Source organism: Muscardinus avellanarius, assembly GCF_963383645.1.
Source record: "Muscardinus avellanarius genome assembly, chromosome: 13".
Lineage (NCBI taxonomy): Eukaryota > Metazoa > Chordata > Mammalia > Rodentia > Gliridae > Muscardinus > Muscardinus avellanarius.
The window spans coordinates 14,679,581-14,750,520 of NC_137799.1; the positions used below are offsets into that span (position 1 = coordinate 14,679,581).

The 70,940-nt window shown below is 51.9% G+C and overlaps 1 protein-coding gene across 1 annotated transcript; it reads right to left on the bottom strand.

Moving 5' to 3' along the window:
• Window positions 1-9,301: 9,301 nt before the first annotated feature.
• Window positions 9,302-37,889, bottom strand: GSN (gelsolin; the record flags this gene model as incomplete). The annotated part of the gene is made up of 17 exons (XM_080709066.1): window positions 9,302-9,704; window positions 11,136-11,196; window positions 13,268-13,345; window positions 13,465-13,589; window positions 14,519-14,693; window positions 15,156-15,326; window positions 16,953-17,043; window positions 20,175-20,308; window positions 22,735-22,950; window positions 23,072-23,160; window positions 24,471-24,603; window positions 25,910-25,999; window positions 26,977-27,126; window positions 29,570-29,731; window positions 35,679-35,833; window positions 36,225-36,432; window positions 37,866-37,889. 17 exons carry the CDS (start codon window positions 37,887-37,889, stop codon window positions 9,535-9,537), a joined length of 2,232 nt encoding a protein of 743 aa, XP_080565192.1. The 3' UTR covers window positions 9,302-9,534.
• Between the last annotated feature and the right edge of the window lie 33,051 nt (window positions 37,890-70,940).

The following is a 70,940-nucleotide window of genomic DNA, read 5'->3' on the forward strand; positions in this document are numbered from 1 at the left end:
AAAAAACAATAATAAACGTGTTTTTATTTATCCTGTAACACTTAAAATGATAATATTCTGTGATTCAGCAACAGTCTTTACTTCCAGAGCCTCAGTTCCCTTCTCTATAACCTATTCTTGTGGAAGGCAGTTAGGTTCACCCTTCAACTGCATTTTATTGTGGTCCCCATGACACCAGGTCTTCCCTGCATCAGCCAGTATGGAACCTATTCGCCAGTGGCTTCAAATGTCCCTTCAGCATCAAGACCCACTATACACAGGCAAAATATTTAGTGTCCTTTACCAGGATAATTTTTTTTTTTTTTTGGTACTAGGAATGGAACCCAGGGGCATTCTACCTCTTGAGTTACACCCCCTGCCCTATTTTTCATTCTTTATTTTGAAACAGTGTCTCATTGAGTTGCAAATGGCCTCACTAAGTAACTGAGGCTGCCTGCTAACCGCAATCCTCCCATCTCAGCCTCCCAAATGCTGAGATTACAAGCGTGCACCACCATGCCCGGCTTAAAATTTTTGTGTGTGTGTGGTACTAGGGTTTGAACCCAGGGGCATTTTACCTCTGAGCAATACCCCTCCCCCAGCCCTATTTTATTATTAGTTTGAAACAGGGTCTCACTAAATTGCAAAGGGCCCCACAAGTTGCTGAGGTTGGCCATGAACCTGCCATCTTCCTGTCTCAGCCTTCCAAGTACTGGGATATCAAGCATGAGCCACCATGCCTGGCTTTTTACCAGGATAAATTCTTAAATTCACATTTATAACACATATTATAAAATAAATCAAGCTGGGCACGGTGGCATATGCTTGTAATCCCAGTACTTGTGGGGAGGCTGAGACAGGAGGATCGTAGACTTACAGCCAGTCTCGGCAACTTTGTGAGGCTCTCAGCAACCTAGTAAAACCCTGTTTCCAAATAAGATTTTAAAAATGAGCTGAAGCTGGTAGCTTGGAGGTAGAAGGCCTCTGGGTTCAATCCCAATATCAAAATAAATAAATAAAATAAAGCAGAGCTACAAAAGAGTTGCAAATTAAGTCAGGCTTTTCACTCAACTAATGTCACAGTCTTGATTTTAAGAATCTTTGACTTTTATTGCCACTTTTAAAAAGGAAATTCGAGCCGGGCGTGGTGGCGCATGCTTGTAATCCCAGCATTTGGGAGGCTGAGACAGGAGGATCACTGTTTGCGGACAGCCTCAGCTACTTAGTGAGGCCCTTTGCAACTCAATGAGACCCTATTTCAAAATAAAGAATAAAAAATAGGGGCTGGGGTATAGCTTGGAGGTAGAATGTCCCTGGGTTCCATCCCCAGTACTGCAAAAAAAGAAAAATAAAAATAAAGAAAATTCAAAGCCATGCATGGTGGTACATTTATAATCCCAGTCCTTGGAAGACTAAGACAGGAGGCAGGAAAGGGTTTGTAGGTTTGCAACCAGCCTCAGCAACTTAGTGAGGGCCTGTTTCAAAATAAAAGAATAAAATAGGGCTGGGGGATTGTGGCTCAGAGGTAGAATGCCCCTGGATTCCATCCCAAGAGCTCCCCCACAATAACAATAATACCAATAATAATAGTAATAATAATAATAAGGAAATTTGAGTCACATATTTGTAAAATCATGGACTTGTGTCATAGAATTCTCCAGATCCTGGTGAAACAAACCTGCAGAAGGGGAGTAAGGAGTTTCTTGTAAAGCAAACACAGGAAAAGGGAAGAAAGGAAGCGTGCCCTTAGAGGCTGCTGAGAGAGAGGGGGAGAGAGAGAGAGAGAGAGAGAGAGAGAGAGAGAGAGAGAGAGAGAGAGAGAGAGAGAGAGAGAGAGACGCTCCCAAAGGGAGGGGATCCCAGAGTAGGTGACCGGTCCCAGATTTCTATACTTCTCTGAGTCCTCATTTCTTTGGGGTCTCAGAGGCAGCTGTGGGGTTTGCATAGTGTACTTGCAGTCTTCTTTGAGTCTCCTCTGAGTTGAGGTTCCAGATGCTATTTCCTGGATTCTCCGGGAAGTGTCCTGGCATTTGATCAGTGAAACAGATGGAGTTTTGAGAATCTCTGGTCATTCTCAGGAAACTTCACCTCACGATCTCTTGACATTTGGGAGGTCTGAGCCCTTCTCAGGAGTTTTGGGAGTTAGTTAGCACCTGTCGCTTCTGAGGGAATGAGGTTTTTCTCCCGTGGCCTCAGCCCCACCTGCCCACATCTTTTCTGGCTCCTCACAGGTGTGACAATTATGCGCTCAAGTGGAGGCACCCGCTGTCCTGACATGTGCGACTCGCAATGTGACCCTAGTGACTCACATCCCCTCGGCCTATTTCCTCCCCAGTTAAATGAGATTGTGGCACACCTGTTTGGGTCTCAGATCTTTGAGAACGTGTCAGAAGCAGCAGGGGGTCATCTTTGAAAAGCGCAGGCAGAAGCATTGAGTGTGCACGGGCGCGCGCGCACACACACACACACACACACACACACACACACACGTGTACTTCAGGGGAACACTGGCCCAATGCCCCGCCATCCGAAGACTGCAGAACCGCCAGAACAGATCATCTCTAAGATCCTGACATCGAAGCCACTCAGTTGCCTGAAACGTTTTTACTCTGCAGAAATGAAGGAGACTGCGGGAACCTCCAGCTGTTGCACGGAGCTCCGGGCGAGGGACTTGACGTGGCCTTATTTCCATTCGCAATCCCAGGCCACGAGGACTCTTTGGGTTTGTTGGAAGTTATTTGTGACCGTCAGTGTTGTAGGATGATGCTGAGCACATCCGGTGCACAGCAGATCCTGGCCTGGACCAGGCTAGGATTTGCCCAAAGGAGATGCAGCCTTTTCAACCTTCTCCCCCAGAGCCAAAAGAGAGGAAATCGAAACCACTGTTGATACTGAACTGTTTGTTAGGGTGAAGAAGGTCTGTGATAAAGATCTGGGTTCAATCCCCAGCACCTAAAACAAGCAAACAAATAAAAAACAAACAAACAAAATAAACAAACCCGAGGTCTTAGAAAACTCTAAAGACTTAGTAACCATAGTGTTGGCTGGGAATCGTCCCTAAAATTTAGAAATTCAACCCTCTGGGGTTAGGCCAGTGCCAGGGCCAGCAGCCGGCATTGGAGCCTGCCGTGAGGCAAGGCCGCTACTGGGGCCTCAGAGGCCGGGATCAGAGCCTGCTGAGGGGTTATGCCAGTGCCTGGGCCAGTGAGGCTGGGATCAGAGCCTGCCATGAGGCAAGGCCAGTGCTGGGGCCTCCGAGGCTGGGATCAGAGCTTGCCGAGGGGTTAGGCCGATATCGGGGCCAGTGGCCTGCATCGGAGCCTGCCGCGAGGCAAAGCTGCTACTGGGGCCTCCGAGGCTGGGATTGGAGCCTGCTGAGGGGTTAGGCCGGTGCCGGGACCAGCAGCTGGCATCGGAGCCTGCCGTGAGGCAAGGCCGGTTCTGGGGCCTCCGAGGCTGGGATCAGAGCCTGTTGAGGGGTTACACCAGTTTCTGGGCCAGTGAGGCCGGGATCGGAGCCTGCCATGAGGCACGGCCGGTGCTGGGGCCTCCGAGGCTGGGATCAGAGCCTGCGGAGGGGTTAGGCCGGTGCCGGGGCCAGCAAGGCCAGGATCGGAGCCTGCTATGAGACAAGGCCGGTGCTGGGGCCTCCAAGGCGGTGATGGAGCCTGCAGAGGGGTTAGGCTGGTGCCGGGGCCAGCGGCAGGTATCGGAGTCTGCTGTGAGGCAAGGCCACTACTGAGGCCTCCGAGGCCAGGATCGGAGCCTGATGAGGGGTTAGGCCGGTACTGGGGCCAGCGAGGCTGGGACGGAGCCTGCCTTGAGGCAAGGAAGGTGCTGAGGCTTCCGAGGCCAGGATAGGAGTCTGTCGAGGGGTTAGGCCAGTGCCAGGGTCAGCAGGGCTGGGACGGAGCCTTCCTTGAGGCTAGGCCGGTGCTGGGGCCACCGAGGCCAAGATTGGAGCCAGCCAAAGGGTTAGGCCGGTGCTGGGGCCAGCGAGGCCAGAATCGGGGCCTCCCATGAGGCAAGGCCACTGCTTGAGTCAGCAAGGTCTGGATCAGTCCACTGGGTAGCCAGGCCACTACTGGGGGCCATCAAGAGTGGGATCAGTACTTGCAACGCGGCATGCACAGAGAAATATCGCAGAAAATAAAAACCAGATGCTTCCCCTAATCAGCAATAACTAGGAGGAAAGGGGCAACAGGAAGAGGTCGAGCTATAGAAAGGGCCCTATAGCGAAGCAACTAAGGTGACCAATCAGAGGGTATGGAATAGGGGAGGATGGAGCCTCCTTAAAACTCAGGAGGTACATAAACAAATGTATCAAAGTTAATCACCAAACAAGCATGGGATCCAGGGAGGGGGAGGGAGTGGGTGGGGGCTGGATGAGGGCTAATTGGATGATGTGTGCTTGTATATCCTCTCAAATCTCGTATTCCAATGTGATATATGATTACAATGCACCAATAAAAATAAAAAATAAAGAAATTAAAAAAAAAAAGAAATTCAACCCTCTGGAAATTACTAGATGCCACAAGCTCTTAGGAGCCATTACTGTTCATCGTTTTTATTTTCGGCAACTGGCTCCAAAATGTCTCCAACAGAATCGCTGTCTTCCCAGCATTCGGTGACCTCTTCTTCCTTCCTAGGAACCTTGACTTTGTTCAAGGAGTACCTTCCCTTAGAACTCGCTCCTCAGGAGAAGAGGAATTCAGCGCAGTGTGGTGGCCCACGCCCGGAATACCAGTACTTGGGAGGCTGGGACAGGAGGCCACAAGTTCAAGGCCAGCCTCAGCAACTTAGTGAGACCCAGTTTCAAAAAAAATAAAATAGGGCTGAGGGTATAGCTCTGAGGTAGAGTGCCCCTGGGTTCAATCCCTAGTGCCACAAAAAGGAGGAGGAGGAGGAAGAGGAGAAGTGAAGAAAAAGAAAGAGGAGGAGAAAGAATTCGTCCCTCAGCAGCTGACACAAAGTCCAGTGGCCTATGGATAATTCCACTCCATAGTGGGTCAGAGCCCAGTGTAGACTCTTGAGGCCTAGGGGGAGGGTTTCTATGGGAGGAGCAATTTCTCCTCCCTTTCCTGGGGAAACTTCTGGAAACAGTCCTTTCTCTTTTTCTCTGGTCATTACTGTGCATGAGTGTGAGAGCCACGATGCCTACAGATATTTCCCTGCCAGACTGGGAGGGCAGAGCCAAGGGAATCCAAGGGAAACCCAGACTCCTTGGGTAGGGTGGCCATGAAGGCCCCAGAAACCCTAATTCTACTTTATAGGAACATATGAATGTGCTTCTGGTTTAATCTGGTTTGAGTCCTCCACAACTGATTGAACCCACAGTGCATTGTAGTTTTTTTAACCTCCATTAATGTATGCTGTGGATGAGACTTTTATTGATTTTTCTTTCTCGTGTATGTGTGTGTGTGTGTGTGTGTGTGTGTGTGCGTGCTTGTGCATGTGTGTTACTGAGGATTGAACTCTGGGGCATTCTACCTCTGAGTCAAATTTTAATTTATGTTTTTATTGTGGAACAAGGTCGCCCTGAGTGCTGAGGGCCTCACCACATAGCCGAGGCTGGCTTCGAACCTGTGATCCTCCTGTTTCTCAGTACTGGAATGACAGGTATATGCCTCTGCCGCTGGCGCAGGTGAGACTCTTAAATGTTTTGTTTTGTTTTTCACTTTTGAGCACTTAGTCTGGGTCACTCCCTGTGTTTTGCATGGCCTCCCTTAATCTTTATAAACTTCTCAGTGGGCTGACACTGTTCTTATTCCTGTTTTGCAACTTCCTTAAAATAAAATAAAATAAAAATAAAAGCTAATAAATGGCAGAGCTAGAACTGGAGCCCAGACCTGACTCTAAAGCTCGGCCACTGGCCACTATATTATACCACCTCTGCCTAGAAATATATTAATGCCATATTACTAGTTTAGAAGTGGGAAACTTGGGGCCAAGAGAAGTGGGAGCTGGGCATTGAACCCAGAGCCTCGGACATACTAAGCACTCATTTCATCGCTGGGTGACACCCACCAGCCAGCTAAAAAAAAAAAGTTGTGTTAAATTTCTGATGTCTTGTACAAAAAAAGTGCAAAGTGACCAGCTGAATTGAATTGATTTGCCCAAGATCCTGCTCCGGATCCAGGCCCCAGCCAATCACGTTCTAAAAGATGCTAGTTTGGTACTTTAGTTTGGTACCAGCCCCAGAGTTTCGCGATGGCTTCTCTGCTGCGGGATACAGTGGAGTCTAAAATTGCACAGAAGAGAAAGTAAAGGGTTGAGGTAAACTGTTCAACTTCTCCTGATTCACTGCATCTAACTAGGAAGGCTGAACAATGCAGCCGCCCTGGGCAATTCTCCTTCTCAGCTTTGCAAGGCTCAGGAGGCCCAGCCCCACGCTTTCACGCCACAGGTGCAGACAGAATGGAGAAGTCACAGGTGGGAATCCACCTGCAGTGTGACCTCCCACAAATCTCCAGGAAGTCTAAACAGGCCTCCACCTGCCTCTAGTGAAGGTCCAGGAAGCGTTTCAGCTGGCAACTGTTCCTTTTTTTTTTTTTTTCCGGACTTTACACTTAGGTGACTGCTTTGACCACTGAAAGCAGCCCGTTGGGGGAGGGCAAAGCAGTTGTACTGAATCAAGTCCAAACCCTGTGGTGCAGCGTCCCAGGCCCCTGACCACCCCGGAGCTCCAGCCTCGTGGTTCTGTCTGTCCCCAGCACACCGCGCTCTTCAGCTCCTTGCCTCTGTACTTGCTGCCCCCCCCCCCCCCCGCCCCAGCCTGGAATGAGACTACTCCTCCCATGCTTCGCCCAGAAAATTCCTTCAAATTCCTTCTCCACTAAGCTTCTCTGATGAATCATAATCCCCAGAGGTGGTGCCCTTGGGGAATCCTGCTTTTAAAAAGCTCCCCGGGCAATTTCAGGGCTCAACCAGCCTTGGAAACAACGGCATAAACACACACACACACACACACACACACACACACACACACACACACACTCTCTTCCCATCCTATCAGCCTCATGCAGGTCTGTTCTCCTAGGGGAGCATCACTCCCTAACTTGGATGGTGACAGGCTGGGGGCAGGGGCAGGAGGAGGTGAGATTAGGGAGAGTCCAGGAGGGGAGGGACACAGCCCTCCAGCGGGCTCCTTGGGCTGCTTGGGAGCCTCCATGGGGAAAGGTTTGGAAGCAGTTCTAGGGAGACAGTTTTTTGTTGTTGCAGTAGGGATTGGACCCAGGGGCATTCTACCTCTAAGCTACACCCCCAGCTTTTTAAAATTCATTTCTTATTTTTTAAAAACATGATCTCACTAAGTGACTGAAGGTCTCACTAAGTGGCTGAGGCTGGTCTTGACTGTGATCCTTCTGTCTCAGCCTCTCAAACCTAGCGGAAATTTTTTCCTTTTTTTTTTTTTTTTTTGCGGTACTGGGGATGGAACCCAGTGGCATTCTACCTCTGAGCTACACCCCCAGCCCTTTTTATTTATTACTTTATTACTTTATTTATTTATTTATTTATTTATTGCAGGTCTGGGGATGGAACCCAGGGTCATTTGACCTCCAAGCTACACCCCCTGCCCTATTTTTTTATTCTTTATTTTGAAACAGGGTCTCACTAAGTTGCGGAGGGCCTCACTAAGTGGCTGAGGCTGTCCCATGAACCACAATCCCCCCACGTCAGCCTCTCAAATGCTGGGATTACAAGCGTGCGCCACCATGCCCGGCTCAAGAGGGACTTTTGACACCCTAAGCATTAGCACAGATCTGAGCCCAGGGGACCACACGTAGCGTAAGGAGACCCAGGCTTGGGCTCTGGAGTCATGCAGGCTCAGCTCTTGCCACCGTTGCTGCAGCAGCAAAGGTTTCTAAATGGCGTCAGGGCAGCAGGGCGAGCTTGAGGGAACCAGCAGCGGGCAGGAAAATCCAGGCAGATGCTACAGGATCTGTGACATCTTATGATTTATGACAATGTACTTGCCCACTTTCTACTACAGGGAAAGTAACTAAGGCCAGCTCCTGGCCTTGAACTCTAGCCCTACGGCTTTCCCAGGGCCATGCCTCTCAATGATGGGCCATGGGGTAAGATGCGCCTGCTCACGAGAAGCACGAAAAGGCTTTGTTGGACAACTTGGACTGGCCAGAACCCTCTGAATGGGATAGATGTTTGCACACCAGCAGCATTAGGCACCGTGGCCAAATGGTCGACGATACTCATTTCTTCCATTGGTGGAGAAATGGATAAACAAGATATGGTACCTATGCATGGTGGAATGTCATTCAAAGGAATGAAATGTTGATATAGTCATCAACACAGGGAATTTTGAAAGTGCTGTTATAAGTGGATGGTATAAGGCCGGGCGTGGTGGTGCACACTTGTAATCCCTGCGCTTGGGAGGCGGAGACAGGAGGATCGCGCAGGTTCGAAGCCAGCCACGCTGGCTTTAAGAGACCCTGTTTCCAAATAAAAATATAAAATAAGTCTGGGAGTGTAGCCCTAAGGTAGAAGGGCTTCCAGGAACCCCAGTACCACCAAAATAAATAAATAAATAAAAATAAAAAAAATAAGTGGATGGTATAAGCCAGTTTCAGGCAACAAATATTGTATGACTCCACTTTTATGAGACACACAGAGTAGGCAAATTCATGGAAACAGAAAGGAGAATAGAACTTCCCCAGGGTTAGGGCACTGCAGAGTTATGCTTTAACGTGTACGGCACTCATTTGGGAGTAGGAAGACATTTTGAGTGCAGGTAGTGGTGGTGGCTATGCCGCATTGTATGTACGTAATGTCACTGGAGTACATGCTTACAAATGGTTAAAATGATAAAACGCTATTGTACATTCTTTGCTATAATACGAGCAAGCAAAAACAGGACCTTGCCATGAGATTTAGAAAGAACACTTGGACTTTGGCTCAGGACTGTGACGTTCCTGGGCTAAATGGCCCCAAGGACACTTCTGCGCAGTCTGCTCCCCTCTTCTTTGGCATCCCGATTGGAGGGTCACCCCGCCTTCCCAGGCCCACCTGTCCCCAAGGACAATCTAGGCGCATCTCACCGCATCTGGGCGGCTGCTTCTTGGAGGACCAGGAGTAACCCACAAGGCAGACGTATCTCATCTGCCGGTTTATGGGCACAGGCAAGGTACCTCTCCAGGCATCCTCAGAATGTCCAGGGACACGGGCAGGGGGAGACTGACTACTACTGTTGGGGGGCAGGGGAGGGGGGAGGGGCCACGGAGTGAGAAAGACGTCAACACGCTCCCTTAACACGCTTCACAAAGCTTTTATTGAATACACTTCCAAAGCACAGTTCATGGGCCGACACTGCAAAGACCCTGAGTTTTTGCAGGGCTGTTTCTGTCTCTGACATAGATATATATTAAAAAACAGCAAGAAAACCAAAAAAACCCACGCACACGCCAGAGTGGCCCTGATTACCACCAGGTCACTCGGAGGGGAAGACGGTCCTGAGAGGCACGGACAGGTAACAGGCCGACAGGTGACAGGCCGACAGGTGATAGGCAGACAGGTAACCTGAGCGGGCCTTGCCGTCATTCAGGCAGCCAGCTGAGCCTGGGCCCTGTCCAGGGGGTCCGTAGACCAGTACTTGTCATCCCAGTTGAGGAACCAGCCAGCAAAAGAGGGCGGCTCAAAGCCTTGCTTCACCATGGTGATGGGCGTCTCCTTATCCCGACTCGAGGGGTCCGTCTGAATGTACTGCTTAGCTGCAGGCACACAAGAGAAGGAACCCCCAGGAATGCTTAGTGCCAGGGAGAGGCAGCTGAAGGCAGGGCTTCCGGTCCTTCTGCCGCTACTGCCCACCCTGCACCAGACACCACGGTCCTTTTTTTTTTTTTTTTTATGGTACTGAGGATAGAACCCAGGGGCATTCTATCTCTGAGCTACACCTCCAGCCCTATTTTTTATTCTTTATTTTGAAACAGGGTCTTACTGAGTTGCAAAGGGCCTCACTAAATAGCTGAAGCTGCCGTGAACCATCATCCTCCTGTCTCAGCCTCCCAAATGCTGGGATTACAAGCGTGCACCACCACGCCCGGCTAACCACGGTCCTTTTGAAAGCAGTAATGCCCACGTGGGTGCTCTGGCACCTGCCAGGAACCCGTGAAGGGACAGAATAGAAGCTGGACCTGCTCCTGTGCAAACCCCTCAGCCCTTGGTTGACTGTTATCTGGCTATTAGAAGATAGGAAAGAATATGCCTTTAGGTCCCTGGCCCCTGACTGAGCTCTTTCAGCCACTAGGGGTCTGCTTGCCAAGGTCAAAACCCACACAGGTCCAGCCTTTGGGCATCCTAGAAAACGATGCGACTTCTTCTTGGGTCCTTCTGTCCCCTGGCACACGCTGGGACTTTCTGCGGGAACTAATTTGTGTTTTTTTCCTTTTTTTCTTTTCTTTTCTTTCTTTCTTTTCCTTTCTTTCTTTCTTTTTTTTTTTTTTTTTTTTTTTGGTGGTACTGGGGTTCCTGGAAACCCTTCTACCTCTGGGCTACACTCCCAGACCTATTTTTATATTTTTATTTGGAAACAGGGTCTCTTAAGCCAGCAAGGCTGGCTTCAAACCTGCACGATCCTCCTGTCTCCGTCTCCCAAGCACAGGGATTACAAGCGTGCGCCACCACGCCCGGCCTGATCTGTTCTTTGAGCACCAGCTCTAGAGTTTGGCTCTGGATTCCCCCCGAAGGCCCATGTGTAAGACCTGGTCCCCAGTCTGGCACTATCAGGAGGCCTTAAGAACTTCTAGAGTGGGGCCTTCCGGGAAGTCTTCTGGCCACTGGGCATGTGCCCTGGAAGGGGACAGTGAACCCCTGCTTCTTCCGCTCTGAGTCCCGGCCCCAAAGGGGGCAGCTCTAATCTGCCACACACTTCCCTCCAAGGAGCACCGTCTCACCACAGGTCCCAAAGCACCAGGTCAAACACCGTGGACTGACACCCCTCCAAAACCGTGAGTCTAAGTGACCCTTTTCTCTCCATAAGATGATCACCTGGAGAATTTGTCACAGTAGCAGAAAGCTGACCGACTTACCACCCAGGTGGCCGGGCACACGAGGGGCCAGCTGTGGATCAGGAAGCCCCCACCCCTACGGGTGCTGCTCCCACCACCCCAGAGCCCAACACCCTCAGAGCCCCAAGTCCTCACCGGAGTTTATGGCTTCTGTCTTCTCCGTTTCCTGAGCATCCTTTCCAACCCAGACGTAGATCTGGAGGAGAGATGCAAAACAAGAAAACAGGTGAGAGGTACCCACCAGATTCGTCACCGTAGAAAGACCTGGAGGGGCCGGGGTAGAACGCGATGGACCCCTGGCTGACTCACACTGGGCCAAGACTGGAGGGCGGGGAACAGAGTGGCCAAGTGGTGACATGTACCCACATTTCTTTGGGCCTGCCCACCAATCTGCGCTGGCCTGCGATTGATTTCTTTTCCCATAGTCAGCTTCCAGTGATGACTTAACAATCTAGTTTTCTAACGTCTCTTGAGAAATCGGAGGATTTGGGCCTTCAGTTTTACTCAGATGGAGCTGAGCAGTGGCGGCCCCTTGGGTGGGAAGTTCCACTTTGCTCAGACCCCACCGCTTCTTCGTGTCTCCCATATGAGCTGCTTCACGTGCTACCTCTACCCAACAGGTACCATCTTGGCCCTGAGTTGGAGACCTCTCTCAAGGAGTTCACGGACTGTCCTCTCTTGTGCTCTTCCAACAGCCAGATACAGCCCCCCCTCTTCTATCCACCCCCAAAATATACACTGGGAGTTGACTCTGTGCCCACTTCTGCGTGTCTGGGTCCACATGGGTCTAAGGCTTGAAGTTAAAAACAAGCACCATTATCACTGTTTTGAGCCTTTTAACAACTTTCATTCCATGTACAAATCTATTCTGCTGATTTTTATGTGTCATCTATTTTCATGCATTTAAAAAAAAATTTTTTTGCAGTCCTGGGGATGGAACCCAGGGGCAGTCTACCTCCAAGCTACACCCCCAGTCCTATTTTTTATTCCTTATTTTGAAACAGGGTCTCACTGAGTTGCAAAGGGCCTCACTCAGTAGCTGAGGCTGTCTTTGAACCACGACCCTCCTGTCTCAGCCTCCCAAATGCTAGGATTACAAGCATGCACCGCCATGCCCGGCTATTTTTGTGCATTTTGAAAATGCCCTTTTCGAGAGCACCCGCCAGTGACAATACAGCACCGAACTAGAACATGCCAGACTGTTTCCCTGGTTTGCAAATGTGTCCCCTGCTCAGCAGAAGCCCCTCCAAGGCTGGCCTTGTGGCTGTTGGGCTCAGCAGAGGACTCTTAGCACTCAGCATTCTGCCTGGAAGACAGTGGTGCCGGCTAAAAGTTGGCCGAGTGAAGGGACAGACAGATGGACAAACAGATTATATGGCCGGAGGACCCGTCATGGGAGTGACTGGATGGCTCAGGCTGCAGCCACTGGGTGCTGACCTTCCAGCTAGCAGGAGAGATGGCAGCCATGTGGTGACCCTGAGCACTCTGGGACAAGGCCACCTGGCTGGAGGGGTCAGTCGCCAACACCCACCCTGAAAGGTGCGTCCACTAAGCGCCCCAAACAGGGGGCACTGGACTCAAAGCAGCCAACTAATGTTGGTTGAATGAATGAACGAATGAAAGAATGGCACTTTCCCCTGCTGAGTCCTACACAATAGCCTTTCCTGGGATACAAGCAGAGATGGCCCAGCACGCTCTCTCAAACAGAAAGATGTCCACTCCTGGACCTCCAGGTGGCCTGAATGGTTTACACCTGCACATGAAACACTGCTGAGAATTCAACTTTCTTTTCTGTTCTGTTTTTTTTTTTTTTTTTTTGAGGGGGGATTGAGCCCGGGGGCATTCTACCTCTGCGCTCCACCCCCTTGCCTCGAAACAGAATTTCACGGGGTTGCTGAGTCACCCTAGGTCGTCGAGGCCGGCCTCCAGCCTGTGGTCCCCCATCTCAGACGGAGGATCTCAAGTTCTGCGCCACCTTGCCCAGCTCAACTTCCTTTAACATCAGATTTTAAGTGAGAAAGAAGAGTTAATGGGTCCCGGGCCGAGGGCTGACCGAGCAGTCACCCGACCTGCAATTACAGGGTGCTTTGCGGTCTCCAGGGACCATTGCTCCTGTTCACCGCGGAGGCTCACAGAGGGGAGATGACCTGTGGCCGCTCAGGGCGTGGTTGACAGCGCCTGGCGCGGCCTCTTCAGTCCTCCCGTCCTCGTGGCCGTGCGTCCAGGTCCCCCTGCTCCCTCTGCCGTCACCTGCCTCCTTAGCTCACCTGGTCCCAGGTGTCCAGCAGCATGACGTCATCGGCAGCCAGGTCTTCCTGCAGGAGCTCGCCAGGAACCTCCTCGACCTGGGAAGGAGGGGAGGAAGTTGGGGAGAGGGTATGGGTGTCCCCTGAGGGGCCCCCTCTCCAGTCCCTGACACCTGCCACCCCTGGGAAGGCAAGGCGTCTCCTTTGCAGGGGCTCACCATAAAATGTCCGATCTTGTTCGAACAGGCAAAGAGGCGAGGGGGGTGGACATCCATCTTGTTGTCCTTCAGCCGCGGGGACGTGCGGTAGCTGGTCTTCCCGCCCAGAGCCTCCCAGAAGCCCTCTGTGGGTAGAGGTCACACCAGTCACCTGGGGAGGCCACTGCCAACCCAGCCCGGCTCCTCAGACCCCGCCCACGCCCCAACACTGCTCCTCTGGGGGCGGGAGAGGGGTAGAGGGCCCGAGGGAACTAGGAGATGATGCAGAGGAGGCCCATGGCAGCAGGCACACAGCCAGGGATGGCGCTGCAGGACGGGGATAATGATCGCCGCTCAGTAAGTGAGGCGGCGGGGGCTCAGAGAGGTGAAGCAACTCAGGCGAGCTCACACAGCTAGTGCCCGGCAAAGCCGGGTTGCAAATCTCTTCTGACTCCAGTCTGCAGATTCTTCCCAGACACCTGCTCTGTCCACAGGTGGCTGTTTACATTTAAACTCATTAAAACGAAACACAATCCCAAGTTTGGCTCCTCGCTCCACTTGCGGTATTCCAAGTGTGTCTTGGCGGGGGGGTCTTCAGATTGGAGCTGATAGACACAGAACATGGCCATCCTCACAGAAGTTCCTGCTGGACAGAGCTGCTGCTCTGCTGATCAAGCTGCCCTTCACCGTTTAACATGCAGCAGGGGACAGGGTGAAGGTGGCAGAGGAAGGCTGGCCCTGATCTGTGTTCAGGAAGCAAAGTGGCCCATGGCATCTCTGCCCTGGCACATTCTAAAGGTCACGGGGCAGCTGCCTCTTGGATGCCAGCCGCGCTGCTTTTGATCTGTCCAGGCTTCCTGCCAAGCAATCACCAACTCTCTGAGCTCAGCTCTCATTTCTTTAATTTCTGGAGACACCCCTCTGCTGCCGCTGCCCACCCGTTCACTCAATACAAGCACCTCTCTGTAACACAGTATGCGGCAGGCACCGGGAAAAGGCAGGGAGCCAGAGGCCCCAAGCAGAGGGAGGAAGGGGACCTGCCAGCTGCATCTCCCCGACCCCAGCATGCTCCTACCTGGCTCGTTGCCTTCGGTCACCTGCGCAGCCTCAGTGTGGAGCATCCTGAGGAGCTCCAGGGCCCCCTCCTTCTCCACCTGGCTGGCTCCCGTGCCCACCCACAGGTAGGAAGACTGGGGCATTTTCAGGACAAAGGCATCGTTGGAGTTCAGTTCGGCGGCTTTGGCGTTTACCTGGGAAGGCAGGGCTCACTTGATCAGGAACTAGGCAGACTCCCCCAGCCCCCTCATCCCAACCCAGGAGACCCTGCAGCTCGGCCGGCGTCTAGGCGGGGCCTTGCAGGGGGCATGGACTCGAGGAACTGAGTTAGAGCAATTCTCCAGGGGACCCAGACCGCCTCGGAGAATTATGCCCAGGTCTGTGCTTTCCACAAGAAAGTGATAGGAGCCAAGTAGAAGAGTCAGGATGGAATCAGGATGGCGTCCGGGTGGTAGGGAACAGACTGGGAAAGGCCGTGAGCTGCATTAGGGAAGGTGTGTGCATCCTGGGAAGTCTAAGGGAGTCTAAGAGCCGATTTGCTGCCAGGGCGGAAAGGTGCAGAAGGGGCGTAACCCGGCGCCCAGCCTGGGGAGCCGCCCTCAAGCCTGGCAGGCTTCAGGGAGGCGCCCTCCTGTGGTCCAGGTCCCCGGCATTACCTCAATGGCCCGCGTGGCTCCTGAGCTGCTGGAGCGGACCTGGAAGAGCTGGATGTTGGAGGGGATCGTCTGCCCGCCCTCGCGGGAGGTGCCGCCCTTGTAGATGACCATGGGCTTCCCCTCGAACAGGCTCATGAGGTGAGGGGGCTCCTTGCCCTGGGTCACTTGGCTCTGATAGGGAGACAGGAAATCAAGTCAGGACGTGCGGTGGACACCAGCCCCCCTGCGGGCTGCTGGCCCCCATGAAGCCGTCAGCCTTGTGTTTGATTCTGGCCCAGAGCATGTGGCGCTGGGCAGGGAAACCAGAGCCTGGGATGGCTGGCCCCCTGGGCACTGCCCGGCTGCTCTCTCCCCCTTTCCATGCCTGTGAGGATCTGCCTCGCTGACCCTGAGTCTACCCCAAGAACCGGGGAGCTCATGTTTGCAAATATTCCCCTAAATGGAAGCTCAGGGACGGCGGTGGATGTGCTTCCAAGGTGCTGACATTAGTTCCAGACATGAAAGGCAGTCAGGTGCTGCTGATGGAGCCTTGAGGGTCCTCCCACATGCTTGCGTGCCCAGAGGCAGCTGTGGCCATGACGCCGGGTGCAGGGAGAGGCACCGAGATGCAGCGCACCTGTTCCTGCCAGGTGTGTGCGCATCACTTCAGATGCAAGGCGTGGTCCCTGCTGGGGAAATCTAGCCAGCTGCCTCGCGCATGCGTGGGCTGTGCCGTGGCCCTTCCCACCAAACCTGAAGACCCGGGCACCCACTGCCTCAGCCTCATGGGTGAACAAGCTAAGATGATGGTCAGCTCACCCCACACCCAGGATGTCAGGATCAGCGGGGCACCTGCCCCCAGAATCTCTGCCCGCTTCCCCCATGGCTCCCTTCGCAGCCTGGCTTTGCTGCCTTCCCAGGCTCTATGGGCAGCCAGAGAACCCTACCTAACCAGAAATCCCCTGCCCCCGGGTGAGCTCTACCATCCAGCGACTTCTTGCTGCTCTCCTGAGCAAGGTCAACAAACCAAGCTCAGCATCCTTCAGCGTGGCCTCCCAGTGGCCCGGCCCCTCTGGTCCCCCATCTGGCCTCATGTCCTGGCACCTTCTCCTCACCTCAACCCTGATGCCCTTCTCATTGCAGGGCCTTTGCACAGCCTCCCCCCTCTAGCCACTTTCCTTTCCTGTACTCTGCCTAGCCAACTCCTACTCAGATATTAGGCCCCACCTGAAGAGTCCCTTCCTGGGGGGTAGAAGGATAGGCTTTTCTAACCAACTTAGGTTTTACTGGAGATTTACAGCCTTATACTAACACCCAGGTATGCAAGGAGCCCTAGGTGTCAGGCAAGGCTCTGAACGCCTTCCAAATGCCAACTCTTGATCCTTAATCACAGGACTCTGGTGACATGGACGCATCTATCATCCAGTTTTGAGGACACAGAGCACCATGAGGCTCAGAGACTTGCCCAGGGGGCCCCGAGGTGAAGAGTGCGTTCAAACCCAAGCGGGCTGGCTCCATGTTCACCCTCTCTGCTGACTCTCCCTTCCACCCGCTGCCTCCCCACGTGTCCTACAGCCCCGGCTGCACACGCCACCCGGTATGATCACCCGTCTACGGGTGTGCACATCTGCTGGTGTCTTTCTCCCCTGGAGTGAGAGGTTCTGCAGAGCCTGTGTGTCCACAGCTGCAGGTGTGATGTCAGGCACGGGGGAACCCTACAGAAAGACTTGTTGCCCGGATGGGCAGACAGACTGACAGACGAGTGACCAGGTGGACAAGGCCCAGGCTGCAGCGCAGAGGGGCGGTGGGCTGGCTCACCTGGACAGGGGTACCTCCCAGCTCCTGTCCCATCTGGGCGGTCAGGATAGCAGACGCGGTGATCTCATCCTTGGTAGACTGGGTGCCCTGCCTGGGAAAGGAAGCAAGGTGGAGGTTTGTACCTAGCCTGGGGCCTGAGAAATCCACGCAAGTCATGAAACCAAACCCCAAGAAAGGAGGGCACTCGGCTCAACAGAAACCAGAGGCAGACACCAGAGGCACGCTTCTCCCTTCAGGAAGCATCCTGTCTTCTTACATGGATCTGAGCACGATGAGGATTTTTCTTTTCAATGCGTGGTGGGAGACTGACTGGACCACATGGAATCCAGTCTTAAGTTATTACAAGCATCACTGACTGGGGTGAGTGACGGTCAATAAGCGCCATGTTGGAGAGGCTGCTCTGGGCAGCCACAAGAGGGTGCTCTGATGCTCAACTCTCAGATGTAGAAAAGTGATCCGGATAGTTCCCTGGTCCATGAACGACATGAGCCCAGTCGTGGTGAAAGACGCCAGTCGATTTAGCCTAATGCGGATACATGCAGGGCGGCCGACACGGATGTCCACACGGACGATCACTGGGGACTGCCTGGAGCAGGGACGCTCAGGAAGCTTTTTACCTCATTTCTTCCTGCACTGTCTAAATGTCCATAACCACCGGGCGTGGTGGCACACACCTGTAATCCCAGTACTTGGGAGGCTGAGACAGGAGGAGGATCACAGGCTTGAGGCCAGGCTTGGCAACTTAAACCAAACCCTCAGCAACTTTTCCAGGCCCTGTTTCAAAATAAGAGTTGGGCCGGGCGTGGTGGCGCACGCTTGTAATCCCCGCACTTGGGAGGCGGAGACAGGAGGATAGTGCAGGTTCGAAGCCAGCCACGCTGGCCTAAGAGACCCTGTTTCAAAAATATAAAATAGGTCTGGGAGTGTAGCCTGGAGGTAGAAGGGCTCCCAGGAACCCCAGTACCACAAAATAAATAAATAAATAAATAAATAAATAAAATAAAAGAGTTGGGGGTGCATCCACAAATTTAAAACAAACTTTAAACAAATTTAAAGCACACGAGACACCATTTCATAAGCCATCCAGCTGCTGAACACCCAACACTTTGACAACACAGCCCGCCGGTGTGGGTATGGGGAGGCCCGGCCTCCCACGTGGTGCTGGTGAGAATGTAACACACCTGACGCCTTATCAAGGCCACTGTACATCAAAATGACAGGCCTACTGACTCTTGGACCCATTTCCCCTGGTAATTGACCTAAAGGGACTTCCCTACATGTTCAACATGTTTGTTTAAGATTACTAATTTCAGCAATGCTAGTACTAGCTAGAAACCGGAATCACCCAAGTATGTATTAGCAAAAAAAATGTGTTAACCACAGTGTAGCTTCCCAGAGGCATGTCATAACAACTGCTTAAAAAAATAAAAATAAAAAAAGAACGAGGAAGCTCTCTGTGTAATGACATCGCTGTCATAAAGTGAGAGGGAAGAACAGGACAGTAAACTTAAAACGCTGCCTTTTCTGTAAGAAAGGCAGAGTTAGAAATACAGAGTTTGTTTTGCTTACATTTGCATAAAGAATTACTGGAAGAATATAAGGAGTGATTGAAAGTGGTTATTCATGAAGGGGGGGGCTTTGGCGAATGCGGTAGAGATGGACAGAGTGGTGGTAAGATTTCTCCATAATACTTTCGTAGTGTTTTGATTTGGGAACTGACACAGTCAGGGATCCCCCAAATAATGAGGCCCCTTAGGACTGAGGAAAGACATCTCTCAGAGGAAGTAAGACGGAAAATCCAGCTGTCTCCTGGGGCGAACAGCCATCCTAGAGAATTAGGAATTAAACACACACCAGGCTCCAAGGCTCTGGGAGGGAGAGGGGATGCTGGGAGGTCAGCTCGGCCTCGGAGACTTTGTGGTCTGCAGCTCCCGCCAGGGAGAGTAGGGTCTGCACGATTCTGAAAATATAAGCGTCAGAGGCTTTTCCCAGAGGCTAAGGGAAACTCCAGGTGTTAAGGCGCAAGTGCCTGTGTAGAACTGTCCCTGAGGTAACCACGGTTACATTTAGCTTCTTAGATGGAGACTCGGGTGGTAAGGAGACGCTAGACAAAAGATGACGAAGAGCACAGGCGCCACTTAAGTCCTGGAGAGACCGAGTCCCTGCCTAGCCCGGAACTGTCCTAAGCGGGTCCCCTCTGTCTTTTGCTGGAGCCTGCCTGGGGTCTCGGCCCCCCACCTGCTGTCTTCCTATAGCCTCCGCCAGAAGTCCTTTAATAAAGCCTTGCCCTAGGCTGGGTGGGCTGGAGCACGTTTGTGATCCCAGTACTTGGGAGGCGGAGGCAGGAAGATCGCGGGTTCGCGGACAGCCTCCGCCACTTAGGCCCTCCGCAACTTAGCGAGACCCTGTTTCAAAATAAAAAATAAAATATAGGCCGAGGAATGTAGCTCAGAGGTAGAATGCCCCTGGGTTCCATCCCCAGTAACACACACACACACACACACACACACACACACACACACACAATGATAATGAAGACTTGCCTGTGCTTAGTCTTCTCTGGATCTGGACTTCATTTCTATAATTCAGGATCCAAAAGCCAACCAAGTTCCATAACAGAACACCGTGAATATATCTTGTGTGTGTGTGTGTGTGTGTGTGTGTGTGTGTGTGTGTTACTAGGGGCGTTCTACCTCCAAGTTCCACCCTCAGCCCTATTTTATTTTTATTTTGCAACAGAGTCTCACTAAGGTGCTGAAGCTGGTCTCCAACCTGTGGTCCTCCTGTCTCAGCCCCCCCAAGTACTGGGATCACAGGTGTGAGGTACCACAGTGGCTTTTTAAAATTTTTTGAAACAGGATCTCACTAAGTAGCTGGAACTGGCCTGGAACCTGCGATCCTCCTGTCTCAGCCTCACAAGTACTGGGAAGGCGTGTGCCAGCACGCCTAGGAACATAATTATTTAATTAAAAAACAGAGAAGGGAAAACACCAGTGGGCACCACGGTATTTGGTTGATTCGGTTCTCCCTGTTGACCACACCTCCTAAAATGGACGTGGCAGGTTTTGAGACAAGTATGTTAAATGTTGTTTAGAAAAATAAGACAAGCGAGAGGCTCTCCGTCAAGGTGCAGCGTCCCACCGCCCTGGCTCCATCTGCCTGCCCCCCCCCCACCTGCCCCGCTGTGGTGCCCGGCCACACACAGCAGGCGCCCATCCTCACCAGTTGTAGATGATCTTCCCCCGGCGGTCCCCGTTCTGATAGTCATAGAGGATGATGTAGCTGTCGCCTCCGTAGAATTGCCCATACGTGGCAGGGTCCACGGGAACTTTCCTGGAGCCTTCGATTCTCCAGATCTGCAGGGGGGGAAGCTGGGGTCAGACACCCGTGTAACACCCCGCCCCCACCGTGCTGCAGGTGGCCACTGCAGCACGGGGACGGTGCTTAGACAAGGAGACACGCTTTTTACAGGTGATACCACTCAGGCTGAAGTTAAAAAAAAAATTTCCCCTAATCATAGTCACTGAGAATCCTCATAGGGCGCCCCCAGGGAACATCGTAGTGAGGGTGGAGCCAGATCCCAAACTAGGCCCCGCCCCCTGGGATCACGTGACCGTGGACAATTTATGTAATCTCTCTGGGCCTCAGTTTTCTCACTGGGGAGGCTGAGACAGGAGGATCACAGTTCACGGACAGCCTCAGCTACTACTTAGTGAGGCCCTGTGCAACTCAGTGAAACTCTGTTTCAAAGTAAAGAATAAAAAATAGATCTGGGGGTGTAGCTTGGAGGTAGAATGCCCCTGGGTTCCATCCCTGGTACCGCAAAAGAAAAAAGAAAAAAGAAAGAGACATAGGGACAATTGCAGTACTTATTGTGAGGCTCAGATGAGTCTATTTATGAAAGTTGAGCAGAATGCCTGTACCAGCTGAGAGTGGCTACTCTCATGAATACAATTATTGCTATTTGTTTGCTAAGTTATAATTATCTGCATCCCCTGCAGAGGTAGCACCATCCCTAGGTAGCCTCAGAAGGGAGACCCCTGCCGGCGGGCTCCGAAGCTCTCTGCTGACAGTTTTACAAGTGGCCAGGAGGCCCTGCAGCGCCACCTGGTGGTAGAGTAGGGACATCAAGTCCTGGAAACAATCCTACCATCTCAGGATCTTGGAAATTCTTGAAGGTGAAGAAGCAGGATTGAATCCCATGTAATAGGTGAGAAAGTGAAGCTCAGAGAAGTTAAGAAACTTGCCCCATGTCACATAGACAGGCTTCCAGGGATTTTTTTACACCACGCCACCCTGAATATTTCCACCACATCTTCTCCAACCCCCTACAGTAACAAATGAATAATAATAACACCAGTGGACAAAAACAATAATAAATAAACCTATGGCACTCGACCATCAGGAGTGTGATGGGTGTTGGCTTGAAGCCGTCTCTACTTTGCACACAGCTCTGAGCCCCACCCCCACCCCTCCCTGTGATAAGCCTCCCCTCAAGGACATCAGCTTCTCCCTCATGCAGACTCTTACAACAGCCCCAAGAGTTCTCTAGCGAGTTTCTAAAGCACAGAACTGAATTTGTCACAGAACTTTTTTTTGGTAGTACTAGGGATTGAACCCAGGAGTATTCTGCCTCTGGGCTCCACCCCCAGCCCTATTTTTTACTCTTTATTTTGAAACAGGGTCTCACTAAGTTGCAGAGGGCCTCACTGAGTAGCTGAGGCTGGCCATGAACCTGCGATCCTCCTGTCTCAGTGTCCCAAGTACTGGGATTACAAGTGTCATCACCATGCCTGGCTTCCCAGCCTTATTTATTTATTTATTTATTTATTTATTTATTTTTATTTTTATTTTATTGGAAGTAGGGCCTTGCTAGATTGCCGTGAGTCTTGTTATGCTGCGGAGGCATTCCTGGAACTTGCGATCCTTCTGTGTCTGCCTCCCAAGTACTGGAATTACAAGCATGTGCCACCATGCCCAGCTACAAGACCACTTTTTTGTGTGTGTGGTACTTGGGGTGGAACCCAGGGGCCTTCTACCTCTGAGCTATACCCCCAGCCCTATTTTATGTTTTATTTCAAAACAGGGTCTAAGTTACTGAGGGCCTCACTAAGTTGCTGAAGCTGACTTTGAACGTTTGCTCCTCCTGTCTCAACCTCCCAAGTACTGGGATTACAGGCATGTTGCACCATGCCTGGTTACATGATGACTTTCTTTAAAAAATTAAAAACTTCAGTAGCACCCACAAGCCACAGGAGCAGGTACATGTCCTTGGAACCAGCATTCATGGCTTCTCCTCGAGGTCGCCAGCACTGGCCCCCAGAGGCCGCGCCCTCCTCCCCACACAGTGAGCTGCACCTGTGGTGCTCACCAATCCCCACCCTTCCTCTATGGCAGAAAACTCCTACTCCGACTCCTGACCCAAGTATCCCCTACCCAAGTGTCCCCGACCCTATGAAGGCTGCCCCCGCCCCCTGCCAACAGAGCCCCCATGCTCTTCCTGTGTTCCCACAATCCCCTGGGCCCCCTCCCATCCCTGCTGCCAATCACGTCGTGGTCTCTTCCCCATTCCGGCACTCCTAAGTGGAAGGCTGGATCTGAGACACTTGGCACAGGACCCACCGGCACACAGTAGGTGCTCAGGGTGTGTTTCATTTTGTTTGTTTTAAATAAGTAACACAAAACAATCCTGTCTACAAAACTGTGGTCCAAACATCACGAAGCAACATCCTCTGGGAAGCAGGAGATGCAGGCGGGCACCGCCCCCTCAGGCCCAGGGTACCTGTTTCCTGCCGGAGCCGTCGTCCACCATGCTGTGCTGGGCCGCCATGGCATTGGAGGTGTGCAGCAAGGCGATGTTGAAGGGCACGGGCGCCACACTGGCGACCTGGCTGGAGAGGTAGCCTGGGCCCCGCGTCTCTCTCTGGTCTCTATCCTGCCAGTTCTTGAAAAACTGCTTAAACAGAGGGGGCTCGCCTTCCTCGGGGATGACTGAAACCTGGGAGGGGGAAGCGGAGGAGCAGGATGTGGCCGGGCGCCAGCAGGGGCCTCGGGGAGCCTCGGGCACCCCGTGGATGACGCTGAGGGGGGAGCCCGCCCCCCAGCCCTCCCCTTCCTACCTGGGTCTCCCTGGGGTAGTTCATCTTGGTAATGAAATCGGAGGCAGTTTTGAGGGCGGCCTTCCTCTCTTCTGTGTTCGCCTGCTTGCCTGTTTCCAGCCAGAGAAGGTCATGGGTTAGGGGCCTGGGGTCCTCTGGCCAATAAGCCCCACCCCGAGAGCGGACAGCAACGAGAACTCCGGCTGGGATTCGAGCCAAAGACTGCAGCCCGGCCACCACGGTGGTCCGTGTTGACTGAGCACATATTTGGGGCTCAGAGCTACACATAGATTATTTTCTTCAAGCCTCGTAACAGCCTTATGTAGCGACAGTCAGTATTATCTTGTTGTCATCTACATCTGAGGAAATTAGGGTCTGAGGTTACATGGCTCGGCCAAGGCCACCAGGCAACTGGGGAAACCAGGATTCAGAGTCAGTCCATTCATCACATTCTTGGGCCTCCCTCCATAGCAAGGGGCTCCTCCCACCCCGCCCCAGGGGCTGTCGGGTGCCAGGTGAGCGAGCCACTTAGCACCCAGGCTCCCCGCAGCCAAGGCCAAGACCCAAGTCAGCTGGCCCCGGCCCGAGGGACCCAGAGGGTCTTAATGGTACCAGCCTCAAGCTCCTGCTCGCTCTGATTGCCTGCTGACTCTTTCCCTCCATTCTACTCCCTGGGACTAGCCTTAGAGCATCTGGAGAAGATGCTTGGGGTGAGAAGGGGTGGTCCTCTCAGAAACATCTGGCCAATGATGTCCAGGAGGCTCACAAAAGATTCCTCCAAGAGTTCTATGAATGTCTAGCATGATGCTTCCCCAAACAGAGACCGCCTTTTTGTTTTTTCTTTTTTTTTTTTTTTTTTTTTCGGTACTGGGGATGGAACCCAGGGGCATTCTACCTCTGACCTACACCCCCAGCCCTATTTTCTATTCTTTATTTTGAAACAGAATCTCACTAAGTTACAGAGCACCTCACTAAGTGCTCAGGCTGGCTGCAAACCTGTGATCCTCCTGTCTCAGCCTCTCAAGTGCTAGTATTACAAGTGTCATCATGCCCAGCTCAGACCATATTCTTGAAAGGCCCTGCCGTCCATCGGCAAGTTCAAAGTCCCACAGAATAACACTGTTTCACATTATCCAACCCATGGTGGCCCATGAGCTTAGGTGACCACAGAGCTAAACACGTTCACATCATCTTTGCATGACATTGGTTCACCTCTTAGAGAGCTGACATTGTAACCCACTTGGGAAACCCTATTTTAGCCCAAACAGGGAATCTGATCGCACAGCAAGTCAACTACGAAAGCTGGGGCATTGAGCCGCGAGTCTGACATCCACCGCACCAGGCTGCCTGCAACGCTCTGCCCTCCCCAGCTTCCTGGAAGTCCCAAGGCCAGGTGACACCTTTTCCCTGTCTGCCTTACCTTTCCAGACAAAAATTTTCCCATTCTTGCCCTGGTCCAGGATGTAACAGTCCTCTGAATTCAGGGTCTCCTGGGAGAAGGGGTTTTCATCGGACACGAGGGAGACGGACATGCTGCCCTGGGCGTTGGAGACCTGAGCAGACGGGGAGAGGAAACCAGCCTGTGAGTGTCTGCCAGAGGACCTCCACCCCAGACCACACACACAGCGCCACAGGTGGACACCTGGGCCTCTGCCCGAGACGCTTTCTTTCTCCCCTTCTGGGTCAGAGTGCTGACGACACTCAGGCTCTGCTGGAAAAGCATGTGGGAGGGGAAGGCAGGACATGGGTGGCTTAGAAGGGAAGACTTGGCCAGAGAGAGACTCAAGCTCATCGGCCACAAAAGGAAAATAAGGGCCAGGCCTGGCGGCACACGCCCGCCATCCCAGCAGCTCGGGAGGCTGAGGCAAGAGGACTGCACGCTTGAAGCCAGCCTGGGCAGCTTAGGGAGACTCTTATCTCAAAATATAAAATAAAAGGGGCTGGGGGTGTAGCTCAGCAGTAGAGCACCCCTGGGTTCCACCCCCAGTTCCAGGAAGAAAACAAAGAGCTGAAGGCACTGCGGTACCTTGGATTTGAACTTGGAATAAAAAACTGGAAAATCAGAATAAAGTAGTTTAGTTCATATGTTAAGACACTAAGGAGAAGCCCGGTGAAGGGTAAAAGGGAACCCCATATACTCACTTTGTAATAGTCTATAAACCTAAAACTTCTTTCTTTCTTTCTTTCTTTCTTTCTTTCTTTCTTTCTTTCTTTCTTCCTTCCTTCCTTCCTTCCTTCCTTCCTTCCTTCCTTCCTTTTGTTCTTTCTTTCTTTCTTTCCTTTTCTTTCTTTTTTTTTTGGTATGGGGGATTGAACACAGGAGCATTCTATCTCCAAGCTACACCCCCAGCCCTATTTTATTATTTTTATTTTCAAACAGGGTCTCACTATGTTGCTGAAAGTCTTACTACTTGTTGCGGCTGTCCTCGAACCTACAATCCTCCCAAGTACTGGGATTACAAGCATGCACCACACCAGGCTAACCTAAAACTTTTAAAATAAAAAGTTCATGAAACTTAAAATGTATCATACTTGTTAAAATTCAAGACTGACAGTGCCCAGGGCTGCAGTATAGTGTAGCAAAAGGTTTTAGCTTCAGTCAGCTCTGTGTGTGTGTGTGTGTGTGTGTGTGTGTGTGTGTGTGTGTGTGTGTGTGTGGTCTTGGGAATGGAACCCAGGGCATTCTACCTCCGAGCACACCCTCAAACCCTATTTTATTCTTTATTTTGAAACAGGGTCTCACTGAATTGCCAAGAGCCCCACAGAGCCATGCAAATGCAGCCCGCCCCCAGTAGGGGTCCTGCCTTGCTCAGGGCCATAGCAGAGGACTGGGGCCGGCCCCTGCCCCAGGACGCTCACCTTGAAGAGCTTGGCCAGCTTGCGGTTGGCAGAGTCCTCCTTGACGGTGTCATCGGTACTAGAGGGCAGAGACGGCTTGGAGCCCAGAACCTGCCAGAGATGGAGGCAGAGAGAGAAGGTGGCCATGAGGGAGGGCGGGAGCCACGCGGGCATCCAGGACGACCCTCCGAGTGGAGTCTGCCCCTCCCTGCCACATCTGTCCAGAGGCCTCCTGGGTGCCGGCTGGGCTGCAGCTGCCCATCCAAGGTCCTTCCTTCCAGGCCCCCGGGACAGATCTTTGGATGGGTCATCTGCCTTTGTTTAGTGCTGACTGCAGCTCCCAAACACCTTCAACCACAGGCTCCCAAGAGCCTTCCTCCTGACACTGCCCCCACCCCCAAAGAGGCATGGGTTGTTCTTGGCTTAAAGGAGAAGCTGAAGTTCAGAGACACGAAGCCACTTGTCCACGCCGCCACTAGCTGGCTAAGGGAGGATTTGAACCTCAGTCCCCGTTGACTCCATTCTGGGCCCGTCTACCACCTCAGCCCCGCTGCTGTCCCTCCCAGGCCATACTGGTGTCCAGGATTTGCATCTCCATAATGATCACCCCTCTGCTCTTTCCAAATACTAACTGGATGCTCCCAGGCAGCTTGGAGCAGAACTTAGGGTCTCCTCCCTTCCTAGGTGAGCTCTGTCCCCACTGATATATCCTCAAAGCAGAATGCTTGGCCATCCCATCGCGTTATTGACCAAACAGGCCATAAACTATTGGGAATGGTCAGCCGAGGAGCGTGGGGACTGAGCCTCGGTTGTCTCAGCCAGTCCCAGAGAGAGGGAGCCCTTCCTTCTCAGCTCCTTGGGACGACTGGCCACCTGTTACACTCCCAGCATGCACCATGCCCTGGGTTTCCAGCTCATCTCTCGGGGAGGCTGGGGTCGCCAGGGAAGCTGATCTTCCCCATTCTCTGAGACCGGGTTTGGTGGAAAACAGTCTTCAGGGAAAAGGGTGCAGAACATACTGTTTCTCCCTTTCCCCTGAAGTTAGGAGCAGCCCAGCCCCGGCCCACACCGCCCGCACCCCACCGTACCTGGATCATCTCTCTGGGCTCAGCATCTTCATCGACCAGGTGTACTTGTGCCCGTCCATTCCGCTCATTGTCCCGGATAGCCTTGGACAACTGTGTGGCCTTCAGCCTCTCGAATCGGTTGCTCTGGGAGCCACACCATTGGAAGATGTCCTGTAAGATGAAGACCCCGGAAGTCAGCACCCCAGCCTTCACATGAACCCCACCCAGACACAGCGCGAGGAGGAGGCCGTGGGGTGTGTACGAGCTCACCCCACTGCACGCTCACCCACGGCAAGCACCAGAAGAAGGCTCACAGGTTCCTTACCAAGCACAGTGCTCGTGACCCCTGCACACCAGAGTGTGCGAGCTCCCAGGGATGTGTGTTCTTTCAGATCCAGATTATGTACAAAGATGTTTGGCCGCTGCTACGGCTTGAATATAATTTGTTCCCTCCAAAACTCACGCTACAATTTCATCGCCATTGCGGTGAGGGTGGGGGGGGGCCTTTAAAGAAGTGATTAGGTCATTAAGAGGGATTAATGTCTTCCTCCTGGGAGCGCTTTTGTTCTTTTGAAAGCAGCTTGTTATAAGGTGAGACATGTTATGTCTGTCTCTTCTGCACACTCCCACTAACCTTTCTACTTCTGCCATCAAGAAGCACATGGCCCTCACCAGAGGCAGCCACCAGATCTTGGGCTTCCCAGGCTCCAGAACTGAGAGCCTAAATAGGCTTCTTTCCTTTATAAATTACCCAGGCTCAGGAATTCTGTTATAGCAACAGAAAATGGACTGAGACACCTGTTGGCAAGACTACAAATTGGGACCACCTCTTTAGAAAACCATTGGGCAATAGCTACTAAAGCCTGGAATACCTATCCCCTCCAAGCCCACAGGGTGACTCTTAGGAATAGATCTGACAGAACTACATTCATATGACCACCAAAAGACCCAGCCGGGCATGGTGGTGCTCTCTTGTAATCTCAGCATTTGGGAGGCTGAGACAGGAAGATTGTGGTTCACAGACAGCCTCAGCTACTACTTAGTGAGGCTCTTTATAATTCAGTGAGACCCTGTTTCAAAATGGCGCATGCCTGTAATCCCAGTACTTGGGAGGCTGAGACAGGAGGATCGCAGGTTCAAAGTCAGGCTCAGCAGTTTAGTGAGGCTCTCATAACTTAGTGAGAACCTGTTTCCAAATAAAATAGAAAAAAAAATAAGTCTGGAGGTAAAATAAGCATGGAGGTAAAAGGCCTCTGGGTTCCATCCCCAGTACCACCCCCCACACACACACACACACAAAAAGAATAAAAATATAGGGCTGGGGGTGTTCAGAGGAAGAATGCCTCTGGGTTCTCATCCCAGTGTAAACCAGAAACCACCCCAAACACCCACTGGCTATATAAAATAAAAATAAATGGTGGTACAGCCGCACATCTGAGTCTTATCTCAGATGCTAAGAAAATGACTCATCTGCAACTAAACACAACAGTGAGGATGAATCTCAGAAACGCCAACAGTGGGCAAAAGAACTCAGGTGGGAAGGAGGAAAGTTTTACGCATATATAATTCAGAAATAGGCCAACGAAGCTACGCTGCTGAGAGCGTTCTGGATGAAGGCTGCCCTCAGAGTAGGGATTGGAAGAGGGCAACGGAGGCCTTCCGGGGGCGGACGGGGCTGTTTCTTGATCTGATGATACAGGAGTGTATTCACTGTATGAAACCCATAGAGCTGGGTGTGCAGTATCATGCACTTTTCTCTCGTCTACCATATATCAATTAAGCTCACGCTAGACCAGCGTGGGGCACTGTACCCTGGGCACGTGCGCACCTGAGTTTGGGGTGGAGTGTCCTGCCGTGTCCACTTGTAGGTCTGCGCTCACATGGATTCCTGCAGCGAGTGTGTATAAAACCTCTCCATCTCTAAGGTAGCCTGGGTCCCATTGTCATACATGATGTACTGTGGTACACACCTGTAAGCCCAGTACTTGGAAGGCTGAGACAGGAGAATCACAGGTTTAAGGTCAACCTCAGAACCTAAGCAAGGCTCTCAGCAACTTAGCAAGACCCCGTTTCCAAATAAAAAGTAGAATAGGGCCAGAGCTATCGCTCACAGGTAAAATGCCCCTGGGTTCAATCCCCAGCAACACACACGCATACGCACAAAAATATGCATATGCAACTACATGTGTGACATACATATGCAGGTCTGAATGTACATGTGTGGGCACTCATGGTGCACATGTTCGTGCCTGGCATGCAAGAGCCTATAGTTTTTGTCCATGCCTGCGACACACTTATAAGCATGTGCCTATATGTAAGCAGGTACACAGATATGTAGGTGACAAAAGGTGTCAGGGAGTTGACGTGACAATCAAAGTTCCAGTATGTAATTGCAATGATGTGTATGCGTGTGTGATGGCCTCAAGTCCATATACATGGGAGTGTATGTGTGCTGACACATGTTTATGGGTCTCTGTGACTCGCCCACAGTGCACAGGTCCAGCTGGTCCCTCTGGTTTGCCCCGCCTGTGTCTATGTACCTGTTCCTGAGTGTCCCCACCTGTCAGAGTCATTCCTGGCCAGGTCAGTAGCACCTCAGTGGCCCCGGACTCACCTTGCCCAGGTCCAAGATGAAGCAGTCGCCAGTGTTGAAGCTGCTCCAGGACAGAGGCACCTCGGTGGCGCGGACCACACGGCGCCCTTTGACCTGGAAGAGTCTCTGCACCGTGACCTCGTTGGTCACCACGTGCCTGAACCCAGACGCCACGCCTCCTTTCTGCGGGGTCAAGGAGCCAGCGTTAGTCCAGGGAGGGGACCCTGGGAAGCCGATGGAAGAGGACACAGGACAAGGGAGAAGGAATTCTGGCCTGTGGACCAGTGGCCTTCCAGGGTGCTGCTCAGTCGGCACAGGACTTCCACACCCATAAGACTGTCCCACGGGAGCCTGGGACAGTCTTAGGCCCATTGCAGGAAGGGAAACTGAGGCTCATAAAAGGAACACAATTTGCCTCAGACCCCCCACCCCCACCCCAGACAAGTATCAGCTTCTGTACATGCTGAGATGCGGTCTGCGCAAGCCCAGAAGGTAGGGACTCATACCACCCCACTGCACGGGCTAGGAAACAGAGGTGCAGCGCCATGCAGGGGCCCTGCTAGTTGGCAACAGTGCCGGGTTTCACCACCCACGCCATGTTATCCCTTCCAGGGACCACCACATCGGGGCCGGCCTGGAGCTCCCCAGAGTCTACGTGCATCCGGACCTGGACAGCACTCCGCTACACTGCAAGGGAGAGCAGATCTGAAAAGCTTTTCCAAAAGGTGTGAAAAGGACCCGCTAGCCTTTTCTACTCATTCCGCAGAGACAAGAAAATGAGGGAGGAGAAAAGAAAGACCATTTGCTTTTTGGGGGGGAAAGGGGCAAGGGTCCTGGGGATCAAATCCGGGGACATTTTATCACTGAACTACATCTCTAGCCCTTTTAAAAATTTTATTTATTTATTTTTTATTTATTTTTATTCTTTGGTGATACTGGGGATGGAACCTTTCTACCTCCAGGCCACACTCTAAGACCTATTTTATATTTTATTTGGAAACAGGGTCTCTTAAGCCAGCGCGGCTGGCTTTGAACCAGCGCGATCCTCCTGTCTCTGCCTCCCAAGCGCGGGGATTACAAGCATGCGACACCACGCCCGGCTTATTTTATTTTACTTTAAAACAGGGTCTCTCCAAGTTGCTGAGGCTGGCCTTGAACCTGTGTTGTTTTTTTTTTTAAATACACTTCTAAAATACTTCCTATTCTAAACATGCCTTTTATTGTTGTTAATAAAAATGGAAAACAATTTTTAAAGGGTTGTTTTATGTTCTAAAGCTCAGTTCTAAGGAATTCTCTGTATAATAATTGTAAGCTGGACATGGTGGCGCATGCCTATAAGCCAGGTACTTGGGAGCTTGAGACAGGAGGATTGCAGGTTCAAAAGCAGCCTCAGCAACTTAGCAAAACCCTTAGCTAACTTATTGAGCCCTTGTTGCAAAATACTATAGGGCTGGAGTGTAGCTCAGAGGTTGATTGCCCCTGGGTTCAATCTCCAGTACTACAAAAAAAAATGTAGAATAAAGCTAAATTTGATTTCTCATGATGATGACCATGAGTATGCTGATAAGTTACCTCCTTTAATCTTACCCAGCTAGGAAATTAGACTTGAGAAAATTAGAAGAAAGGAGGGAAGGAGGGAAGGAAGGAAGGAAGGAAGGAAGGAAGGAAGGAAGGAAATACTTGTGGATCTGCAAAGGAAAGGACAGGATATTTAAATTTTTTTAACTTAATTTTTTCTAGTTTTTAGTATAATCTTTAGGATTTATTGTTACTTTCTACAACCTAGGCACTAGGTGAGAAGAAACAGGTAGCAAATTATTTAAACTAAATTCGACAGGATAAGTGGTTTAAAGAGCTACTTTCCCAGTAAGACAGAAGGATAGATAAGTTTATGGAGGAAGGAAAAATAAAGCCCCACTTGGGATGTGTCTACAAGGGCAAGAATCTTGGGGTTTTCCTTTCTATAACATGTATTTCTCCAATGTTTGACACTTTACGTCGAGCGACATTACTTTGGGAGTAAGAAAGAAAAAGGAAAAAGAAGGGAAAATTTACATGAGGAACTATTACGCTTTTTATAAAACAACCAAAAACTTACACGAGTCGGGATTGGTCAGGGCTGATCCCCACCTCTCTCAAATTCAGAGTTGGAGCCGGGTGTGGAGGCCTACGCTTGTAATCTCAGCATTTGGGAGGCTGAGACAAGAGGATCGCAGTTTGCGGACAGCCTCAGGTACTTGGTGAGGCCCTTTGCAACTCAGTGAGACCCTGTTTCAAAATGAAGAATAAAAAAATGGGCTAGGGGTATAGCTCAGAGGTAGAAAGCCCCTGGGTTCTATCCCCAGTACTGCAGAAGGAAATAAATAAATAAATAAATAAATAAATAAATAAACTCAGAGTTGCTTTTCTTTTGGGGGGGAGAAGAAAAAATTTAATTTTTTATTGAATTATTGAATTATTTATTTATTTTTATTGGTGCACTGTAGTCATACATCTTAATGGGATAAAAGACTTGTGGAGACATACATTGCACACATCACCAATTAGCCCTTACCCGATCCCCACCCCATCCCTCTCCATCCTTCCTACCCGTGCTTGGCTTAGTGATTGACTTTGATATGTTTAAGTACATCATGTGCTTTAGAGAGTTTCCCTCTTCCCCCTCCCATCCCCTCAGTTAGGTCGCCTTATTTGCTCATCTATAGGATCTCCTTCTTCATCTAGACTTCCTCCTGTGACCCATTTCTCCCTAGCTTTCGCATATTAGGGAGAGCATCGGATTTCTTCTTTTTTGTGACTGACTATCCCACTTAGCATAATGCCCTCCAGTTCCATCCATTTCCCTGTAAATGACGTATTTGTGTTTTCCCTTATGGCTGTGTTTTCCTCAGTTGCTTTTCTAAGAAATGAGAGAGTAGTGATTCTCAAGATTTCCAATTGCTGCTCCTCTGGCTGGGGGCTCTAGGACTCTGCCAGGCCCAGGCTGGGTTTGAACAAAGGGTTTCAAATAACCCAGGCCCAGGGGGGTCTCCGTGGTTGTGGGTGGAAACAGAAGGGGACACAGAGGGGAGGAAGAAGGGGGGACCAAGGGATGCCCAACATCTTACAGTGCGGTGGCTTTAAGATTTTGGGGGGTAGAGGTCACAGTACAGGAGGGCCCAGGCCCCAAGCCAGCTCTTCCTAGCAAAGCCATCCCCAGCCTGGCCTTTCTCACTCCAGGACAGAAGGGCTCTCTAGAAGCTGCTTTCAGAGGAACAAGTCTTGCATAACAAGCCCGGCTCCTTGGGGATCCATAATTGATGAGGCTCCCGGCCAGGACCTTGGACTGGCCTGCCAAGTGCGGGGGCAGCCTGAGGACTTGCAGCCGTGGTAAACAGCTCCAGCCTCAAACCTGGCAAGGAGAGCCTCCAGGAGCGGGGACCTCTCAGCACTGAAGCCCCAAATCCGGGCCCTGGCTGGGAACCCTGGCTTCTGGAGTATTCCTCAGAGCATGGTCAAGAACATCCCAGAAGACCACCTGGGGACAGGGAGGCTTGTGAAATATGCAGGTGCCAGGCCCCATCCGAGCTAGGAAATCTGGGGCTGTCCACTCCGATCCCGGCCTGAGCCAGGCCCTTCTCACCTGGGCTTCAATCCCTGGCTGTCCCTCGCTAGCTCTGTGGTCTGGGGAATGTGGCTTAGCGTCTCTGTGCCCTGCTTTCCTCACTTACAGAATGGTGCCAACACTAGTATCAGTTAAGTAAGAAATGGGTAAAATACTCCAAAATGTTTCTATCACAAAGGAAGCAGCGTGTTCACGGATGAGAGCCTTCTGGTAGCTGGCAGACTTGGGTGAATTAGTTGACTCCCGTGAGCCTCTGCTTCCTCCTTTTTGATATGCGAAGGCCTGAAGTTTCAGTGAGAATTAAATGAGATTCAGTAGCAAAGGCTCATTATATGGTCATGGTGCCGATCATTCAAATAATTCCTAAAAATCTGGGGAGCCCGTGACCTGTCTGTGACATCCTCTGGCCTTCATGATTCCACGAGGACTTAAGCACTTGAGGACTAGTAGACCACGGTGCTAACCCTTAAGACACAGGTGACATGGCAGGGCGTGGTGGCACATGCCGTAATCCCAGTACTTGGGAGGCTGAAACAGGAGGATCTTAAGTTTGAGGCCAAATGTGCTAACTTAGTGAGACCCTGTTTCGTAATAAAAAGTAAAAAGGGCTGGGGGTGTAGTTCAAAAGTAGAACACCCCTGGGTTCAATTCCAAGTACCAAGAAGGGAGGTAGGGAGGGAGCGAGGGGGGCAATGAAACATAACTAGGTGAGACAGATGAGCAGGCTCCTGCTGGCCCCTGAGCCCCTGGAAGTGCTGACCACTCCTCGGGGTCCACCAGTCACCCACCAGGACACAGTGGACTGGCTGGTCCCGCCTCCTCAGGTGGGGCCCTCCTTCTTCAGCAGTGTACCCCAGAACTCAAACTGGACAGAGTTAGGGGACCGTGGGCCTGGGTTTGAATCCAGCTTCCACCATTCCCTGGTCACGTGACCTTCCTGAGCCTTAGGGCCTGCCTCGTAGGACAGCCGTGAGGTCTACACAAGCCAAAGCGCATCCCAGGACAGTGCCTGCGTGCTAGGCAACAATAAGTGGGGGCTACAATCCTAGGGGCTTCAAAACTGTTTGTTGAATGAATGACGGATGGGGGCCGGGAGAGCACAGGGGAACACACCTGGCCCAGAGTTTCACGGGAGTTATAGCAGGGATGGCCTTGGGACCTGACTCCCCGGCCCACTGATTCCTAGCCAAGGACTCTTCCCACTTCCTGTCTCAGGAGTTAGACAAAGACCTGGTCCTTCTCCAGCTCAGGGGCCTAGTCCCTATGTGAGCTAAATGAGGTCCCTTCTCACCTCTGCTTCTTTAGGGCATCGGGGCCCCAAAGCAGCAGGAGGAGCTCAGGGCGGGGACACGGCATGGGCTGGGGGGGAAGCCGGGGAGTCCAGCCCAGCCCCACCTGGACCCAGGCGGCCCTTCCCAGGACACACACTGCCCTTTGCTGAGTCTCCGGGATGCTGTCTTATCGTTCAGTCCCTTGTGCCTCACACAATCCCATCGACACAGAGTTTCCTGAGGCCCAGGAAGGTACAGCAACTTCTCTAAGAGCGCACAGCACAGTGGCACAGACAGGGCTTGAACCCTACTCCCGAGCCCCAGACAGGAGAGACGTGTTGGTTCAGTGGAGAGAATTCAGGAGTCAGAAGGCCTGGATTCTGGTCCTGACTCCCGCACTAACTCACCCGGGCCAGTTTGTAACCACTCTGCACCTCAGTCCCTCCGTAGCCCCCATAAAAAATGAAGGGCTTGAGCTCTGGCACTAAGGTTCATTTAGCTAAGAAAGCTTGTGAGTCCTTCCTATCCTGACCAAAGAGAAGCTTTGCAAATCCTTCTGCAGCCTTCTCCACGCCCTTCCACAGAGAAAAGCAATTTCCAGCTAGTCTAACGCCAAATCCTCTTCCAGCCCTGCACGGTATAACTGGCTTTCCCGTAACCACAGAGGAAAGATGGGCTCTGGAGGTCAAATGTTTTGACAGAGGTCATACCAAGTATTAGGGTGCAGCCTCCTGGGGCTCCCAGCTTGGCTCTGCTCAGCCCACCTGGCTGGGAACTTAGGGACAGAGCTCTGTCTTAGCTGAGACTGGTAAGAGCTCAAGTTCAAGTTCAAGGGGGTTTCTGGTGACCAGAAAAAGGGATATGACTGAGAGTGTCTTATTATATACCTAACACGGGCCCTTTGTTGGCAAGGCCCTAAGAATTATGGGGGGTACAGGAAGAAGATGGGGCCCAAACCCCCAAGCCTGCAAGAAAGGCTGTCTGTCCATCTGTGGCCCACTCCTCACCACTGGGGAAGAAGACCACCCTAAGAAGTTATGCAGAATTTTCTTCTCCCTATTTTAAGATGAGGAACCAGAGGCCTAGAGAGAGAAAGTGACTGGTCCCAGGTCACACTGCTAGGAAGCGCCCAGGGTTCAAGCCCTGAGCTGTCTGACTCCAAAGTGCAACCACTGTACCAGCCCACCACTCTAAAAGGCTGAAACCCAGGGTACGAGAGTGAACCCAGCCACCAGCAGGGTGGAGCCCGACGCACCTTGTACTTCAGGCCGGTCTTGAAGTAGCCGAGGAAGGGGGAGGACTCGAAGCCCTGGACCTCGCGGTGCTGCACACACCGGCCTTGCAGGTAGTCGTCCAGCTGCACCGTAAAGATGGCGGCCGCCCCGCTCTCGTCCTGGCTCGCTTCTTGGCCTGGTGGGCATAGGAACAGCATGAGCCTGACTTCCTCCAGACGGAGGTTCTAGCGCCGTCGGCCCGGGTCTAGAGACTCCAGCACTGCCCTGGCCTAGTCACAGAAGCGGGGCCAGCTCCGGGCTTCCAGGAGCCTCAGCAGGCCCATCTGTATAATGGGTGGCTGAAATTTACACAGTTGCGAGCAGAGCTATGCTAGAGACGCTGGAGAAGCTGGCCCAGGGAAGCCACGGTCCCCAAGGCACCCCCCGGAGGTCCATTCAACAGAGACACTGGCGAAGGGCAGACCACAGAGCAGGCATGGTTGCCGGTGACCGCCAGCCAGGCATCCGCACACACCTAGCACTGGGTGAACCTCTCGCAGCGCAGGAGGGCCCGGTGGAGGCCTCACCTATCCAGTAATGCAGGTCATACTGCAGGTTCCCATTCCTCTGCTGCACCGTCTTCAGGATGAGGTAGGCATCGCCCGTGAAGAAGTCCCCGTAGGTGTTGGTGGGCACGGGCACCAGGTCGGAGTTCTCCACGCGCCAGATCTGCAGGCCGGGCGTCTTCCCGGCCTTGAGGAACTCGGGGTGCTGGATCGCCATGTGACCGCTGTGCTGTGGGGAGGCAGGGCAGGCTGAGCAGAGCCCGGGCAGGGAAGGACCCCGGGCATGAGGGAGGGTGGAATCCAGCACCAAGAGGGCTCACTTGGGCCTCCTGCCGGCCCCTGGCCAAGGCCAGTCAAGCCCTCTCTACAAGTTGGGAATCTGGGTTCTGCATCCTGTGCCTTGATGAGTATCCACCATGACCTTTGCTGGTCATGGTGGAGACAGAGGACTCTACCTCCCTTCTCTCTCCTCTTATTATCGCCAATTGGCTGTGACAGCTGAGTCTCGGAGAGGTGAACGGACTCTGCCAGGGACCCTCTCCCCCCAGCTAGAAAATGGTGGAGCGGGATTGCCCCAGGCTCCAAGCGCCAGCTCTGAATCTTTGGGAAGACCCCCTTAGATGGAAAACAATACAGGGGTCCTCAGGGACTCAGTACCCTCGTGGCTCTTAGAACCAAAGTGTCCTCACTGGTAGGGAAACAGGCCCAACAAGGGGGGGGGGGCGCTGGCCCAAGGTCACAAGGCCAGTTTGCTTTTGCTCTTTGGAATTAGGAAGCTGCCTGTGCCTGGCCCATCCCTCAGCACGCCCCCCCAAAAGGGACTGGATGGTGAGCGCAAGTGGTCTCCTGAGCTGTCTGCCTCCTCCCTCCTGCCCCCAACACCCCACCAACCCCCAGATTTCATTTCTTGGAAAAGGCGGAGAGGACACAGCCAGGGTCTGCAGGAGCCTGCTGGGGAGGTGGGTAAGGGTGATGGAAATGCAGACAGACAGACATATGGAAATGCAGACAGACATGCGGGGGGGGGGGGGGGGGGCGGAGACAGGGCACCTGAGGGCCAGGCTGGAGTCAGAAACCCGCAGGTGCCGGCCACCTGGGGCCGGAGGGGAGATCGGCAGGATTACAAATCAGATGGGGGACCCCAGAGAGGCCAGATGGGGAAGAGCTCAGCGGAAGGGTAAAGTGTAGAAAAACATGAAGGAGAAACGGGGAGAGGAGGTGAAATCAGGTAGGGCATAGGAGAGACTGAGAAGGGGGATTAATAATAATAATAATAATAATAATAATAATAACGATAAACAGAAGGGACATCACACAAGAAAAACTGAGATGTCTAATGGGGAGGAATAATAATAATAATAATAATAATAATAATAATAACAACAACGATAAACAGAAGGGACATCACACAAGAAAAACTGAGATGTCTAATGGGGAGGAATCAAAATGCACAAAGAAACCTGCGGAGGCCAGGAGAAAAGTCAGGTAGAGGAGAGGAGAAATTAGACAAGAAAAAAGAGAAATCTGGTGTCGGTGGAGACGAGTAAGAAGTTAGAAGGGGGTGGGAAGGTGGAGACCCGCCTGGGCGAGGTTAGCCTGTAGGGAGGGAAACCAGCCCCCGGCTCCCACCCTCCCAAGCCAGGAGGCAGCAGAGATACTTACAAAGCAACAAAACAGTTTTTCCATTCTAGACCTGAATTACGCCCCTTTTCCTAGCGCTGTGTCTGCAAGAACTTACAACACAGAGTTACTCCTGGGGCTCCCGGCACTCACCCGGGCTTGTTCGGCCTGGGGCACCTGCGTCTGGGTCAGCGCCGGGCGACCCCCCGCCGCCGCGCGCGCCCCCGGCCTCTCCACGGCCGCCCAGCCGGGCGGCGACAGCGCGCACAGCGCCAGGGCGAGGGCGCAGAGCCAGGGCGCAGAGAGGGGCCGAGCCATGGCAGCGCGCGGAGGACGTCCAGGCAGCCTCGCCCCCGACGCCCACCTTAAATAGCCGCCTTGGGCGCCTAGGACCGCCCCGCAGGGAGGGCGCAGAGGCGGGGATCTGCCTCCGAGCTGGGCGACTCCTGGGTTCCCACGACTCCACTGGGCGCGGCCGCCGCTGCACCCCAGCTCCCGGGCCGGGACCCAGCGCAGCGCAGGGCAGGGCCTGCCGTGCAGGCGCCCGGTGCTAACTCCATGCGAGCTAAATGGGCGCACCGAGAACCGCCTCGAGCCCAGCTGGGGGACCCCCGCAAGACCCCACCCCTGCAACTAACATCTGCAAAAAATAACCCACCACGCAAACAAAGGAACAACAAAAAAAAGACACGAACTTTGATTCTGTGCTGCTTTCTGTCGACACAGCTGAACAGCCTTTTCAGAGCGAGAAACCGAGCGCAAGGTGCTAATGTCAGAGCTCAAACTCAGGGAGCGCTCGGTGTGGGCAGACCCCACCCTCCAGCAACGGTGCAGGGAAGCAGGCAGAAGTCCGACCCCTGGGCTTGCTGGTTCTACTTGACTCACAATGGCCTGTCTGCCTTTTCTTTTAAAAAATCTTGTTTTGATTAAAGTCTAAATGGTACGTACTTCCCACTCCCTCTGGGGAAGACAGGACGGGAGTCCTCTCTGGCTCCCAGGCAGGTGACGGGGAAGCTGGAGACCGGGGTTGGATTCCTCAAGGTGACTATCTTGTGTTGATACCTCAGTCTTACTATTCCACGGGTGGTGTGGTTGCTGAGGACCAAGTACTGGTGAAAGCAGCCTGGACCACAAACGGGTAGCCTGGCTGGCCCCATCCCTTCTCCACATCTCGGCCCCTCCTGGAGCCCATCTCGGCCCCTCCTGGAGCCCATCTTGGCCCCTCCTGGAGCCCAATTCCAGGGCTTCTATCTAATCAGGCTCCTACCCTCTCCACTTCCTTCTTTTAAGGGGGTGAGGGGCAGTTCAAAAGCTAAGGGGGCACAAAGAAAGAAGTCAACTGAGGCTGGAGAGGCTATAAGGAGACTTCATGGAGGGTAAGACTTGTGACCTGGGCCTTGAGGGTCAGAGAAGATGGAGTTGGGGGGGCGGTATCCCAGGAAACAGGAAATGGTGGCATGTGCCCGTTATCCCAGTATTTGGGAGACTGAGGCTGAAACAGGAGGATAATAGGTTCAAGGCTAGCCTCAGCAACTTAATGAACCCTCAGCAAGTTAGTGAGACCCTGATTCAATATTTAAAAAAGGGCTAGGGTGTAGCTTGGAGGTAGAATGTCCCTAGGTTCAATCCCTAGTACCAAGAAAAAAGGGATCCCGTGGGAGGAAAGGACAGGAGCAAAGGGCAGGCAAACACAGGCTGTGTCTAGTGAATGGCGGTGGTCCAGTCTGAAACACAGGGTGCAAGAGATAAGGTTGGAGAGGGCGACAGGAGCCACACTGAAGTGTCTAGATCATATCTGGTGTCTGGGGGAGCCCCAGAGGGGTGCCCGAGTTCACAGGGCTGTCCACCCTTGGGCCTGAGGAGCCCAGGGAGCCTGAGCCTAAAATTAAAAGCTCTTCCCTCTTCCCAGCTGTCTAGAAGAGAATTTTTTTAAAAAAAAATCTCACTGCTCCTATGTTCTTGATGGATACACAAACCAGTCTCACCTCTCCGGATAGCGATTTGACTTTATGAGTTCAAAACACAAAAATGCAATGTTTCCTACAGAAAGACAGATGAACACGGGTCTAGCCGAGCAAGGCTGTTCACTGAAGCACTGGGGAAGAAAACTGGAAAGGACCCAAATGGCCTGGTCAAACAAATGATGGGGCAGCTATTCAATGGACCTCTATGCAGCTGTGAGAAAAAGAAGAAGCCAAACCCGATTGTGCCTGGGGCGTAGTAGGCATTCATGAGCACCGATTGGTGAGCACCGAGACATCTCCAGGTGCAAAGGTGACAGAGAGGCTCCTCTCCTCCTTCTAGAAGGGTCGGGGTTTGTTTGTTTGTTTTGGTTGGTTGGTTTGCACACAGCTTTTTATTGTTTTATTTTATTTTTGCGGTACTGGGGATGGAACCCGGGGGGCATTCTACCTCGGAGCCACACCCCCAGCCCTATTTTTTATTCTCCATTTTGAAACAGGGTCTCACTGAGTTAAAAAGGGCCTCACTAAGTAGCTGAGGCTGGCCACGAACTATGATCCTCCTGTCTCAGCCTCCCAAATGCTGGGATTACAAACGCGCGCCACCACGTCCGGCTCGTTCACACAGCTTTAAGAAATCAGAAAACACCATGCTGTTAGGGCCTCTGGTTTGCTTGTAAAGCACAAAGGGGGAGATTTCACTCTCGGACACTGCTGAGGCTGCCTCGGGCTGGAAGAAATTCCCAGATCACTACAATTGGTGAAGGGAACTTTTTAGGATGATCAGAATGTTCTAACGCTGGATTATAGTGGTGATTATACAACTGACAAAATCTACTTAAGAAAAAAACACAGAACTGTGTGTGCACTCACGGCAAGTGAGTGGCCATGATATGTAGATAAAACCTCAAGATACTTGCTGGAAGAATTTTTTTTTTTTTTTTTTTTTTTTGGTGGTACTGGGTTCCTGGAAGCCCTTCTACTTCCAGGCTACACTCCCAGACCTATTTTTACATTTTTATTTGGAAACAGGGTCTCTTAAGCCAGCAAGGCTGGCTTCAAACCTACGAGATCCCCCTGTCTCGGCCTCCCAAGTGCGGGGATTACAAGCGTGCACCACCACGCCCGGCCCACACAAAAAATTTTTTTAAAATAAAATAAAATTAGAACACTATGCTATAAACAGTACCTTTAAAATAGATTTAAAGTTGATTCTTGTTTATTAGACAATTTGGAAAATCGAGATGAGAAGGAAGAAGAATATTTCCTGTCTTCCTAGCCCCCCAGCGTGAACCTGAGCCAGCAGCGGGCCAAGCTGAGTAGCCCCTCCGGGAGCAGCATAGCCTGACCTGCCGGGTTGGTGATTAACAGAGGGTCACTGTGGCTTGGCCTAGACCCCAGGGGTCACAGACCACCAGCCCAGGGTCACTAGCCCCAGGTTAATGATCGCAAAGGCCCTGCAGCTTTGCCTGCCTGGGGCTGTGGAGCCTGGGGCCTGAGTACTGAGCCTTGGACACCAAGCCCTACCCCTGCCCTCTGGGCCCCAGAGCCTGGAAGCCCTCACTGGGGGGCACAGATGAGTGCCAGCTACAGGGGACATCGACATTCAGCTTCCTCCCTGGAAGAAGATGTCTGAGTTCAGGGGAGCACGGGAGTTGAGGTGCAGGAAAAAGATCAGAGAGTGGAAAGGAAGAGACCCAGAGCTGGGGCTGGCTCTGCCATGACTCCCGGTGACTTTGGACAAGTCTCTGGGCCTCAGCGCCTCCATACACAAAATTCAGGCAGGGCCAAGTGCTCTGACTCCAAGCCTTGTTTCTAGCTCCAGGGCTCCCAGGTACCAGCTTGTGCCATCGAATCCCCAACCTGCGTGTCTCTGAGCCTCAGGGTTCCCTTCAGTAAAATGGGGGCACTAGACTGGGTCACCTCCACACGTCCTTCTGAGTCAACTAGTCCAGGGCTCCTGACTTGAGGGAGGAGTCACCGCAGTCAGTAGCCACCTCACCATGGGCCCAGCTGGGGCAACCAAGACTCGGGGAGAGATGGTGCCCTGCTCAGTCACTGGGCTGGAAGGAGATTATGCTGATATTTGAACACACACTGGCTGGCTCCAGAGCTCCAGCCCTGTTGGGGGAGATGGAGCATGAGCCCCTGGTGCTGCTGGCTGGGCAGGGCCCAGGCAGATGAACAGTCCCCCTGCTAAACCAACCAAGCCCGAGCCTTTGGGGCAGCTGTCTCCACCACACTTCCCAGGTCAGAGCAAGAAGAGGCACCAGGAAAGCCTCCCAAGCCTCTAGTCACCCTATATGGGTGGTCAGGACAAAGACATGTTCTATAAGATCCCAGGCCATGGCCACGGGGAGGAGACGGGCAGTGGTGCCCACACTCTGAACCACATGGCACTCGGGCCCTGCGCGGCTCTATGACTTGGAGGTGGCCCGGCTCAGCACCAACTTGCCCAGAGGCACATCTTGGTCCCTGCTCTTTGCTGCCCCAGGATATCCCCTGACCTTTGATCTTGGCAGTTCCTGGGTCCTCCCCAGGGTCACGCACATAACAGGTGGCTTTTGGGTGTTTGCCACAGGAGGAAGTGGTAGGGCCATGTTCCTTGGGTCCCTCCCTCTCCTGTAGTTGGACCAATGACCCCCACAGCCACTCCAGGCCCTTTCCCCTCTGCAATTTCAGGCTGGTCTCTGTATCTCTGTGGGCCTCCCCAAGGAGGCTGCCCTCAGCCTCTGCCCCTGGCCAAAGTGCACAAAGGCCTTGGCTGGGCCTGAGGACACCCCTCTGTTTTCTTCCCTTTGCCCCAAACACTGTTGTTCTTGATTTCCCAGGCAGCCGGCCATGCCTGGGAAGCCCTCTCAGTATCTCCGGCTTGTTTGCCTTCAGCTCATGCTGCTCTCTGGACCTCCTGGGAGCAACCGCCCCTCTGGCCCCGGATTTTGCTAACAGGGACAATGGTCAGTAAACAAAGAAGTCAGTTATGAAACTGCACAGGGCCCAGACAAGCTCTGGCAAGCCCCGTGGACTTGCAAAAGCACAGGCTTTACAATCTGGCAAACTCCACTCCTGAGAGGAGGTCTCGGTTTCCTCTACTATAAAATGGGAGAGTGGCCAGGCGTGGTGCTGCACGCTTATTATCCCTGCATGTGGGAGGCTGAGACAGGAGGATCGCTGTTCAAGGACAGCCTCAGCTACTTGGTGAGGCCCTTTGCAACTCACTGAAACCCTGTTTCAAAATAAAGAATAAAAAATAGGGCTGAGGTATAGCTTGGAGGTAGAAGTCCCCTGGGTTCCATCTCCAGTAATGCAATAAAATAAAATAAAATGAGTTGGAGAATGGCAGTGAGCTCACGGAGCGGCAGGGAGCCCAAGGCCTGATGTGTCAGAGTGGGGAGATAGAAAGGAAATAGGCAGATAGGGAAAAGGCCTAGGTAGAAAAGGTTAATTTCCTGAGTTTCCCAAGAGGCGATGAATATCTGAAATTCTAAAGGCTCAGAGATAAGAAGGACCAGAGCTTCACAAAGCCATCGGTTTACTAATCAACAAAGTCAGGAACAAGTCTGACAGGAGGCTCTTCAAATGACTTGCAAATACCCTATGCAAATCCTGAGAGCTGCTTCCCAGAATTCCTGGAATCCCAAAGTCACCCTAACCAAAAAGAGGACTCACAAACGTCAGGCAAAGGCCCCTAGTCAGCCAGCAAATTGGGTTTTTCCCTCTCGGGACCCCCTCCTCTTTTGGGGAGCTGTTCTCTCTCTCACAGGTTGTGTTAGCCCTGAGAGAAGGCAGAGTGCAACTGAGGGCACGTTGCTCAGGCTACTCTTGAGTAGTGACCTGAGGGCCTCTGCTGGACATCAAGGCTGACCAGTGTCCCTAGGGGTGACCTGCTCTTCTTTTCTGGCAGATTGCATGGACTCTGAGAGAAAGTAGTTTGCAACTGACGGCACTTGGCTTGGGCGACACTCAGGTAGTGACCTAAAGGCAGAGACCCGACAGCCCGAGTGGTGTTCTGCCTCTCTTCCTATTCCCTTCTGGCAGATCGTGTGGACTCTGGAAGAAAGACACCTGTAATCGAAGGCATTAGGCTTGGGCTACTCCCAAGTAATGTCCTGAAGGCAGCGGCTGGACATCAGAGACCCGACAGCCCCTTTGGGGTGTTCAGCCATCTTTCCTCATTCCCTGCTGCTTCCAATAAACCTTTTACTCCCCTTCCTGAGGTCTGCGGGTGTCATTCTTCACTCACTGTAGACAAGAACCCTGTAAGGAAATGCTGAGTTTCTTCTCAAGAAACTCCGTTGCATCTATGATGAAACTCCAGGTTTCTTCTCAGGAAACCCCCCTTTTCATCTTGGGGGGCTCAGAAGAAACCCCCGTTTCAATAGGACGCCTAGGAAGTTAGCACCTGAGTCCCCGACGGCCTGCACTCAGCACGTGCACGCCCAGCGAGAGCAGCGTGCTGGTGCAGGAGAGAGGGTACGGTTTCCACTGTGGGGTGGGAGTCCAGGATCTGGGCTGTGTGACCTAGAGCACGTTCTTCCCGTCTCTGAGCCTCCGGTCACTCTTCTGTAAACAAGAACATTGAGCCCAGCTGTAGTGCTGTTTGGGGAGCGGGCGCAAGCCTCAGAGTGTGTGGCACAGAGCAGGACTTCTTGGCAATGAGGGTCATCAGTCCTGCCTTTCTTGGTAGGCCAGGAGGGTGATGTCTCAGAGCCACAGTGCAAGAGCCTGGCAGATGAGATCTGGAACTCAGGTCTCTTGACAACCAGGCCAGAGCCAAGCCCTGGGTCTCCGGGCAACGGGGCTCCCTGCCATGGCCAGCTGGGCCTCGGCCCCAGCCAAGTCCGTTCTGGGAAGATGGCCAGTGGGCTTGGCTGAAGCCACCTCCAAGGGGCCAACTATCCTAGGGACTGAAGCCATGGCTCTTTCCCAGCTTCCAGAGCCAGCCCCACCTAGTTCTGAGAGCCAGGACAGGACATTTGGAGGTGGCCTGGCCGGCCCCACTTCCTGACCCTGTGCCCTGGAAGCAGCAAGAGCTGGCCATGGATGTGAGTCTTTTTAGCCAGGGCCCAATCCATCAGTCCCTCTCCCCTTCCCTGGGGGAGCAGCTGGTCCTAAGAAGCATGTTAGGCCAGCAGTTGGAAGTACAAATGATTGCAAACAACCATGTTCTAGCCCCAGACTCTGGGGGAACCAGCACACAGACACCCACCAGCAGCAGGACAGAGGTCCAGCGGCCAAAGATGCGGAGTGGGGGACAGAAACTGTCTGCAAATCTGCTGGAGAAGGCAGGGTCCAAGATGTCACAGCCGGAGCCATAATGATCCGGAGAAGCCACAAGAGACAGTACATTGGAGGGGGAAAACTTTGTAAACAGGAGAAAACCAAAGGAAATAGCCCTGCACCTGCGATCTTAGAAAGAGGACTCACCAGGAAGCCTGGACTTAAGTCTCCCTTCCACCTACCACTCACTGGCTGGGTGGCTTTGAGCAACTCACTTTGGCACTCAGAGTCTCAGTTTCCTCACCTGTAAATAACTTCATCTTAGGGTTGTTGTGAGAACTTAATAAGGGAAAATATGTTTGGGCTTTAGCACAGGGCTTGGTTGCAGATTAGTCATATGTAAAGAAGGCTGCTGTGGCTGTTACGCAGTGCATGCGGGCGAGGTTCTATATCTTTGAGATTCAAGTTCATTAGCTGCAACATACAGGTAAAAGCCAGGCGTGCTGGCGCACTCCTGTAAACTGGTGACTCGGGAAACTGAGGCAGAGGACTGCAAGTTTGAGGTCAGCCTGGTCAACTTAATGAGACTCTGTCTTAAGATAAAAAATAAAATAAAAAAAAAGGCCAAGGCGAGATGTGGGGGTCTACTCTTGTGATTCTAGTTCTTGGGAGACAAGAAGATTGCCAGTTCGAGGCCAGCCTCAGCAATTTAAAGAGACCCTATTTCAAAATAAAGTATACAAAGAGAGCTGGGGATATAGCTTGGATATAGAATGCCTCTGCCTCAGGGTTCAATACTGAGTACCAAAAATAAATAAATAAATAAATAAATAAATAAATAAATAAATAAATAAAATGAGTCAAAAAAGTCAAAAGATGTATAGCTCAGTGATAAGGCACCCCTGGGTTCAAGCCCCAGTAACATCCCTCCCCACCACCAAAATGCAGGTAAAGGTGCTTTAATAAGACTTTTCTGGAATGCTAAGTGAGGGAAAGAAATGAGATCCTCGGACCACGCTGTCTTTCATAAGACAGATGTTCAAGACTGCTGGTTTCCAAAAGCAAAGTCCCCAAGAGACGGCTGTACATCCCCGTGCATAGCGGCGCCATTCACCATGGCCAAGATGTGGCCGCAACCCAAGCCTCCTTCGATGAATGAATTGGTAAGCCAACCCGCACATGCACAATAGGAGGTCGCTCAGCCTTAAAATGGAAGATAAGTCTGCCAGGCCAAAGGACATCAGGCCAGGTAAATGAGCCAGTCACGTGAAAACAAACACGCTTGGATTCCACTTGTAGTGGTCCACATCACAGGGTCAGGAGATGCTGGCTGCGGGGGGGCGGGCAATGTGGGGATTTTTTTGTTAAAAGGCACAGCTTTTTTTGATTTTCTTTTTTTTGGTTCCAGAGGTGAATGGTGGTGATGGTTGTACAATATATCAGGGTACTTAGGAGCACAGGACTGTGCACTTAAATAGTTAAGATAGTCTGATACAGAGTGTGTTTCATCATGATTAAAAAAAAAAAGTCAGAGCAAATGCTACTTCCCTTGCCTCTCCTGAGAGATCGTGAGCTCCCCAGGGGTGACCTGGCCAAGGGGAACCAGGTGACAAGCAAACCAGCCCCTCTCTAAGAACCCTTCGGGCCCTGGGATACAAGGATGCCAAGCAAAACAGCAAGCGGCAAACACCATGCATGACTACGGTCCCCTCCTGCCTGTCTGGGGATCGAGTTCTTCCTTCACCAAAAGACACAGGGATGGAGGGAGCTCCCCAGGCCAAGCATCATCCTGGGAGCAATGGCACAGGCCATGTCCTTCCACTGCAGGCTCCAGATGAAGCCCTGCTAGCCTCAAGCCTCTTGAAGCCCTGATTCCTTCATGCTGGGCGCTGGCAGGAAGCTGGAGCCGTAGTCAGGATGCCCGTTGGCATGCTACAAAAGGGGGCAGGTGTCAAACAGGCGAGAGACAACAGAGCCCAGGAGCCCTCACCAAGTCTCTGTGAGCACACAGTGCCCAAATCGAACAACGGGGGTGGGGGTGGGGTGTGTGTGTGTGTGTGTGTGTGTGTGTGTGTGTGTGTGTGTGTGAAGGCGGAATGACCTTTTGACCAAGGAAATACCAGGCCACGCCCAGGGATGAATCTGAAAAGAGCACAGATTCCTACCGCCAGGGGACCAGGGCAAGTGGCTCCTTCTGCAACCTTTTAATTTCCTTCTCTATAAAATGGGGTGATCGTAGAGACCTAGGTTAGTTTCATATTTTGGTTATTATGAATTGTGATGCTATGAACATGGCATGAATGGATTGCAAAATTATGGGAAATACACCCAATGGAATTCTATTCAGCTATAAAGAAGAATAAAATCATGTCATTCACAAGAAGAAGGAAAGACCTGGAGAACATTATGTTAAGTGAGATCAGCCGAGCACAGGAGAAGGGGCATATGTTGTCTCTAATACGCCCAAACTAAGGACTATTAGGAATACCAGAGGGACTCCAGATAATGCAGGGGAAACCTCAGCAAAGCTAAAAGGGAAGGGTAGGAGAGGAAGAAGGCTGAAGTCAATTAATGGAGGAGCTACATCTGAATATGTGTAAAAGTATGAATGCAGCACGGTCAACCTGTACACTCATTGTTGTAGGGGGGGAAGGGAAAGTAGGGGGAGGGGCGAGGGCACCAAGCACAGTCTGAATGTATGCCATTTTCAATATGATCCACACACAAAAAATAAAAGATACATTCATAAAAAAAAGAACATAAACTGGGCGTAGTGGCGCACGCTTGTAATCCCAGCATTTGGGAGGCTGAGACGGAGGATCACGGTTCACAGACAGCCTCAGCTACTTAGTGAGGCTCTCTGCAACTTAGTGAGACCCTGTTTCAAAATAAAGAATAAAAAAATAGGGCAGGGGATGTAACTTGGTGGCCAAATGCCCCTGGGTTCCATCCCCAGACCTGCAAAAAAAAAAAAAAAAAAAAAAAGGATCCATGAATCAGCTAGTCAGCAGGACTAATTCAACTTTATAACAAGGAAAACTGGAACAGATCAATCCACTGTTTTCTTTTTATAATAAAGTAAGTTTGGCATGAAAAAAAAATGGGGTGATGGTAGCCAGGTGTGGGGGTGCACAGCTGTAATCCCAGCACTTGAAAGACTGAGACAGGAGGCTCACAGGTTCAAGACTAGCCCCAGTAATTTAGGGATACCCTCAGCAACTTAGCAAGACCTTGTCTGAAAATAAAAAGGGTGATCTGGGCTCGGTGGCACACATCTGTAATCCCAGTACTTAGGAGGCAGAGACAGGAGGATGACAGGTTCAAGACCAGCCTCAGCAAACGAATAAGACCCTGTTTCCAAATAAATAATAAAGTAGGGTGGTGGAGCTCAGAGGTAGAATGTTTCTGGGTTCAATCCCTACAACACAAAAGAAGAGAAGAGGAAAAAAATGAGAGGAGAGAAAAGAAAAAGAAAAAGGGCTAGGGGTATAACTTCTTGGTATAATCCCTTTGGGTTCAGTCTCTAGTACAAGAAAAATGGTTGATGATTCTCACCCTGAAGGGTAGGACTGAAAAGCCCCTGACACCGTGCTTGACACCTGGCAACCCTAACACCCAGAGATGATCCCGCACCACGCGTGCAGCCCCTACACACCTGCAGCCGCCCATCCCCACACCGGTCCTTGACTTCTATTTCCTACATCCAAAGCGGAGTGCAAACAAGGCCCAGAGACCTGGGGCGAGGAAGCATTAAAGAGCCAGCCTTGCTCCGCACCCTTTCCCCTCCTCTCTGAACTTAGTCCTTCTGCCCCACTACACTACCCTGCCCTGCCATTCACTAGACAGGCGGTGCTGGCCCAGGGACTCAATCTCACTGAGCTTCAGTGTCCCCAGGCAGAAAGCAGCCGAGTTATCTTACAGGCTGGACCTGGATACTAGTAAAAACCAGTTACAGCTGGGCGTGGTGGCACACACTTGTAATCCTAGTACTTGGGAGGCTGAGACAGGAGGCTCAGAGGTTTGAGACCAGCCTCAGCTACTTAGTGAGGCCTTCTGCAACTTAATGAGACACCGTTTCAAAATAAAATAAAATAAGGCTGGGAATGTGGCTTGGAAGTAGGATGTCCCTGGGTTTAATCCCCAGTACCACAAGAAAAAAAAAAAAAGTTACAGAAAAACTCTGATGAGGAGCTGAAGATGAAGGGGAAGCAGTACATTTGTGGTGTACAGAAGTCTGGGTGTCTAGCATACAGCCCAAGGGCAATGGTCACCGCAGTGAGTTGTGCTCGGCGGGACTCGGGCCATGAAGAGACTGGAGCTGTTCTTACCACAAATGGATAGAAATGGGTAGCTGCGTGAGGATGGTCCTGCGCTTTTGCTTCACCACCTAGATCTATCCATCCCATCAGTTATATTCTGGAAGTATACAAAATAAAATTTATTTAAAAAAAGAAAAAAAAAAACCTCTCCAAGCCAGGTATGGTAGAGCATGTTTATAATTCATCTCAGTGCTTGGGAGGCTGAGACAAGAGGATTGTGGGTTTGTGGCCAGCCCCAGCTACTTAGTGAGGACTTCCGCAGCTTAGTGAGACCCTCTTTCAAAATAAAGAATAAAAAATAGGCTGGCAGTGTAGCTTGGAGGGAGGTAGAATGTTCCTGGGTTCTATCCCTAGTTCCTAAAATAAATAAATAAATAAATAAATAAATAAATAAATAAATAAATAAATAAATAAAAACAAAAAACTCCAAGTACTGTGGCATTGTTAGAGACTGAATTTTTTTTTTTTTCAGTACCAGGGAGTGAACTCAGAGGCATTCTACCTCCGAGCTACACCCCAAGCCCTATTTTATTTGGAAATAAATAGGAATTGCTAGGTTGATGAGAGTACCACTACTTGCTGAGTCTGTCCTTGAACCTGTAATCCTCTTGTTTCAGCCTCCCAAGTACTGGGATTACAAGCATGTACCACCACGCATGGCTAAAAGATATTTTTATTGCTAGCAATCCTTTTAATGCTAATATGATTTTAAGAATTACTTTCCTTTTTTTTTTTTTTTTCTACACCTAAACAGAGGTTTCAGACCAGAATACTGTTCTGGTCTGAAAAGTTCAAACTGTCTGGACAGTTCAGAATACTGTTCTGTCCTCCAGAGGAGGGCCAAAACCAGCTGGAAGAGTTACATACATGAAAAACAGCCCCCAGCAGGAAGGGGGGGGAGAATGAGCACTGCCTTCTATTCCCGGTTGCCCTTTGGGCCTAACTTCCATCCAGGTACCTGCCAATCACCCTGGTAAAATGCCATGCCCCGGAATGCTTGTTTCTCTTCCCCAAAACCTAACCAAGATAAGGGAACAATGAGAATAGACCTGGGCCAGAGAGTCCAGGAACGTGTTATCTCAAAGCACAGTGGCCTTCTCTTAGGTACACTGGGAGCAAAGGCAAGTGCGGTTATCTGTAAAAGGTGACTTCCTTGCAGGGACGCCAGGGCAGGGGCTCCTTGCAACTGTATGACGCTGCTCACACAGGCAAACAAAGCAAGCTGACGCTGATAATGCCACAGCTTCTGCAGGATAACACAGAGAACCCCCCTGTCTGTGAAGCAGGTGTGACACCGTGGAAAGGGCAAGTATCGCTCATCCAGCTGCTACTACCGGATGGAACAAGTGAGGGAGAGGAGGCTCCACTCAGCAAAGCACCATGAGGGACAGAGATGTCATCTGTTAACCTGTCACCACAGACCTCTTCTTGGAGCAGTCACAGGTCTCCTATACTATTTCCCCAATAAATCACATGCCTCCCATACTATCTCTGGGCATTTTCTTGCCCCTGTCAACAACCTATCCCACTACCCTGGCACTACGGACATGATATTTGGCGAGCCAGCCAGGAGGCCAAAGCAACCCCAGAGAGCACAGAGTCTAAGGCAGTTGAGAAGGGGAAACCTGGGGAATCGAGAACTCTCAGAATGGCCTTCTACCTCTATGTGGGAAACAGGATTGCAATTATGGATTTCAGGGGACCATTATGTGAATATAGTGACACACTGAAAACACTCACAGGTTAGGGAAAATATAGGTGTTCATGGGCAAACAATAGAGTCTAAAAAGAAAGAAAGGGCTATGTCAGAGAACAGCATCTATGGGGCAGCCCCTGCTCATGGTGGTGTGTGCAGCAAGGGAGACAGAGCTGAAGGCCAAGCCCAAGCTGAGCAGCTGCAGGAGGAATTAATGCTGGAGTGGGTGGGAAACATACTGAGCTCAGGCAAGGACCACTGAGCCATCCTTCTCCTGGGAGGAGCACCAATGGCAGTCTGCAAATGCTAGCCTGCTACTTTGCTATACTAAAAGGTAAACATCTACCATAAGCTAGAAGAGGAGGGTGGTGGTCAAAAGGGCTGGGACCCTTGCAAGTGAGACCCCTGTGAACCCAGAACCTCAGAAAGGGATGAGCTGACCAAGGAGCCAGTGACAGGGGCCAGAGCCCTCGGCGCTCAGAAGGCGGAGACATATCAGCTGCAAGCTGTGAAGGTGCGCGCCGAGGACCTGCACCTCCAACTGGCACATGCTCATTTCTATGAGAGATGATCCTGTGGCTGGACTAGTAGAACTGGGGGACCAGGTTAGGCAGAAAGGCAGGGGAATCAGGATCGAGCCGAAGGTGGACTCCCGTCAAGGAGTGGGATGAGTAAATGGGCCCCAGTCACCAAATGCCAGAGCCTGTCTCAATGTTCACGTTGAGGTGTACCGAAAATGGTGCAACTCTTCGCTGTCCTGGCTGTTAGCTCCCTGTGATAATGCTTCACAGCTAGCAGAGAGTTACCCATGAGAATGCATGGTAGGACTGCAAGACCTCCTAAGGGAGTCAGGGATGGACTGGCCATTTGTGATGAGAATGACACTGGTTTTGATCATGAAACATTCACAAGAATGAAGGACACCATTCTCCAAATGGCTCCAGGCAGTGAGTGTGAGTGTGTGTGTGTGTGTGTGTGTGTGTGTGTGTGTAATAGGAATTGAACGTAGAGGCATTCTACCTCTAAGCTATACCCTCAGCCCTTTCTATTTTTTATTTTGAGAGAGTCTTACTAGGTTGCCCAGAGTCTCACTGTATTGCTAGAGGCTGTCCTTGAACACGAAACCTCCTATCTCAGCTGCCCGAGTAGTGGGACTTCAGGCATGGGTTCTGGGGCAATATTATGGAGCTCAGTATCAGTTCTGGGCCCATTAGTGGGCCTTCTTGTTCTCTAGCACCACAGGCCGTAGCTAATATGGGGGCAACTAAACAGGTGAAGAAGAAAGGATGTGAAATATGGATCAGAAGCAAAGGAAACACATGGGCTCCAAGAAGAAAAGCCAGGAGCTGTGAGATTTCACGTGGAAAGGGCCAGAGGACTTTCAGTGTTCTTTCCCAAGTATATTTACATGGCTCAATGTACATCACAGGATGGTAGCAGCCTCTCTGGCCCAGAGGACAAAACCTGACAAGGTATCGATGTTTCATCGTACTGATGCTGTGAAATCAACTTCTGAGTCTTTTCTCCACCTAGAGGAGGCAGCTCCAATGGTAGAGGCGCATCTGCAGGGGAGGATGAGCCATCAACACCGCCAAACTGCAAGGACTTGGGCTGGACCTGCCAAGTACAAGGGGCCTATCTGGCTGAGCACTGCTGTTAGAGATAAAATCCAAGTTTACCCTCCTCGCAGACAGTCACAACCCTTCTTCACAGTGTTAAACGCTGATTGGCATCCATCCATCCATTTCAGACTTGGCACAAATGTAAAAACTACTATACAGTTTAGGAAAGAGAAAGAGGAAGGAAGGAAGGAAAGAAGAAAGGAAAGAAGGGAGGGAGGGAGGGAGGGAGGAAAGGAGGGAGGAAGGGAGGGAAAGAAAGGGAAAAAAAGGAAAGGAATCTGGTAGGACTGGAAAATTGGGCACCTGAAGGCCTTTTCTTAAGCAAAAATAATTATAAAGCAATCACAAGGTTTGGGGACATGAGTCCAAGAACAACTGCACGAACTGGTATTTTTAGCTGCCCTGATGGGTTGAAGTGGGTCCTGTAGCAAAAGCAGGGCAGCAAAGAGGTTCCCTCATGGCTTCGGTCCCAGCTATGCAAGAAGACAAAGACATGGAGAGATGTTTGGGAAGGATTGTCACACTTGGAAAAAAAAACTACACATCATGTGGTGGCATGAAGCCGTGCTCTGCCGCCAGGCAATCAGGACTTGGATAAGCCAACTAAACAGCGGGAAGGTGGACCAGCTGAAGACACAGTTGCATCAACAGGCCACATGAGGGAAAGACGCTCCTCTCGGGACTCTACGGGTCCCCTGTGGCAGGTCCTGTGGCAGCGGCAAACTCACACAGTCCCAGTGGGGATGGCAAAGTCAAACAACCTGTGTGGGAGCACATCCCTCCAATTGGGGTGGTCGTGGAATATGGCACCCGTGGGTGGCCACACCTCCCACATCTGATTGGCGACTGCACTTGGAATAGACTTCATATACCAGCCCACATGCTTCCCATTGTGTCTACATCCCCTACTGATTGGGACGAGGATGGTGAAAGCTAGACCAGAATACTCAAACTGTCTGGTAACTCCACCTACTTCCCATGCTTTCTCTGCAAGCAGCAAGCATGGTCACTGGGGTCCAGGTTGGACTTCAGTGTTGTGGACCTGAGAGCATCCACTAAGGTACTCAACACATCGCATGTGTATAAGTGGCTCTTATTCTGTTCCATGGAGTAGCTGTGACCAGTGCCTCCTGGGGTGGGGTGGGCAGTTCAAGGGAGGCCACCTGAACAATGGCAGCTGGGTACTCCATCAGAGCCTTTCCCCTCCTGAAAGGCTACAAAATAGCTGGGTGTGTTGGTATGCACCTGTAATCCCTGTACTTGGGAGGCTGGGGCAGGAGGATCACAGTTTGAGGCAACTAAATGAGGTCCCTCAACAACCTAGCAAGATCCTGTTTCCAAATAAAAAGTCAAAAGGAGTGGGGTTGTAGCTTGGAGGTAGAATGCCTCTGGGTTCAATCTCCTGTACAGGAAGGAAGGAGGGAGGGAAAGGGGGAGGGGGAGGGAAATAAAGGCAGGCAGGCTGAAACACAGCACACACTGCAGCACATGGTTGCAGAAGGGCCTCCCTTCTACCTTCCTTCAGAAGGCAGCCATATTCTGCCTGCAGGAGCTCAGCCTGGTGTGTGGCACCCTGTTAGCCAAACATATTGCCACGGCCTTAAACGATGCTCACAGAGCCAGAACTTTGCTTCAAGAAGGAGCTGCCCAGATGTGGAAGGTGGTACTTCAGAGTGGAATGGTGCCAGTGGCTGACTGCAGCACAGACCGACGCCTGTGCCCTCCTGAAGACAGAATGCGGTGCATCACTAACAACGATCACAGAGCGCCTTTGGCTCGACAGAAGTCACAGACCCATATTATTGCTGGAGGTAAACTTGGTATTGGTCATGTTTCTGCTCGGTTACAATCTCTTCCTGCTACCTAGAGATAGGCTGTGTTTAGTCAGCTTCCTCTTACAAGACTCAGTATAGCTTCTTGGTCTTTTTATTGCTGTTGTGAGACTTGGCTACAAGGTATACCTGATGTACCACCTGAGGGACACTGGGAAGATGCGCATGATAAGATGAGGAGGGCATTCAGAGACCCAGAGGAGGGTGGGGTGAAGTGTCCTTAAAGAAAATAGGGCGGTAAAACACCATGTCCCTGCATGGCCCCTTTTCGTTCCCCAGAGCCTGGCTAACTTAAGGGTATGAGACAGAAAGTCCAGGTACATGTTATCTTGAAGGACGCGGGCTTTCTCTTAGGTACACAGGGAGCTAAGGCAAGTGAGTTATCTAGGGAAGGCGACTTCCTTGCATGGGTACCAGAACAGCTGCTCCTTGGGATGCAGATTCTACCAGGAAAGTAAGCCAGCCGGTGCTTCTGTAGCCTAACACAGAAACCCCTCTCTGAGTGAAGCACGTAGAGCTGAGGGTGCTGTGGAAAGGGTAGGTGTCACTCGTCTGGCCGGCCGCCACCAGACAGAACACCGTGAGGGGCAGAGGTGCTCTCTGCCAGCCTGTGGCCACAGAACCTTCTTGGAGCAGACACTGATGTGTCGTAGGCTTTCCCCAGTAAGCCATATGCCTCCGGTGCTGTCTCCCGGTGCTTTATTTGACCTGTCAGCAACCTACCCCACTGCCCTGCACAACTGGGCTGTAGACACGAAGCACCCATATCATCCTGCCAGTACCTGACTCTCTTGGGAGTTTCTAGAATTCTCTGGGAGGCCCTTGGAGGCAGGACCCAACCTGAGTCATCCCACCAAGACAGTATATAAAGGTGAAGATGGAGGTGCTCAACCGCACCCCTTATACCCAGCCCCGAGGCCCCCACCAGCTACTCTCCTGGCTCGGTGCCCCCCACCCTCATTGCCTTCAACTCTCTCCCCACTCTCTCCTTCATTCACTTGAGTGCAGTAATCCCTCCTCAAGACCCTTCTGTGGCCTCTGGTGCAGAGAGCAAGAAGCCTCCTGAGCGTGGCCCTTGAGGACCTGGTTCCCAGCATGCCTTGTGCCATCTCCCCTTGCCTCAAGATGACCTGACGCCCCTGCAGGAGGCCTGGGGCCAGCCTGGGCTCCGCCTGTCTCAGCCTTGGTCCTCAGCCTCTTGTGCAAATAGGAAAAAATAAGGTAGTGAGTCCCAGGTGCCGGGAGGACCCAAAGAATGCCAGCCAGCTAGCATGGCCTCCTGCCCTGCACCTCCAAACCCCTCCGACAGCAGCTGTTAGCAATCTGCTTCCTCACCCTGGACAGCAGCGCAGCCTCTCCCTCTCCCCTAAGCCCTGGAATGCAGACAGGCTCAGAGCCAGCTATGGCTGCCCCAGAGGGCAGGGCGGGGGGCGGCTTACAGGAAAACTGCAGGGCTCCGGGCCACCGCTGGCTAGCCAGCTCTGGGACGGGGCCTGGTAGGCCCTTTCTGAGCAGAGAACCTGGCCCCAAGACTGGATCTCTGTTTGAGCTGGGCGTACAGGGCTGGGGGACCTCCGGCCCCACCACTCCCCTGGGATATGCCCACTCCTTGGCTTCCAAATAAAGGAGAGAAGCAAACGGGAAAGCCTTTGTGGCCAGGAGAACACTGGCTCCTGCCATCGCTGGCTGCCACCCAGACGCTGACATGGTGGAGGATCCCAGATGGAAAAGGGTCCCCTGCGGCCTAGGAGCCGCCCGCCTGCCCTATCTCAAGTCCTGAACCCTGGAGACCATGTCTCTGTATCATAGACATTATACCGCGCCCGATGCCGCACGTACCACGTGCCTGCCGCACACCAGGCCCTGCGATCCTCATACCTGTCCTCTGTGTCTACCTGGTAGCTCCATCCCACATCACTTCTGCCTTGGATCATGTTTCACGCACCACGCCATGTCTGCTGCATGGCGTACTCTGTACCTGCACCATCTTTCCAATCACAGGTCCTATCCCTTGGAGGTGCGCGCCGTCTACCTTGTCCTGAATCTATACACGGTGTCCCTTGCTCCATGGCTCACTTGGGGTCGGTAGGGGCAGGATAAGGGTTATCTATGTGACTTTGTAAAACGCTACTGACCGCCCAGTGCAGTTTCTTCAACTACAAAATGGAAATGTTAACACTTCCCTAATAAGAGTTGTCAGTGGGGATTAAAACAGATAATGCATTTAAGGTCCTTTGCCCAGTGCCTGGCACAGAGTGCGGGCTTTATGTTGGCTAGAGCCAGGCATGGTGGTGCCCGTTTGTAACCCTAGTGCTTGGGAGGCTGAGACAGGAGGATCACAGGCTTGCCACGAACAGCCTCAGCAACTTAGTGAGGCCTTCCACAACATAGCAAGACCCTGTTTCAAAATAAAAATAAAACTGGGGGTGTAGCTCAGAGGAAGAATGTTCCTGAGTTCAAACCCCAATACCACACATACACACAAAATGTTGGCTAGTGCCAGACTCCCACATCCTCAGCGGCTACTGTGCATGAATCGCTCTGAGCACATTGGTGAAATTCAAAGAGCAACTACCAGGAGGGTCTGATTCTCCCCGCCGACCAAGGAGAAATCCAAGGGTCAGAACAGGCAACCGTGTGCAGGAGGTCACAGGGCCAGAAAGGTTGAGGCTGGGCGAGGAACAGGGTGCCAGGCATCCAAAGAGACAGGAGGCAGGTTAGTGGTCCCCAGCAGGGTGGGCAAGGCATCTTTTGTTCTGCATAACTCTATAAATTTTCCAAATGTCATTAACTTCATGAAAATGGGTGCTTTATATATATATGTTAATGCACCATGGTGAATTATGTAAATTAAATAGGTGATGTAATAAATCATGTAAACTCAATAGATAAGATAATTCAATAACCTATGTAGATTTTTCCTGTTTTTTTTTTTTTTTTTTTTTTTTTGCAGTACTGGTGATGAAACCCAGGGGCATTCTACCTCAGAGCTATACGCTCAATCCTATTTTTTATTCTTTATTTTGAAACAGGGTCTCACTGAGATGCAAAGAGCCTCACTAAATTGCTGAGGCTGTCCAAGAACTGTGATCCTCCTGTCTCAGCCTCCTGAATGCTGGGATTACAAGTGTGTGCCACCACGCCTGGCTGTAAATTGTATTTTAATAAAAGGAAAGCCCACACCCTTTCTCTGCACGGTTCTGCCAGAGGATTGGGCAAGAGAAGTGAGCCATCTATCCAGGTGCAGGAGCTGAGCTCAGAATCCAGCTGGGGGAGGCCGGGGCCACTTACAGCAGCCAGTGGTTCCTGAACCTCTGCAGGCCCGGGGTAAAGCAAGAAAGCCTTCTGAGGCTCAGAAAATGCACACTCCCACCTTCCACCCCTGCCTCTGAGTCTGTAGGTCTGGGGTAGGGTTCAAGAATCTGGGATTCGAAGCCTCAGCCACAAGGCCAAGCCCAACATCTTCCTTTCATACATGGGGAAACTGAGGCCGGGCAGGAGAGGGAGCTCGGCAGGCCTAGTTGATCAAGAGTAAGGGTGAGAGCCAGATCTGGAATTGGGGCTCCTGCTGTCTCCTCTTTTTCCTCTCCTCCTCCCTCCCACTCTTCCCCTGCCCTCTAACTCCCATGACTCAGGTCTCTGAGTCATCCCAGGCCCTACAGAGGAATAGTATTAGGGAAAACAACCCCCAGGCAAGCTCCCTGCCCTGGGAAACAGGACATGCCAGGGGGCTGAGAAAGGATGGAGCAGGAGGCCCAGGCCATCGCTCCTCCTAGCCACTGACTCGTGAGATGAGGAGTTTCACACAGAGCCTCATTTTCCCCACCTGCAAATAGTACCCCTCCTGCTCACTGCAGACCAGGCATCACTGTAAGGACTTCATGAGCACTGCATCTCCCCCAACCCTGTGGCTGGCGTCATCCCGTTGGAATGCATGGAGAAACGGAGGCTTGGGAGGTTCGCCGGAGGCTACGCAGTCAGGAAGCGCAGCCGTGGCTTGGATGGAGGGCCGGCCGATTCCTACCGCAGAGGGCACTCGAGGTGCCATCCCTAACACCTCCCGCCTTCCTTCCTTGCTCAGAGTCAGGGCCGTCCTCGGGACTTTCCACCCAGGGAGACGCACACGCGTGAACACAGGCGCCCACCCAAGTGGCTGCGGGCAGCAGGAACACACAGAGGAGGCCACAGCCCAGGAGCCTCAGCCCTGGGGCAGAGAGGAGCAGAGTTGTGTTTGCAGAAGCAGCTGGGCAGGCGGGGGGTGGGGGGGGTAGCAAAGGCCTGAGGCCTGGGCACAGGAAAACATCTGGGGAGGCCTGGCTGGGCTTGAGACCGTGGTGGGACCCAGAGCCTGCCTGCTGCAGTCCGGCTGGGCGAGAGGCAGAGGGCTTTTGTAAGCAGAGAGTTCATCCCTGCAAGGGGCCCAGCTGGCGGCAGGACTGGACGTCAGGAGTGGCTTCCCCTCCCGCAGGCTTGGGCACCCCACATCCCTCGATACTCACCCATGGGTCACAACTGTCCCCGAGGGTGTCCTCCCCGGCCATGGCTGGGCTGGACGGGACTGGGTGGAGTGAAGGCGCCCTCTCCCCCCCACCCCACCCCAGGCCAATCTAATCACGTTGGCCTATAAATAGGGCTCCGGGGCTTAGTCTGAAATAGTGGCACCAGGCCCAGCTGCACGGGCCTCGGGGGCACACACGGTTCTGGAACACAGTCCTCCTCCTTCAAACAGAGAAAGCCCTGAACTTCCTCAGGAAACAGTTGTTCACGCCCCACGTCACTTTCATAAGCAGGAGGCAGCGGGCTGTGGGGGGAGCTCGTGTGTCCCCCGCTGGTTACTGGAGATGAGACGGAGCCCCTGTTCTGCTTCCGACCCTGAGCACAGCCGCCGCCTCTCCTGGGCCTCAGTTTCTCCAGATGTGAAACAGGAAGGCTGGATGTGATGCCCTCAGGCCTTTCTTACCAGGATGATCCTGGAGCTGCCCGGGCACTGCAGCCCCCCACTCAAATAACCATTTCATCGCTACCCCTTCCCCATCCGCTTGGGAATTATTAAATCATCTGTACTTTACAATTTGGAATTACAATAAGCATTTGAGCCAGAGAGAAATGAACAGGTTTGATGCTGGCCGGCCGCTGGTGCGGCCCTGGGTGAACCACTGCCCGTCTGGGCCCTGATTCCTCAGCTTTAAAATGTAAATGCTAAAGCCGGGCGTGGTGGCTCACGCTTGTAATCCCTGCGCTTGGGAGGCTGAGACAGGAGGATCGCACAGGTTCGAAGCCAGCCTCAGCTACTGAGTGAGGTTCATCAGCAACTTAGTGAGGCCCTGTTTCCAAATAAAATAGAAAATGGGTCTGGGAGTATAGCCCGGAGGTAGAAAAGCCCCTGGGTTCCACCCTCAGTACTACAAAAAAAAAAAAAAAAAAAAAAAAGTAAATGCTGGTAAGATGAGACCCAAAAGCCTATCATCTTTTTAAATGTATTTTTTTGTTGTTGTTTTAGTATTTTCTGTGCAGTACTGGGGGTTAAACCCAAGGGCTTTCTCCCTCTAAGCCACATTCCCAGCCCTGTGTAGTTCTTTTGTTTTGAAACAGGGTCTTGCTAGGTTGCTGAGAGTCTCACTAAGATGCTGAGGCTGGCCCCAAACCTGCAATCCTCCTTTGTCAGCCTCCCAAGCACTGGGATTACAGGCATGCACCGCCATACTAGGCTTGGTTTAGTATTTTCAAGAACCCGGCCGGCCGGCCATGATCGGTCAGCCTGTGCTGAGTGTTGGGCCCAGCCCAGCCCTCTGTGCCTGGCCTTTCCCACTGCGGGCCTCCCTGAGGGCTGCTGGGAACATTTTGTTTCTGGTTCAGATTACAGATTTATAGCCAAAGGAAAGGATTTCCTAAGAGGTAAGTGATGTCACGCATAGGGCCACTGCCAACCGACAGGAGAAGGACGACAGCCCAGCTGTCTCATGTACTACGCACGTGCTAAGGACTTTACTTCCTATGGTTTAACGCTCAACAAGCTAACCATTTCACAGATGGGGATACTGAGGCTGAGAGGAGTTAAAGGACTTGTTAAGGGCACAGAGCAAGTCTGGTCACGCCTGCCTTGGGCTCAGCCCTGCCTGCCTGCCTTGGGCTCAGCCCTGCCTGCCTGCCTGCCTCAGCGCCCAGGTCTTAGCCACGGTCGGTGCTGCGGTGACGGCTCTGGGCAGCTCAGGCTGGCGACTGAGGACAGGGAACAGAAGGAGGCTCGAAGGATTTTGCTGTGTGTAGGGAGGGAAGTGACAATGGCCTCCCCAGTGACTTTTGTACCACCCAGCTTTCAGCACCGCCTCCGATCCCCTCCCCCTGCCTGCCACCCCTGACTCCTGAAGTCCCAGCAATGGAATCACTCCTCAGCTCAACACCCGTCCATGGCTCCCTGGCACCGAGGATGGAGGGGGCCGGGCATTCAAAGGCCTCTGGCGCCGCTCTCCCTCTGGTCTTCTGCTGCTCCCCGCCTCAACCCCTGCACGCTGCCCCTGAGCACAGGCGCTCCTCCAGGCCTTTCACACACAACCCTCTGGGCTGGAGCGGCCCTGCTAATCTCAGGGGGAGGAAAAGCCCTGGCTGGCTCCCTGGGCCCCTTGGCGCTCAACACAGTGCTCTTTGGGTATCGGCCACCACTGTCTCCCTCGGGATCAGAGAGGCTCTCGGGAGTGGGGCAGTACTGACTGGGTTCCCCTCCAGGGCCCAAGTCTGCCAGAGTTGGCTGGTAAGAGAAGGAAGGAAGGGAGGGAGGAGGGGAGCCAAATAGAAGGGGGCAAAAGAAAAAAAAGAAAAAAGAAGCCAAAAAAAAAAAAAAAAAAAAAGGGCAAGGGTCCTGTTTCCCAGGACTGTCCAAAGCCAATCCTCATGCCAAAGTGTAGCATCAGGACATCCCTGTGGAGGAACCAAGAACTCCACCCTCAGGGCTTTTCAAGATGATCCTGATGTGTCTGTCTGTCTGTGTGCCTGCTTGTATGTCTCTCTCTCTCTTTCTAGGCCTCACTAGGTCCTTGAAGCTGACCTTGAACCTGTGACCCTCCTGTCTGCATGACCCACACACCCGGCACACCCGGCGCTCCCGCCTGCTCCCAAGCCCAGCACGTCCCTCACAGCTGAAGAGAATGAACCTGTGGCGTGGACAATGATCTACGGATGGAAAAGTCTCTTCCTCTGACCCCTGACTCGAGTCTCAGAGGTCTGTCAAATGACCTCATGAATGAATGACACCTGTGTAGGGAACGCAAGACAAGAAGGTAGCTGGAACGCTGGTGAACATTCAAAGCAGAAAAACAGGGTCCGACTACGAAGGTCAGAGAAGCGGGGAAAATGCTCACTGCCCAGCCTCCCAGAGCCAAGAGGGGGGTGTCTCAGAGGAGCAGAGGTCCAGGTGCCAGAGCGGGGACACCGAGGATTTGACCAGGTCCCCGGGGTCTCCTAGGTTGAGCCCACATTCATAGCAGTGGCTAGGAGGTGGGTCCCCTCAGGGGGCAAAGGAATGACAGCGCTGAGCAGGCAAAGCTCCCCAGAGCCTGCCTGCTTGGGCCTGAGCCGCCCTGGCCCTGCAGGCTCTGCAGAAGCGGGGCAGGTAGAAGACAAGGTTCCCGTGGCATCACAGGAGCGTGAGACCCGGGCATGGGCCGCGGGCAGCAGCCGAGTGACCAGGCCCCTCTCAGGGATCCCACTCCATCTAGGAATCCCTTGCTTTGTGCACAAAGCACCCTGGAGACTATCAAAAGGCCCTTGCACCATAGGAAAGAGAAACAGATGGGATGGCGGTGGGTGTGTCCCCAGGGGAGGGCTGCAGGGGACAGGAGAGCATGCACGGGGGCCTTCTCCTTTCAGCAACCATGTGACCAGCTGCACTGAGCTTTCCAGCTTATAGATGTGAGCTTCCGTTTGGAGGTGGGGCTGAACCCTGCTGTGGTCCTTCCTGTCTCACACTCATGGAGCCCCCCCCACCCCCCCACTGGCATCTAGGACCTCATTCGGTCCTTGAGATGACCTTGCCAGGTGGGCAGGCTGAGACTCGTGCGCCCATCTTTCTGGCAAAGAACGAAGCTGAGCAGGGAGCAGGTCTCCTGGCAAGCAGCCTAGGACCCTGCATGCTCGACTCCCAGCCCTCGGCTCACCTGGGAATCTGATAGCCAGGTGGCCCCGCCCTCAGCCACCCTTGGGTATGACTCACCCACCATCCAGTGACTCACCCAGTCAAGTGCTCCTCCTGTGGTCAACAAGCCGGGGACCTGTCCTAGGGTTTCTCACTTCTCCAAAGTCCCCAGGGAGAATTCCCGCCCCTCCCCCTCCCCCGGAGCTACCCTTCTACACAAGAGCTTTTTAAAGAAGAAGCCTTAAGAAGGAGAAGAACTTTCCAGAAATCACAGCACGCAAGCCACACCGCCAGGGTGGGCAGGCATAGGCACCCAGCGCTCAGCTCGCCTCTCCCCCAGAGGACGCCTGCAGGTTCTCCTTTCAAGGGTGGGCGGGGAGCAAATGAGGTCACAGGCAGAGGTACTCTGGCTTAGGAGGACGGTCTGGGGACTCCCTTGGGCTGCTCCAGGAGACTCCTGAGCAGCCAGGCCAGGCTCGGGAGGGGGGTCAGGGCAGCTGCAAAGCTCCACCTACCTCACGGTACAGGGAGGAGAGAGATGCTCCGGGAGGCGCTGTGAGTGCTGGGCAGCACTAGACCAGGGAGTCAGCACCTGCGCACAAAGGGCCAGAGAACCACAACATCAGGAGTTAAAGGTCACGTGGCCCAATCCTCACTTGCTGTCTCAAGCCCTCCTTGCATACCCCAGCAATGGACTCACTCCCTGCTAAGGCTGCCTACATGTGCTGTTGGAGAATTGGGCTGGTTACCTGAATTGTCTTTAGGGTGCACTAAATCTCTCTCCTTATGCCTCGGGCCTGCTGGCCTTCGCTCTCCCCTCTGGAGTCACCCACAACTGGCCTGTCCCCTGGTTCTGATGGCTTCTTGTCCCCCTACAACTTGTGTAGCCCTCTCCTCCAGCTCCTCCTGCCACGGGGTGTCCGGTGCCCTTGCCCCTCTTCCCTGGCATGCTCCAGATGAACCTCTCCTACCACAGCAGAAGACTCAGGTGTTCAGACAGGCTCTCCCCAGGGCAGGTCAAGCAGCCCCCTCCCCAGCATTCTAGATCTCATGCCTCCATCACTCCAACCTAAAATCTCTTTAGCATTTAAAGCAGCCCTACTGTATGTCTGGACTCAGCCAACCTCGGATCTGTGGTTCAGAACTCTTGGGTTGTACACACTGGCCCCTCACTTAACTACCTGTGTAGCCCAAGCAAGCTACATCTCTTCTCTGAGTCCCAATATCCCTCTCTGTTCCAGGGGATATTTTTATGTTTTATTTTTATTTTATTTATTATTATTATTATTATTATTATTATTATTAATTATTTTGGTGGTACTGGGGGTGGAACTAAGGGGCTTTCTACCTCCGGGCTATGCTCCCAGAGCTATCTGATACTTTATTTGGAAACAAGGTCTCACTAAGTTGCTGAGAACCTCATTAAATACCTGAGGCTGGCTTCGAACCTGTGTGATCCTCCGGTCTCAGCCTCCCAAGTGCTGGGATTACAAGTACGCGCCACCACGCGCGGCTAGGGTGTGGGGCTGGTTTTAGAACCTATCTGATAAGGTCATTGTGAGTACTAAATGATATAAAAAATGTCAAGGGGGTAGCCAGGCATGGTGGCGCACGCTTGTAATCCCAGTATTTGGGAGGCTGAGACAGGAGGATCGCAGATTTGAAGCCAGCCTCAGCAGTTTAGTGAGGCTCTCAGCAACTTAGTGAGCCCCTGTTTCCAAATAAAACATAAAAATAGGTCTGGAGGTGTAGCTCAGAGTTCCATCCCCTGTACGACCAAAAAAAAAAAAAAAAGTCAAGGTTTTGCACAGTGCATGTCGCTGTGATAATTAATCATTTAATTCCTAAGTCGTTTCTTCGTAAATCATATCTTTCTCATTCCGTGCACAAGCGGTTTGGGGACTCAAGCTGTTTCTAAGTGTTATTGTCTTATGTCTTTGCTCTATCGCTGAGCAAGACTTCAGCGCAATAGAGCATCATCATCCTGGTCTAGTGATGGTTTTTTCCTCCTCCTAGGCCATAAGGAGGGAAGGGCTCCCTGTCCTCACCTCTGAGGCTCTGGCCTCCAGGACTAGTGAACAGAAGAACCAGGAGGTATGCATTAGCCGAGCAAACGAAGGTCCATCTTTCATGACCCCACCGTGGACTGGGCGGCTCAGTCCTCCAGCCCCTGCCTTTCAGAGACAACCTGGGGCTTCATCCTTCCTCATTTTTTTTCATTACTAGGGATGGAAACCCGGGTCTCTCTACCACTGAACTACATCCCCATCCCTTTTTTATTTTTTAGTTTGAGATAGGGTCTCACTAAGTTGCCTAGGCTGGTCTGGAACTTGTGAGCCTCCTCCTCAGCCTCTGCAGGACCTGGGATTGCCAGGTTAGCATCACCGCACCCAGGGCCAAGTGCGAGTCACAGACACCGGAGCTGCTGAGCAGGCTCATCCCGCCCACACTGGAACCTCCCCCTGCCCAAACCAGATCTCCAAGCCCAGGGAGAGCCTGAGATCCCAGATGTAGTGGGCCCTGCAGCTTCCTGGGATTAGGACACACATGACCCCATTCTAAGGCTGATGGCCAGCAGCCCCAACATTGCTGATGGGCTCCTCTCCGTGGGTGACACAGCTTCACAGCAACGAGCCCAGGGTCAGGGTACCCCAAACCAAAGAGTTCAGATATTTGTCCGGGCCCCTGAACCTGCTGTTAAATGGCCCCTCTGTGGGTCTTTCTCAAAGAGACCTGCAGAAACTTCCTGGCTCCAAGAGACAGGCTAAAGCAAAATTAGGTTCTGAGGTTCCTGCAAATGGTAATGACCTTCCACGCTCTGTTATAGCCCGGTGTGAGGATGAACCTTTCAAATCCAGCTCCCTTCTTCTTTTACACACCCCAAGTCACCCCCTCACATTCACTTGAGGAAAATCCTCCCCACGTGCAACCTGCCCAGCCCAGGCTCCCCACCCAGCATCCACACCAGGGACCAGGCCAGACGCCGCACCCCCACTCACGCACACCTCCAGACACAAGCTGCCAGCTCAACCTCTGACCTCCTTCCGAATGCACCCCTTCTCCTCACCCCACTACTGAGCCTTGGTCCATGCACTGCCACTCCTCACTGGGCGGCTGCAACAGGTCGTCCAGCTCCCCCTCCACCTCCCCACAATGCAAACTCCTCAACACAGGCCCAGACCACATCACTCCTCTGCACAGACTGTCGCGGCTCCCCAGGACCCCTACAAAGTGCAAGATCCTTAACAACCCTTCATTGCCCACCCTTCGTCATCTGCCCGCCTCGACCCCTGGAGCCCCAGTTCTCATCAATTGCTGACCTCCACCTGTACCCCACCAGGCTTCAGCCAGACACAAATGTACTCTCTCTCCAATCCTTCCTTTCAACAGACTGTTTCCTCTGAGTCCCTGCAGACCACCTGTCTTCCCTGTCACACTGTATCGGAATGGTCTATTTCTATATCTCCTTCCCCCAGCAAAACGAAGATCTGTCCTGTATCCCAGAGCCTGGCCTGGCCCACAAAGCCTAAAATTATTACTATCTGGCCTTTTACAGAAAAAGAGAGGAACAACCATAGCTCCAGATTCACCAAAGAAAGAAACTAGCAAATCATATGCTTGCCTGCGTGGAGCACACACCCATAACACGTGTGCTTACACTATTCTCTGCTAGAAGTAAAGATGCTGCCATCTATGGGCAAGAAAAGCTTATACTCTTCCCAGGATTCAGACATCAGGGGCCTCCGGTTTTAAACTTGGCTGGGTTTAGAATGAACCCAGCCAATGCCAAATGAGTCTGTTTTCCATTTTGCACCTTCAGGCTGTAGCAACTTAAAAACAAGCTCTACAAAGCACTGTCGCTGGTCCACTGCCCACAAGCTCCCAGTGGAGCCAGAAAGACAGGGGTTCACTTCAATACTCATAATCCCAGTTCGGGTGCCTGTTTGCTGAATGAGATCTCAGAGCACAGGGAGAGGGGCAGCTTCAGAGTCAGAGCTGTTTACCAGTGCAAAGGCTAGCCTTCAGGTAGAGAGCAAGTCATCCATCAAAGTGTACAAGAAGCCACAGAACAACTGGGCATAGTGGTGCACGCTTGTAATCCCAGTACTCAAGAGGCTGAGACAGGAGGATCGTGCAGGTTTAAAGCCAGCCTCAACAGCTTAGCGAGGCTCTCAGCAACTTAGTGAGACCCTGTTTCTAAATAAAATATGAAATAGGTCTAGGGGTGCAGCTGAGAGTTAGAAAGCCCCTGGGTTGCATTCCCAGTACCACGAAAGAAAAAAGGAAGAAAGAAAGAAAGAAAGAAAGAAAGAAAGAAAGAAAGAAAGGAAGAAAGAAGGAAAGAAAGAAAGAAAGAAGACATAGAATCCCCTTTGTGTGGGTGGCTAAAGGGATCTTTGCCCAGGGAGGTAGAAAGCTGGGGCAGAGCCTTTTTTCATCCTAAAAGGCCACTTCTGACTCAGGAGGGGGGAATTTCAGACTTGTCCAGTAAGGCCATAAGGACTCCAATAGCCATCCTTGGTGACAAGAGGTCCCGCTTTCCGTGGGCCTCCCCAGTACAGATACTAGGAGCATCTGTACTCCTAGCAGGGAATGTGTGTGCCCACCTGTGTTATGCGCATGTGCTCCACAGGGCAACCTCTGCAGGCTCCTCTCTCGCTCAGCACAGCTCTGCGAGGTTAATAGCACTGAGCTCACTTTGCAAAACAAAGACACAGGTGCAGAGAGATAGAGTGTATGCCTAGAGTCACAACACAACTCACCAAGGCAAGCTGCCTCCCTACATCCTGGTCTTACTAAATATCTTTTTTTCTTTTGGTGGTGGTGATGCTGGTGGGAACTGAACCCATCCATGGGTATTCTTCCTCTGAGTTATAGTCTCGACCCTTTTTTATTTTTTATTTATTTTTGGGGGGGTGGTACTGAGGGTGGAACCCAGAGGCTTTCTACCTCCAGGCTATACTCCCAGACCTATTTTATATTTTATTTGGAAACAGGGTCTCACTAAGTTGCTGAGAGCCTCACTAAGTAGCTGAGGCTGGCTTCGAACCTGTGTGATCCTCCTGTCTCAGCCTCCCAAGCGCTGGGATTACAAGCGTGCGCCACCATGCCCGGCTTATTTTTTATTTTGAAACAGGATCTCACTAAGTTGCTGAGGGCCTTGCTAAATTGCTGAAGCTCACCTCAAACCTGCGATCCTCCTGTCTCGGCCTCCTACGTACTGGGATTATGAGGCAAGCACCATCATGCCCAGCTCTGGTCTTACTACATTTCAAGCTACAAGGCTCGGCAGGCCACTTGCTCACCAGAGAAGAACGCAGAGCGTTGGTTGCTCTAGGTCAGAGCTCCCAAGCCTCCCCTCTAAAGGGCCGGGTCGCGTACATTGTAAGCTTTTCAGGCTGCCCAGCCTCCCTGCTGCATATTTCTTCTGGTTTTATTTTTCCTACAATTCTTTTAAAATATAAAAACCATGCTGGGTGTGGTGGTGCACGCTTGTAATCCCAGTACTTGGGAGGCTGAGACAAGAGGATCATGGATTCGGAGCCAGCCTCAGCAGCTTAGCAAGGCTCTCAACAACTCAGTGAGACCCTGTTTCCAAATAAAATATAAAATAGGTCTGAGGGTGTAGCCCAGAGGTAGAAGGCCCCATCTTCAGAACCACAAAATAATAATAATAATAACAATAATAATAATAACAACTATTCTTAGCTCAAGAGCATACAAACTGTCCAGGGCCTCATCGAGACTGTAGATTATATCCGTAGGCAAGACTCCCAATGTTTATGATCTTAAGAATAAAACCCCTGGTGGAAACGTTCATCTAAGCCAGATGCTCAGCCCTTCGGCGGCATCTCTCCTCCTTCAGATGGCTGCTTCCTGACTCACTCTCTCCTGAAGGAGGGCCCAACCTCACTCTGCAACGAGGCAATAAACTATTTCAAGGATTGTTCAGATTCAAGAAAACCACAGTTGTGGGCCAAATAGTCTGACTCAATGTGGGAAGAGAAGAGTGGGGCAAATATTATGGGTAGAAAGAACCTCAAAGAACCTTAAAAATCCAGGTTTAGCCGGGCGTGGTGGCACACACTTGTAATCCCAGCATTAGGGAGGCTGAGACTGGAGGATCACAGTTCGCAGAGAACATCAGCTACTTAGTGAGGTCCTCTGCAACTTAGTGAGACCTGGTCTCAAAATAAAGAATAAAAAATAAGGCAGGGGGTGTAGCTTGGAGGTGAATGCTCCTGGGTTTCACCTCCAGACCCGCAAAAAAAAAAAAAAAAAAAAAAAGAATCCAGGCTCACCAAGCGTGGTTGATTATGTCTAGAATTCCAATGCTTGGGAGGCTGAGACAGGAAGATCACTGATTCGAAGCCAGCCTCGGCAACTTAGCAAGGCGCTCCACAACTTAGCAAGACTCTATTTCCAAAAAAGAAATAAAATTGGGTTGGGGATGTAGCTCAGTGGTAGAATTCCTCTGGGTTCAATCCCCAGTGCCAATAAAAAAATAAGGCTGGAGGGGGTGGTAGGTCAGAGGTAGAATGCCTCTGGATTCAATCCCCAGTACGAAGAAAAAAATAATCCAGGCTCTGTGCTGGGGGCCTGACTCAGTAATAGCACACATCCTGTATGGTGAGCATGCACAGGCCTGGGTTCTCTCCCCAGCATCCAAAAAGATCCAAGCTCTAGAGTCAGTCCCATTACTGGAGCATCTTTTATATCCAACCATGACATTATTGATAAAATCTTTCCCAGAGGAGAGAAGGGGTCCATGATGTCATAGTGTGAAGTCTCTGATCTCACACCCACACCAGGACCCACAAGGGATACACCAAGACCTCCACTCGATCAGACCTTAGACATGTGGAAAAGTAGACCCAGGGGGATGACAAGGTGCCACTCCAGTTTATGGAGGGGTAGGGAAGAAAGTCATTTACCCAAGACCACGCAGCCAAGACCAACTAGGGGTTTGACCACAGCCACGTTCCTCCATTTTTCTATGGCTAAGATTTAGCAATAACGAAGATCATTTTGGTCCCCATGGGTACTTCTGAAATCTCATGGGGGCAGAACAGCAATCGGAGGCCTTGGTGTGTTCTCCGAGAAACACACTTGCTTTCTCAACTTGTGAGCATCAGGACCGGGAGGCAGAGGAGTGGGGCCAGGCAATTTCCAAGGACCAGCTGTGAAAGTCTGGACACTGTCTTGAGGTGAAGAGGCAGTGGGAGAGGCGCCCTCTGCCAAGGGTCACCACAGACACCCAAGTCTCTGGGGTTGGAAACATGGAGCTCAGCCCTTCAGTTCCAGATGTGGGGAGAGAGGAGTGGGCTAGTATGAGCACAGGCAGCGATGCTTGCTTGGGATGTGGTCCATTTTGTAGATGAGAAAACTGCAACTTTGAGAGAGAGAACGGGGTCTCTTACTGATGCTCAGGCGCCCTGTTTTAAGAAAACCCAAACGCTGGGGGCGTAGCTCAGTAGTACAGCGCTTGCCTAGCATATGCAGGGTTCTGGGTTTAGTCTCCAGTACTGAAAGCAAGGATAAGGGGAGGAAACCCAATATAGAAACACACCAATACATGCAAACGACTGATTTGGGAATGATCAGTTTTCTTACAAATAGTGCAGCCTCCTTTAAAAATGCATCCTTAAGCCGGGCGTGGTGGTGCATCCTTGTAATCCCAGTACTTGGGAGGCTGAGACAGGAGGATCGCACAGGTTCGAAGCCAGCCTCAGCTACTTAGCGAGGCTCTCAGCAACTTAGTGAGACCCTGTTTCCAAATAAAATAGAAAATAGGTCTGGGAGTGTAGCCTCGCGATAGAAAGCCCCTGGGTTCCACCCTCAGTACCAAAAATGAATGAATGAATGAATGAATAAATAAATAAAATGCATTCATTATAAAAGGAATTCACAGCCAGGCATGGCGGCACATACCTCTAATCCCAGTACTTGGGAGGCTGAGATAGGAAGATCATAGGTTCAAGACCAGCCTCAGCAACTTATTGAGACTCTTAGCAACCCAACAAGACTCGGTTTCAGAAATTAAATTAAAAAAATAGAGCTGGGGGGTGTAGCTCAGAGGTAGAATGTGCCTGAATTCAATCCCCAGTACAATAAATTAATAATAAATAAATAAAACTTTAAAAAAAGGCTGAGGGTTTGATGGCAAGGCCCCCAGTGCAATGTTTCTCACACTTAGATTTGCACTTGAATTCCTTAGGGATCTTAGGAAATTGCAAATTTGGATTCAGTAGACCCAGGGTAGGCAGATAAAATTCAGGATACCCACTCAAATTTTAATTTCAAGCCGGGCATGGTGGCTCACGCTTGTAATCCCAGCG